This window comes from Pteronotus mesoamericanus, unplaced genomic scaffold (assembly GCF_021234165.1).
Source record: "Pteronotus mesoamericanus isolate MK-2021 breed Mesoamerican mustached bat unplaced genomic scaffold, CSHL_Meso_final contig_164, whole genome shotgun sequence".
NCBI classification, from domain to species: Eukaryota; Metazoa; Chordata; class Mammalia; order Chiroptera; family Mormoopidae; genus Pteronotus; species Pteronotus mesoamericanus.
In genome coordinates, this window is record NW_026555065.1 from 8,434,740 (window position 1) to 8,506,828 (window position 72,089).

Consider the following 72,089-nt stretch of genomic DNA (forward strand, 5'->3'; position numbering starts at 1 on the left):
ATATGGCCAGGAGCTTTCTCTCTAATTTATTATACTGGTTCTTATCCATAGTTGTTTTTTTCTTTCTGAAGGTTGCCTATACTCCAGGGAAAAAGTAGGTGGCCTTAAGGCCTTTCCATCTTCCGTCGGCCACGGTGTCTTTAATGGGCCACTGTCTCAGACCCCTTTCTCAGTAAGGACTGTGTGCTGCTGGGTGGCCCAACCTCCTTCCCCTTCCACCTTCTTGGATGTCCTGGGACATTGTCCCCTTCCTGGGAGAGCTGGCTGTATGGACAGATGCCTTTGATAGAGCACAAACCCCCTTCTGTGTGTACCATGTTGCCTGCCACTCGGAGCATCATAGTTCTTGAAAACAACCTTGAGAATTTAGCTAGAGTGGTGTCCCTTCTGAGCTCTGTGACTTAGTCTGTCACCAGAGAGGGTTTGGGGCCACTGAAGCTGCTGCCCCTAAGGTATGGTGAACTGTTGCTCTGCATTAGAAGTTTAAATTAAAGTGACAAATCTTCCTAAGACCCTCTTAACAAAGAGGAGCTGGTGGTGGCTGTGAGGAGTCATGTGGACCAGAACTGGCACCAGATGCAGACAGCCACCAAGGACAGAGGCTGCCATAGGAACTAGACACTTCCCCAGTTTCTGTCTGATTGGTTTGGTTAATTACTCCTGCCTCCAAGGCACCTAGGAGTCAACCGCTGACCCGCAGATGGGCCAGTCCTGTGTCATGTGCCCATCTCTTCTCCAGTCAGTGGCCGCAGCTGGGCAACGAAGAGTCGAGCGCTGACTCTCTGGTAAGGGGGCGGAGGACAGGGCAATCCTAGTTAAAAGATGACAGTGGGCATGGCAGACACCCTGATGTCATGATCGGGACAGCCCATGACTCATGCAGAAAGCCTATGGTAAAAGGGTTAGGGCTGAAAAAAAGGGTGGCTTTGCTTGCCAGCAGAAGCCACACGAAACCTGGGACTGGAGCAAACACAGCTGTAACTCTTCTTTGTTGCCACAGAATAGTGCTAGAATACCTCACTCTCTTTCACATGTCTATTGTGACTATTTTTGATAGCTCCTGTCCCCTCCAAGCTTGCCCTCTCTGATCATTTAAATTAGATCTTGTATGTATAATAATTGTAACATCTATCTTGTTTTGTTTCTTTTGTTTTGTTTTCACTTGTCCAATTTTTCTTCCTTCATGTGTTGATAGCACTTTGGATTTTTCCACTGAGGAATTAGCCCCCACTTCCAGTTCACATGCTTCATATGGAGCCGGTCCCATCCCCGTGTCCATCCTCTTGGATATGGTGACTTGCTCAGGAATGGCCACGTGGCCCAATCCTGACCACTATGAAATTGCTTGCTACTTTTGCTAATTTTGGGAAAGAAGCTCCCTCTTTCTGAGATTACAGACTCTGATATACATACAAATGTGGGATTGCTGGGGTCATTTTTGCCACCACTTTGGCCTGACAGAAGAGAGCCATCAAGAGTTAGAGACATTATTCTGATTAAATCGTTTGAGCCCCTGAATTTAGACAACTAAGCCTCTGGACATCTCAGTGATATGAGCAAAGAATCTCCCCGCCACCCCCTTCTTTTGTGGCTAAGGTTAGTTTCAATGAGTTCCTGCCATTTGCAATCCTAAGAGTCCTGATTGATACAACAGTGTTCCAAGGGGATAGAAACTAGGGAAAAGAAGAAAGAGATTTGTCCCCTGCCCAGTCCTTAGTGTCATCCCTAGGAGGCCTTTCTGATTCCACAGACAGGAAAGCTCAGTCCTGGAGAATGAGCTCTCGGTTCTGGTATCTGGGATGCAAGGGTTCAGGAAACTCTTCACTCCTCTCTCCATTCCCCACCGAGGTGGGGCTAAGTCAGTGATGCTGGGCTGGCTTTTTGAGGCAGACTTCTAGAGGACGGGCTTAAAATGCACCTCTTTGGGTTCTCTCTTTGTATTTAAGCTCTGAGAGTCCTGGCCCCCTTGTGTCGTGTTACTAGAGTGTTCCCTGCCCCGTCACTATTGTGTTACATGGCTCTGGGCTGTCCTCCATGCAGGACCAAGTCCTGTTGTTAGATAGGAAACGGGTCTCAAGGTCTAGGCAGTCCTAAATGTTCTTTCTTGCTAAATGTTAAAATGTAGTATATTATTTTGGAGATGCAGCTGTAAACAGGATAAGCTGACAGGAACGCAACCTGATAATGTAGCCAACTGCAAAGAAGAAATCAAGGCGCATTCGACCAAATAGTGTATATACCATAAGCCTCTCTTCCAGAAGGCAGAGCCTTGGGTCTGAATCCCTATCTCCTTTACTTGCTGCAAGTGACCAAAACTACCTTGCAACAACCATGTTTCATTTTTTTAATAGAGCATCCCAGGTGGCGAACCCCTTGAGTTCAGGAACACTGCCCTGGTCATGAGCTCCATAAGCAGTTACTTTAAGGTTTGAAGAAACATTCCCTCTTCTCTTCTCTTTCTCTGCAGACAGCACTTTTCCTGGTCTTAGAATGGTAAGATATCATTAGAGTATGGGTTAAAGGGAATGAGGCCAAAGAGCTCGCTAGGCCAGATCACGATTCTGTCAGCTCAGTCACCACAAGCCTCCTCTCCTGTCCTATTCCTTTGCTCTGACTCTTCCTCATCAATATCCTCCTGGCACAGCTACTTGCAAGGGTCACTCTGCTGAGAGTACACAGGAGAACGTCTGCGTCTGGACTGAGGCTCTGCTTCCTGATGCTCCCAAGCCAGCGAGATTTCTCCTCTCCCCTAAGCTGTGCTGTTCCGCTCAGTCTTGCTCCACCTTCCTGGAAACAGCTTCTTCTACTTCTGGCCCCACCCGTCTCCTCCAGGGCCAAAGGCCAGTCCATAGGAGTGGGGACAGGTGGTACACCATCTCCCTAAAAACCCCGCTCTTTCTCCTTCACACACAACAACCCACATGCACAAATGGCTCACATAAGTTAACATCCGAAGTCCGGCTTGATCTCAAGAAGCCTAGGAGCATGAAAAAAGTGTTTACTTTTTAGTAAACTACAGAATCTACTTTTCAAATGTCAAAGTGCTTACATAAGAAAGTTGCTTTTGTTCACTTGTTAACAAACGGGTCTTTGTACATCAAGGCACATTTTCTTTATTGCCAGTGAACTGATTTCTCTCTCCAATAAGCAATGATTCTCTACCCTCTTCCAGACACCATTAACGCCCCAGCAGAAGTGGTATGTGTACAATGCTCCTTGATGAATGAATCCTGGGGGAATGAACCTTCTTCTAGGATGTGGGGCTGTGTTCAAAGCGCTTTCTAAGCCAAGCAGCCGAGCTGCCGCACTGGCAGTGCAGGCTGGAACTCTCCGAGCACAACTCCTGTCTGCACTGCCATGCTAAAGGCAAGCGCACCAAAGTTGTCAGCCTGTGAAGTTGTTCCCTGTCCCATTTCTAGATCCTTCCATCTCTCCTGGGTGGGGATGGTCCTCACAGTCATTCCTCCTTCTTATTGCTCCCTCTTCTTTTTCTTCCCCCAGGTCTTTTTGTTCCCCCCTAGTCCACTCCCAACCTCACAACAGTGAAAAATGAAACTAATTTACACTGAAAGTAATTTATACAAACATTTGCTCTTAAGCTGAAAATAGGATTCTCTAACTCTTGTGAAAGGAATCCCAGGTTCCAAGTAGATTTCAGCAATCAGGGGGAAAGGTGTGGGAATCAGTCCACTGAATTAGCTCAAAGTCTACTTAACTGGCTGTGAATGCAGGTAACAAAACTGTAGACCTTTGCCACTGTCACTGTGTGGAACTGGGAGGGCTGGCTCAAGACATTTTCCCTCTGAACTATGTCCCTTGTCCAGTGCAGGAAATCCATCCCCAGGAACAGTTTTTATGGGGTTTGACACTTAAACACTTAAACAATCAGGGCAGTGGGAGGGGGTCTTACCAAAAAACACAAAATTACAGACACAAAATTAGGTATGAATGGGTATATTTATTTAAATGATAAGAGAAATACAAATAAATGATACATTTAAAAATTAATCACAAAATTTGGAAAAATAATATTAATTAAACCTATCATTGATTATCTGCTTGTCATATTTCTAAAATACCTTTCCCCCAGTCTTTTCAGCTGAAAACACTTTGTCTTCTCTAATATAATATTTTCTATAGAGAAACCTTAAAGACAATTTCCATTACTATGGTTGACAAAAAGTTTTTCATTTATTGACCATTTAGAAAATCTTGACTTCAGCTTTACAATTGTTATCAGTAATGTCACATACATTTTTAGGATTGCAGGATTGCTTTTAAATTTGGGGGAAAGCTCAGTTTCTTTCATTTAAGAATTCAGAACATTTCAAGTTTTCTTGTGCAAGGACTAATCTTGAATATTTTTGAAATGATTTCATGCATTAATCATTTTATTGTCAAAGTCCTCCTTTGGGCACCTAGTATATGAATTTTGTGTTATCTTCAATCATGTTGTATTTTATAGAGATGCATAAAATGTCTGACTTGATTCAGTATTTTTGTGGAAAAGCATAAAGCAGTCCACTCGTCACACAGCTGTTTGCAGTACTGCTAATGGTTTATGCCTAGAGACACAAGGATTCTTATATATTCTGTATTCTGTCATGCAATTCTTACCAAAATTCTAGAAGATATCTAGTAATTGTGTGCCCTGCATCACTGAGTTTATTGTTGATGGAACGTCCAACTTCTGTTTTGAGAAGGTGGTGATGGGAGCAGAACCTCTTTATAATTTTCCTCATCTGATGATTGGAAGGCCTTTTCACATAACCAATTTCTTCATTTCTCCTCCCTTAAGCACGTATGTCTGAAGTCAGATGGCCAAGGGGACATTCACTGTCTCTAGCGTCTCTCGCTCTGTGCCTTTATGAGCCAGCCAAGTGGACGACAGGAGTATTCCTAGAAGACACCCCTATGCCAGGATGATCAACAACACCGGCATAACCCTACATGGAAGATATGTTGAACGAAATCAGTATAATCCATTCAACCCAACTGAAATGGATCCCCAGCTCAATCTCCCCTGAGTCAGATCCTCAAAAACACTCATAACCACTTATGCCACATAACGCGGGCATCAGTTCGACAGAGGGGCAATCGGGTGTGGAAGAAACTAAGACCACTTGTTAATGAATTATGGCTAAAATATCTTACCTTTGCAAGTTTTACAAACACGTATGACCATGTGAACAAATTGTTAGAGCCTGGATGGGCTTTTGCAAGTGAAGAACACTGAAGTTTAATTTCTGTTAGCATCGCAGCTAATGTGCCGCTGTTGAGGAACTGCAGGTTGTGGGTAAACCAGTGAGCCTCTGCCCCTTCACTTGCTTTTCCCCTGACGTGCGAAGCCACTGCAGGAACATGAGCCTGGCAGCCCTTTCCCCCTGACTGCCTGCCTGGGCCTCATCCCCCTCCGTCAGGCTGCTCAGCCTGAGCCCAAGTCAGGCCAACCTCCTCCATCTCTCCTGACCTCAACACCGTTTCCTCCACTCCAAAAACACCAGGAACAATTTTTTATTGTCCTATTTGTTTTTATTTTCACAGGTCATCAGTGGTTTTTTCCTAATCATGACCCGAAGATATGTTTTTATTGATTTTAGAGAGAAAGGAAGGGGGAGAAAGAGCGAAACATCGACTGTTGCCACCTGTATGTGCCCCAACCAGGTACTGAGCCTGCAACCCAGGCCTGTGCCCTGACCAGGGATCGAATCCACGACCTTTTGGTGTACCAAATGATGCTTCAACCGACAGCCACGTGGTGAGGGCACCAGTGACTTTTTTCTTTACACTTCAAACCCATTTATTTCTGCCTATGGGCTATTCTATATTCTGCCTATATTAATTCTTCTACGTTTGAGATTTTAATTAACTATTTATTTATTTAAAGATTTGTATTTATTGGTGATGCCATCCTCTTTGGCAGTAAGAAGGAATGGTGCTGATGTACAAATGACCTGCCATGTGAATCTCACTGGACTCCCCACACGCAGGAGTGTAAACCCTTTGTCTTTTCATCTCTTCTTGTTTCATTTTTGTTAGACATAATTTGAAAGCCAGCTTGGACCTTGTACATTCTAATTATGTTAAGGCAGAATACTTATAATGATGCAGTATGAGCTTTCGGATCCTAAGTGCATCTTAATTACATGCTTTAAGATAAAGTAAACATATGCATTTAACAGAGACATGTACCCTGTGTATGTGCAGGAAGTAGGCTGTGATGGGTCTCTTATAAAATTTCCATCAAAAGCCATGGTCAATCCAATGATGCACATTTTAAGGGATGTTATCCAGAAATTGGAAAGGTCAAAAGATAAAATACATACAAAAAAAGCCCACTTATAAGCAAATCTACAACTTCAAAAAGAGCCTAAAAATATTTTGAGGGAGGTAAGTCATTTGATAGCAGCCATGAGAATTCCTAGCAACTGGGTCATTTCTTTGCATCAGCTGACAGGTCTGACGATGGCATTTCCATGACATTTGTCACTTATTCTTCAGTCTTCCTCTCACAGGCCTTAGTCTTGTTCCCAAATGATGCTTCAGGGAGGATGTAAGGTCCATGACCTCTGGGACTAGTGTTTTGCACTCAGGCAGGAAGGCCCTGACAAACTGTGAGCACATAGATAGTGAGTACCAGTATTTTGTAGGTTTTTAAGAAGATATTTGAATTTTTGCCCCAATCAAGGTGAAAGGTTTTGTCATCTGGTTTACATTCAAGACCTATCTGGCTCATCATTCTGAGCAATAAACTTTCTTCTGAATTAGGAAACCTCATAATGAGATTTGAGTTATAGTTTGAATAGTTTCCTCAGATTTTCCTGGCTTCGAAGTCCCTGGCCTCGTACTCAGGTTAGCCCCAAAGCAGGCAGATGAATTTGCCTTGAGCAAGGAATCTGGAAATCAGTCTGATTTCAATCCTGGCTCTGCATTCATCTATACACTGCTCAATCAAGTCTGTGTCTGTGTGTTTTTCGTTGTCCTGGAACAGCATCCTGGCTTCGTTTAGCATGTACTGTTTTTCTTTAATGGTGTCTTCCATCTGCCCTGCCAGTTCCTTGCAAGCCTGAAAATTCATCAGTGGAGGCTAAGAACAACCGTTCTGTTGCTGTTGTCATCTCTGCATTGGTCCTGCCTTCCCCCACCCACGGAAGCTAGGTTTGAGCTTTTAGACAAAGAGCTTCCCTGGCATGCATCCTCTCGGTTTCATGGATGTATTACTCTGCTGGGGTCAAGTAGAGGTCTTGGTACCTCTACTTTGTTATTATCCCACTGGGATGTTATTTGTTTCTGTTTTCATCTGTCTCTCGATTATTGATGCAGTGAATTAGTCATGAATCTTGCAGATGCAAGTGATAGACATCCCAACTCAACATAGCTTGAGCAAAATGAAGGGAGTATTTTTGGTTCAGGTAGCTGGGTTGTCCAATGTTATTTCTGACTTAAGTACGGTTGGATCCATGAACATAGGCAGTGTTTTGTTTTGTTTTGTTTTAATCACTTCATCTCTTGGCTCTGCTTCTCCTTAAGTGTTGGATTTATTCTCTTCTGTAGATGGGGTACGTGTTGCTAGCAGCTCCAGGCTTACATTATCCTAGCTTATGATGTAAGAGGAAAGAGATACCCTGTCTTTATTGACTTATTCTATTAAATCCTATGGAATGACTCTGATTATCTCTGCCTTGGACTAATCCCTACAGCTAGGGCATGGTGAACCAGGACTGGCCAGACCAGGGTCCCTTGCCTACTCCTGCCTCCAGGGATTAGACACCACAGTTGGTACCTGCTCCTCAAATCTTATGATTGGAGTGGGAAGAAGTCCCTCAAATGAATGGAGATAAGTTGCAACAAAATATATCCCCTGCACATAGGTAAAGCTAAGTATTCACACATGAAAATGTTTTTCACTAAAATTGACATATCTTCCTTGCATCCCTAAATTTGCAGTTCTGTTCCATCAATGTGAAAGTCATTTAAAGTTAGCCCAGTTCACAGCATCTCCAACCATCTCTTCTCCGATACAGTTGACCCTTGAACAATGTGCTGGTTAGGGGCACCGACTCCCACAAAGTTGAAAATTTGAGTAACTTTTGACTCTCCCCAAAACTTTACTAATAACCTATTGTTGACAGAAAGCCTGACCAATAACATCACCAGTCAATTAACACACATTTTTATGTTATATGCGTTATATACTGTATTCTCATAATAAATTAAGCTAAAATAAAATGTTATTAAGAAAATCATAGGGAAGAAAAAATACATTAATAGCATTTATTTAAAAAAAAAGAAAAGAAAAGACACCATGTATAAGTGGACCCATGCAGTTCAAACCTGTGTTGTTCAAGGGTCAACTGTGCTTCAACGAGGTCCTGTTGTGTGTCAGTTTCCCAGGAAACAGATACTGAGACTATGAGATTTATGTGCACGAGGAAAGTGAAGGAAGCAAGATTGGGCAAAGGAGGAACTGAACTGCAATTTAGTTGCAACCACAGTGGCTTCAGGTGATCTTATGGGAGCTTTGGAACTAGGATGGTCCTTCAGAGTGACCTAATTGAGGCCAGGGAGGGGCAGGACTTGATATCCTCTTTGATCTGCCATTGACTGGAGGCCGCCCGCAGGAGCAGCACTGTGGTGAGGACAATTCCTGGAGAGGACTCAGCTGTAAGCCAGCAGTCGCCAACACTCCCAGCAGCTGGGAAAGTGAATTGCCAGGGCCTGAAGTGGACGGTGAGTAGTCCACTACTGCATCCACTTCAGTGGGTTTCCAAACAGTGGAAAACAGACTCGGTGTAATTCTAACATTTAAATATTAAGGGCCAAGTGTGACTTGATATTTTTCTTTGTAATCACAGATACCGAGTCGTTCACTTTAGAATCTATATTTTAAACTGTTCTTGCCAATGTGATGGATGTTCTTTTATGTTTCAAAATGAACAATGTAAATCCAAATAGTGACGTATTTTATAGAATCACTATCAAGTGATTCTTTAAGTCACTATGACTTAAAGATACAAAGCACAGTAATTCTGAAAGCCCATGGTTACGCTGCTGCCTCATATGTGGACTTGGAACCCTCCTGCCTGAGTAAGAGCTCATTATCTGATAATCCAGATAACATTTAAATTAAGCTCTTTCAGACCAGAGGTAGCAAAAGCATTGCACTCAAGACACCACTATTTTTACCATTCTTTCCTTCCAGTTTCCCAACCTCCCCAGTAGCGTATCGATCTAGCCCATTGGAGTTGGCAGGTGTGATGAATCCTGCTTACCATCTGCTTAATCAGTTTGGGCTACCATAACAGAATATCATAGACTGGTTTAAACAACAAATATTTGTTTCTCACAGTTCTGGAGGCTGGAAACCCGAGATCAGGGTGACAGTGTGGTCAGGTTCTTGGTGAGAGCCCTCTTCTGGGTTCATAGAGGGCTATTTTCTTGTACCCTTACGTGGTAGAGAGAGCAGCTTCGGTCTCTTTATCCATTCATAAGGGTACCAATCCCATCATGGGGACTCTGCCCCCATGACCTCATCTAAAACAATTACCTCCCAGAAGCCCCACCTTCAAATAAGCATCACACTGAGGATATGGGCTTCAGAATAATGAATTTGGGTCAGTGGTGGGGGAAATGCAAACATCTGGTCTATTGCAACATCCCTGGTTTAGATCTTGGGCTATCTGCACTCACAATTCACTCTTATTAGCCTCTTTAACTACCTTTCTTAGTCTCTTTTGTCACTAATTATTCCCATATTCCTACTTTTAGAATAAGAGGCTGTTGAGCCCATTCCCACATATAAAATCCTGGGATTTGCTCAATGATCAGGTCTGTGTAGACACGCAGTTGGGATTTTCCCCAGCCAGTCCTGTGCCTCCTCTCCTCTATCCCTGCTCCCCTCACCAGCGTTGTCTCTCTGGGCAGATGACTTCCCATTTGATCTAAGCTGTAAATGTGTTTAAAGCAGAAGTCAAATGTCATTGCAAGGGCTAGATCTGGTAGGCAGCTGAGTTTCGTTTGGCCTACACAATGTTTTTAAAAATTTGAGCCAATGTTCAACATTCGGGAGATTTCATCCACATAAAATTTGGATTTCTCTTTCTCTTAAAAAAAAAACAAACCCCAAAAACAGATGACTCAGAAATGCAATTATTTCTGCATGGCAACTCTTCGCTCAAGCTGAACAGCTGCTGCCTCCAGGTCACCACAGTGCCCACCACACACTGTCGCATTACAGCGACTGCCTTTTCCCATCTATGTGTTACCCTCCTGGGTTCTGTAGTTTATAACCCTGGTTTAAGTTAACATTCCTTCTGTTGGTAGTTGGCATCCAGTGCAAGTTATTAGCAGTGAAGAAGAGCTGAAACCATGATGCAATCAGGACAGAAGTGAAGAAGGAAATCAAGCCCCAGGGTTTCCAACAACACCATGTTTTCTGATGCAGAGAAATTAGGCTCCTTTGTCAATTTCACAGAGCGAATTCCATATCTGTGGAATGCACTGTGGTTTTGACAGACGATCCACAGTGAATTGATGGTAACCTCTGCCACTTGTTACTCATCTGTTACTAAAGAGACTCAGAAGGTGTTGGAAAATTATATAGCATGTTCCCTCCTCCTGGGTCATGGGCACTGTCAAGTGAAAATGTGAGATGCACTGCCAAAGGGAAGAGTCTTTTTCTTAAAATAAGGAGCAACACTCAGTTTTCCCTGCCATAAGAAATATTTCCTCAGTCCTGGCCAGGTAACTCAGTTGCTTAGAGCATCGTCCAGATATGCTGAGGTTATAGGTTCTATCTCTGGTCAGGGTACATACAGGAACCAACCCCTGAATGTATAAATAAGTGGAAGAAAAAATCGATGTCTCTCTCTCTCTCCCCCTCCTTCCCTCTCTCCCTCCCTGCCTACCTAAAATAAGAAAATAAAGAAATAAAAATTAAAAAGAAATATTTCCTCTATAGACCAGCAGGGCATGCCCATGGAAACTCATGCCAGCCGGCCTGGTAGACATTGGCTTATTTTAAGGCTAACCCGAGGATAAAGAGAACATAGAAAGAAGGAGTGGGGGTGGAAATCAATGACTCTATATTAACCAATGTTACCTCAATAAAGTTAATTTAAAAAACAAATCTATGACTCCATAGCAGCAAAGACACTAATGGTGGCAGATAAATGGGTTTTTTCTTTTCAGTAAAATATGAGAACTACTTGGTTTATACTCAGCCCTACCAATTTTTAAAGCAACATACTTTCATCTGAGTCTTACCAATTTTAAAAACCAAAGAAGTGCATTGTGTTGGGAAGAAGCGGTGCCTTCTCTGCAGGGCTGGGGATGGAGGGGCTGATGCATTTGCGGACTTCATTATGCTGAGTACTCTGCTCTGAGGCTGGTTCGTTCTCTGCTGCCCTGCCCCCAGCCCATGCCTTCCCTTGGCACATTACTTCCTGTAACATGGACATTCCTTAATTTAATGGGTTCATTAGTCTATTATAGCTTTCCCATAGCTGGAGTGGGCCAGAGCGGTGATGGATGGTTTATCAGGAAAACAAATCAAGAGTAGACTTCATGGACATTACAGCAACACCTTAATCAGGAAATCCAAAGGACTGGCAGTGGCGAGAGGGGAGAAGGAAGGACATTAGGATCAACCAGAGAATTTCTTCCCCTGGGTCTCCTGTCTCAGAAACATTAAAAAATCTAATGCAGCTTTATTCTCCATCCTCCTTTAAGCCTTAAATGTCTGCCTTTTGGGCATGGACTGTAATAGACTAGGGCTTTAGGACCAGTTTCTCTGAGAAGCAGCCGGTGTTCAAGAAGGGCCCTTGACACCATTCTGACTTAATGCTAGACACATCTGCGGCTACTTGGACAAAATTGACATTGTCTGGAGTGCAAAGCAATTGCCTAGCACAGCATTAGGGAGCATTTACTCTTGAGCCGTGCTACCAGACAGCAAATCTTGACCTTTAGGAGTTCAGAGATTAGATTTCGTTGCTGCAGGCACTGAAGATATTGTTAGGAATTTGTTGCTATTCAAAGCAGATTTCAGGGGTTACCTATGGGTTTAATTCATCGCATCAATCATTTTTGGGAAGGTTCTTTGAAAGCCAAGATAGCTTCAAATAAAAACTAGGATTACTTTTACATTGATTGTCAGTAGTTGCTGAGGAGCAAAGGGGGAACTCTTGAGCTGCCGTTAAAGTTTTTGTATGTGTTCCTTCCCCAACAGCAGTTCTGTGAGCTTGGAGAGAAAAGGCATGTTTCTGCGAAAGGCATGTGAGGCAGTTGCTGCAGGAACAGACAGGAAATGAGAATAAGGAGGTGACTAACCTCTGATGTAGATTTCTCCAGGCCTCTAACACATTCGGTGCACAGATCTGCAGGTTATCTCAAAGTGCATCATTTAAAAATGAGACCTGTTTAAACCAACAGGGGTTAAATGGGGCTTATTGTGTGTGGGTGTGTATCTGTATGCATACATGGAGAGTGTGTGTGCACACATGTAGGCGGCTTCTCTTAACTGGAGGTCAGCTTCCTAGGTCCCTCAGCCCTCTTGATCTGAGGGCATGAGAGTGTGTGTAGAAAAGATTTCTAAGGGTCTCTGGAAGGGAAGTGCTGCACAGGGGCTGGACTCAAGCCATGTGCTTTCCTTCTTTCAGCAGACTTTTCTCCAATCCTTACTGATTTTTATTTACCACACAGTACCTATTAAACTCTTCCTCAGCTCTCCAATCCACAGCTGATTAAACACCTCGAGGAGAATTTATGTCCACTATTTCTCTTCATCTCTCCAAATTTGCTTCTTGTTTCTCAAAAGAAGGAGTTTGCACTAGATAATTCTCTAGCATTGATTTTATTGCAACTAGAAGGGGATAGGATTGCTTTTCAAGACAGGTACAATAGCAGCAAAAGAAGCAAGAAAGAGAGCCTTGGAAGGGAAGGGGTACAAACAGTAACACAGGGAGAGAGCTATCGCCCCACTGCATAATAAATGGGGACCTGAGACATCAGTGAAAGGTTACCTGCAGGTCAAAATGTTTAGCTTAAGAAGCCAGGATAACAGGTAACTATTGTAATGTAACTTAGAAAAATTTTTATCTAAAACTGTCAACATTTAAAAATTCCATTGCTAGAAAGGGGGAGCTTTATTATAAGAAAAAAGACAAAAGCATGTCTTTGGAGCAAGTTGTTGCTGCTGAAAACCTGAGACCCTTTCAGGGCAGGTGAACATCAGGTGAGCAGTGTACCGTGGTGCTGATGCTCAACGTTGTGTCTATGTGGCACTCTGCACAACTTCAATGTGGAAATAAAAAGAAACTTCATTCTCTTTTCTTCCATTCAAACGAGAGCAGAGCCAGGCATAGCACCCCATGAGATAGGAAGTATTGCCCACTGGGCAGTGAGAGGAACTGAGGAGCACAAAGTTAGGTTACCTGCCCAAAGTAACACAACCACCAAAACACATCCCTGGGCTTCAAACCCAGCTCTGTCTATTTAAAGGCTCTTGCTGGCAACATTAAGCCAAGCTATGCCTCCCACACAGATGAGTAAACTGAGGCACTTGCAGCTAAATGATCTTGAACAAGCTGCAGAAGCTGACCAAACATTTTATTCTCAGTCTGCTGGCCTTTTACTAAACCATACTTTCATCTCTATATATAAATTACATATATATTAATACACACTGTCAATTCATAATTTGCCAGGTATAAATAAATATTCATGCACAATATATGCTGTATAAAGAATGATTACTAATTGCCTTTGCTCTCATAGAAATATATTCATATGTGCATCATAAAATTAGAGCGTTTCTACCAGGCTTCAAAATCAGCCTGATGTAGAGTCTTCTATTCACCTGCATACAAATTGTCTGCCGGCAGTGGTTTCTTGAACAGTCATGGGAGCGATTAACTTTGCAGCCAAAGCTGAGATTGGGATCTAGTGTCTGAGAGTTATTGGGTAAGGGTGCAGTTTACATACAAGGAATCCAGTCATACGGCTGCTGGAGGATTCATTGGGTCAAGAACTTATACTCCAGACAGGAGAAGTTAATGAATGGACTAATTTGGACTTGCTTGACTTTATTTACTTAAAAATCTTTTATTGCAAAGGCAATACATCTTTGCTGCAGAATACTGAAGTAGCAAAAAGAAATAACAAAATTCACCCACAGTTCTACCAACTAGAGACAACAAAAGCAAACACATTGGGATATATGTATGTACATGTGAACCTATATTGTTTATGAAAGAAGTACAATGTATAGTCTGCTCTGTAACTAGCTTAAAAATATTGGGACCATCTTTCCATGTCATTAAATTTTCTACAATGTCATTTTCTTTGGCTGCGTTGTGACTTACTAAATGGATGTATTCTTGCCTATCTTTATTTAATTCAATCACTGGCCTAAAGTGTTTCTGTTGAAGGCCCCAGTACCATAGCCAGATGAATAGAGGTCTTTAAATACTACTGTCCAAAACAGCGTCCTCGGGCCCTGTCCCTTCTCCTGTTATTTCTACCTGGGGTACATGAAAACTACAGGCCACATCCCTTCTCTTAACAGCATATGAGATAACATGTGACAATATGTACAGAATCTCTAAACTATGCCCTGGGCCGTGGTCAGCACTTACTGCACGGTAATTCCCATTCTACTCACCCAAGCAATACCCGGCCCTGGTGGAGTACAGCACCTACGGCTCCCAGCACTTCCTCCTCTAGGTTACTGTCACCACTGGGAATTGTGATGGCTGAAGCCCAAGGCACTGCAGTGACTTAATAAAGGTCAGCCAACAGATGGTCCCAACACTGGATTCTGAACCCAGACTTTTAGATTCTAAGTTTACCTGAATTTCTATTTTAATGTGATTCTGTGAGGGCAAAAATGAAAGAGTGAAAGGAGCGAAAGGGAGGGAAGGAGGGAAGAACAAAACAGAAAAGTTGAGATACATATGCTAAAAATATAGGCCTCTCTGGCCCCTGTGCTCTGTGGGCAGGCAGGGAGTCGGGGTGTAGGGCGTTTCCCCATCCACCCCACGTGCCCCTGATTGCTTATCTCCTGCCAAGATAACAGAAGCACAGAGATGAGCTTCAGAGAGTTTCAGGCATGAGCTTCAGACTCTGGATCTCAAAAGACAAAGACATTTCTCTCCACGATTTTGCATCCTCAGAATAACCAACTGCAGGGTAGAGAGGCACCCGCTAAGAGGAAACACCTGGTGCTGGGTTAGCAGCTGAAAAAGCTGAGCCCAAGGGGGAGGGTGGGTCTGAGGCTGAGCGTGGGCCTGGGTTCTGTTTCACACATCACATCGGAAGGGCCTGCCTGAGCTGAGGCCTCCCTGGTCCTCAAAGCCAGTGGGGGAAAGATCCAAGGACAGAGTTTTCTACATATTCTCAGGAGGAATGTTCTTACAGCCACACAGCATGGGCCCCTTTGCAGGTAGCAGGGCCACAGACTTTGGTGGGAAGAGCGTGGAATTTGGCATTTCTCTGGGTTTGGATCTCCTTCTGACCCTTACTAGCTGTGGGCTGCGTGAAAGTCCTGCCAAGTGTCCGAGTCCTGGTTTCCTCAGGGGAAATTGAGGTAAGTAGTTACAGGATATGAAATAATGTAAATAAGTGTGTGTATACATGGATTACCAGGCTATATCAGAAACTCCACGACTGTTGGCTCCTGTGTTCCTGCACCTGCAGGTTACAGTAGAGCGAGTATTAAAACCACCTGGGTGGTCTGTTCCCCTTAAAGGCCTCGCCTGAATCTGAGAGTCTGTGATTTTGCAAGCTGATGAAATTGTTTGTGGGAGTGGGAAGGGGGAAGACATGGCAATAAGGTAAACAAAGCTCCAAGGAAAGAGCTGATGCAGGCATACCTCATTTCGCAAATCAAAGGCAAAACCCTCCAACAGCAAAAAGATTCCCACTCGCTTTACTGGGATTCTTGCTTTATTATCATGGTCTGGAGCCCAACCCACACTATCTCTGAGGTATGCCTGTACTTCTTTCTTTTTTATTGAATTTCTTGGAATGACATAGGTTAATAGAATTACATAGGTCTCAGGTGTATATTACCATTCATCCCCTATGCCCTTTTCTACCGCCCCCAATCCCCCTTTCCCTCTGGCGTTCAGCATGCTGCTGGGTGTGTCTATGAGTCTGCTGCACTTCTGTCACAGGTGACCAGGCTCTTGGTGATTACAGACAAAAAAATTGAACCGAACACACAGAGTTTATAGCAGAAAGTGAGAGAAAGCAGATTTATTAAGCCACACAGAACACGGGAGCAGGCCAACTCGGAGCAGAGCGGAGCAGAGCCTAACAGCCTTGACCTCAGGGGCTAGAAGGCTTTTATTCCTTTAGGGTGGGTCTCTCATGATTTCCTTGATTGGCTACCTGGAAGAGGGCCCCTCAATGCTAATATATTATAATGAAGCAGGAGTCAGGTAGCATCTTCTGCACAGGTGCCTTCCTGACTCACTAGGATTCAGTGGTTTTCCAGAAAGCAGGAACAACCAGTCCTAGATCAGGGTCTCCGCCCTTTGTCCAAGTTCTTTGTCTTAGCCCTGGGGCACCGCTGGAGTTTCCTCCTCCCTGACTATCTCCTGCATCACTTTGAATAATGATTTTTCTAAATCTCTTTGACATGTGAGTGGAGTAGGCTGTGTTTCTCTAAAGCAGTGGCAACGGTTTGGCCTGGGAGACCTTACCAGCCCTTCTACCGTCTCTTCAGTATCTCCAAGATGACTCAGACGAATACATAGTTTATGCAAAAATGTTTGTGTGCTGTGAGAATTCAGTATCTAGACAAGTCTTCCACTTGTCCCTGCTACGAGTCCCTGAGTCCCTCTCATGTAGAAAATTGGGAGCTGCCTTGCTCTGTAACTTGATAAACTTGATCAGTGTGATAAGGAAAATCAAAATGCACACCCTATTCTAGCCGTGCTGGTGATAATGATTCCTCAGATGACAGTCAGGTGTTAAAAAGCTACGTTGATGTTTTTTCGAATGCCAGCGTACCATTCCCTGTACCCCCATTGTTGCCTCACCTCCCTCAGCTCCTAGTGCGGGATAGCCACAAGAAGAAACAGGTGCTTAGAAGAACATGTCGTCTGGGGCAGCAGGAGGGCAGCCCAAGGGAAAGCATCCTTCTTGTGAAATATTTGGTCCCAGAGCAAGGGGCACAGTCTTTGCAAAATGGTAAACTGTCAGACTACTTTTATTTGACATTCAATTTATTGGTTCTTTCATCCGTTCAATTAGTCAACATGTATTTATTGAGCAGTTTGCTAGGCCCTGGCACTATCACATTGATTCACAAGGCCCCTGACCTTACTGGTTGGAGTCTAGTGCAAAAGGGTTGCTCTGAAACTCAGGAACACAGGCTTTGGTCTGCCCAGCCACGGCAGTCTGCCCAGCCACGGCGCTGTCACGTCACTTCACCAGAGCAAGGGAACAGTGAGGCTCTCTTGGGCACGGTGCCTAGCGCCCTGGACCCCTGCTGAGCCAGATTCCCATTATGGAGGCAGGAGGGTGGAGCCACTCACTAAGTGCACAGAAGACAGAGGACAGCAGGTGGTACACCCTTTGCAGGGCTTCATCCATTGCCGCAAGGTAATTCTGAAATAAATGAGCCAAGTCAAGGATACAGTGCTTACTAATGAATCAGACCTGAAATGTTCATTTTTCTGCTTTCTGTGCTTTTGTGCTCATTTAAGGGTATGCTCTCTATCTGTTATCCTGAGGTAAAACAATTTGATTCTCCCTTCTCTCCTACCCCATCCTGAACAGTATATCCTATTTTAAATTTCTACTTTATCCTTCAGTATCTCACTCTCATCTGAGCTCAGTAGCAGCAGAGCAAACAATTCCAATCTATCTCTAGTCTTGGTCCCCAACTTCAGGGTCTCCCTTGGGAGAGACTGTCACATTCTGGGGATAAGACAGAGAGAAAACAAGGGACATGGAAGTAACAGCCACCGAAGCATCGCTCATGTGAAAGGCAAGGTCGCGTTGAGTGTGATAATAATAACTGCACCCCCAGATTCCTATTCCTGAAATCGAAAAGTCTGACACACCAAGATTTTTCTGACATTTGTAGTAAACTCTCTGGCAGGCAAAACTGGGCCTGAACTGACCTAAGTCTATTCGTAGTATTGTATTAATCCCACTTAGGATGAATATTCATACATTTCATTAAAGAAATACTAATGTGTTTAATTATGAGATGTTGCCACATGCCCTTTTGGGGGTGTTATGTAATTTATGGAAAATGCCCCATATTACATTTCTAAAATTCAAAAAATTCTGAATTCTTAAACACATTGGTTTCATGGATTTCTTTTAAGGGGTTGTGGAACTATATTTTTTTCAGTCTGTGTTATGATCTTTATCTTTTATAGAGACAGGTTTTAAAAATATTCTTGAGACTATAAAGCAGAAGCTCTCTAAAACTACTTTTTGCTTTTTCACTACATATGCTTTCTGCCACAACACCCCAAATTAGCTTTTATTTCATATATACTGTGCTTAGCACCCTGGGGTATTTTTGTAATTAAAAAAGTCCTTATGTATTTTTTATATCTTATTTTCTTTTGTTTAACAGCTTCATTGAGGCATAATGTACATATAAAATTCACTTGCTCTGAATCTACAATGCAATGGCTTTTAATGAATTTATATAGTTGTGTAACCATCATCACAATCTAATTGCAGAACATTTCCATCACCCCCAAAAGAAACCTCGGGTCCATGTGTAGTCACTCCCCATTCCCATCCCCAGGGAACCACTAACATGTAGACTTTCTATCACCTTGAGACCATACTATATGCTAGCCACAGTTGCACACAATCCTGAGGAAACGGAGGCTCGTTACTAGCAAAGGATGAAGCTGGGGTTTGATGCAGGTCCTGATGACTCCAGAGTTCATGATCTTTCCAAGGGTTGCCAGAGAAGGTCAAGAGTGGCCTCTCAGTGGATAGGATCAGGCATGGATGTTGGAGAGCAAGGACCACCAGCGGGGGTGTGATCTGGATGACCTTTAGGCACCAGCCAGTTCTGAGCTTCCCTGAGTCTGTAAACCCATAAAACGCTTCCAGCTAAGCCAGGGACTTACTTTAATGAATAGATAAGAATGATGTGTCATGAACAGACTAATTGCATATAAAAGAAACGCTTCTGAAGTGTGCACTGTGTTCCCTTAAGCACTTTAAATGCCCCCCAGAGATGCTGTTTGCAGTCACAATTTGCATTATCAATGAAGAGGCAGTTTGACAAGCAAAGGGAAGCACCAGCCTTGCCCTGATTCAAATCACCACACATTCCAACGTAGTGATGTTCACATTAATGAAACCAGTTGATAGATTTATCCTCTCAGCTTTTTAAATTTGAAGTTGGTACTTCTGGTGTAATTGTCCTGGTATGCTGGTGTTGCAGTTACATAAGACTAGTCAATAGAATGAAATACCTCTACTATACTTGAGGAAACATCTATTATGTTGTTGTTATTATTGGGAATTAATAATTTCCTCTCTGTCCATTAAAGGAAAAGTCCATTATCAAAGCCAGCCAAGTGTGCCTCCAGCCCTCCCTGCATCCTTCCTGCATCATACCCCTCTCTGCAGCACAGATTGTTACCTGTGCCACAGTGGGAGACGGAATGGACCCTCCCACCCTCCCCAGATTTCAGGGACTATGTGTTCTTTCTGTACCCTCTGCCCAGACAAAACCCAGACCTAGGAAAAGATGTATGATACGCCATTTATGCCTTGGTAGGATATTTAGATCACTAAGTCCCCAAATAGAGGTTCCAGGTCCATGGGTTTTAAATCCTGCAGCAATTTTGAGATAAAAAAATAACTTGATCCCTCATAAAAAATATTTCAGGACACAGATAACAGTTTTGTAAGTGGTGGACTTTTCGGGGTGTTTTAAATTTTATTGCATATTGTTAAAAGATAAACTGAGGCATATTAAAATATTTAAGAGTTTATTTCAGCAAAAACTGATTCAAATCAGGCAGCATCCAATCTAACAGGTAGAAAGGAGCTTCAAGGAGCTATACAAAATGAAAGATTTTTTATAAGAAGGGAGAGGGAACAAGGAAGTTATACTGGGCAAAAAAATCAGGTTGGTTATTGCAAAGATACTTTCCTTGCAGGGGTGTCCAACCTTTTAGTGTCTTCGGGCCACACATTAAATACACAAACACTAAAAAAAACTGGTGAGCAAAAAAAAGTTTTTAAGTAAGTTTCGATTTTGTGTTGGGCTTCATTCATAGCCCCCCTGGGCGCATGTGGTCCACAAGCCGTGGGGTGGACCCCACTTCGGGGATGGTAGGGGTCTGTCAGGCAGGCTACCTAACAAATACTTATCAAGTGATTCCTAATTACTGGTTTAAGATTTTATCTCTGGGGGAGCCAAAACTGTAATTAAGTCTTTGTTCAGTGACATGGCGCTTGGCATAAGCAATTCCATTTTGGGCCTGTTGTCTTCTTTTTTAACGATATGTTATAATTGACATCTATCTATCTTTTTGGTTGGCAAAGAGCTTTAACCTATTTTCTATCACTTAATCATCATGATGATCCTACAAAGATGGTATTATTTTCAATTGTTATTAATTTTACAAATCAATGATGTTATTATTACCAGTTACTGATAAGAAGTGAAATAAGGTATGTAATGCACTTACTACTGAGCTTTGTAACTTATAGAATACATGCAATAAGTTAGTTATTGATGTGATTTTTTTTAAACATTTTTTCACATTTACTTTTAGAGACGAGGACAATGAGGCTCAGAGATATGAAAGAACTTATCCAAGGTTCACACAGCTAGTAAGGGTGGGGTGGGGACTGAAATTTCATGTCATTTTTTTCCAGGACATACCTTCCATAACAGCTTAAATAGCATGGCTTTGCCCAAGGCCAGAATACCCATTCTGCTTTTTTACAGGCTCTCTGACCTTGGGCAAGGCTGTACTATTTAAGCTCTCTATCAAACTCTGCCACTGCCAATAAAATCACAGACCACAAATTCAAGGGCCTGAGCTTAACACTCGAGATAACAAATTTCCCAGACATAATCCTTCACCTCTTCTTGGTGAACTAGGGAGCGGGCACAGCCTTCCTTTTACAAATGGCAGCAAAGTGGTTTTATTTAGACTTAGAAATTTATACACCTGAGCTATTTTACTAGGAGTATTTTTGAAATAATTTGTTCTGTCAGTGCCCAGTTGGAGACATTTAAAAAATATTAACAGCACACTAGTGATACAGGATTTTCCCAAATAGTCTCTCACATCTCATTAATGTGATCTCATTAGAATTCTTCCCCTCCGCTTCTCAACACAGCACCATGAGATGTCCCTGCACCAGGAGGCTTATGTGAGCAAAAAGTGCATTCAAATGCTTCCATCTAAGCATATTTTCCTAGGAGTACACTCATCTTGCTGGATAGTAAGGATGTCTGAAGGTACACTTTGGGGCACCTGAGCCATCATGGCTAGGAGCACCAGGCTATCTTTCACCTGATTTCTTTCTTGGCAAGAGGGGGATTTCAGTAATAAAATGCAGCTGGAGTCAGTAGAGTAACAAGGAATGAGGTAATGAGGAAAGTGTTGGGGGAGAGGATGGATGGTAGGAAATGTGCTCCCTCTGGCGGGGGCGGCGGAGGGTGGGGGAGACTCCACCAAGAAATCCCGTGATAGGTCCCTCCTCGTGGTTGGAATACGGCTTCTGCTAAGCATTAGCTTAATAACAACCAGTGCCTTTTTCTTTTTTCTTTTTTTTTTTTGTTGCTGTTTTTTTCTATTTCACTAAGCTGTAACATCCCTCTCACCTTGCCCTGGTCATTGGTTTTGAAACTTATATGTAGTTTAATGTGGAATGTGTGATAATTGTTTCCTTTTCCCAAATAATACTGTTAAAGTGATAAACTCTGCCTAAAATGGACAAAGTTTTCCTCACTGACTATGTGGTGGAAGCAATTAAGCTGAACCTGCTGCTTCCATGAGGGATGACCTGAGGTCCTTCTTACTGTACCATCTCTAGCACAGCTGTGTCGCCTAGACCAGAAGTTGCAAAGCAAAAGGGCACAACCAAATCAGGCTCATAGACATGTTTTATTTGGCTTACACAATTAAAAAGTAATTCTTTTAATAGTTGTCAATCTTAAAAATAATCTGGAATGTTTACATAAAAATAAGAAATAAGTTTCTGGTATTTTTGAAAAATCCAATACTCTGCACACAGGTCCCACAGTTGCCCAGAGGATCATGAGGTATTGGTTATGTAGCTCTGTCGCAATGTCTTGAGAAAAGCGTGGCTCCCGTAGGCATTTGAGATTACAACCCTAAAAGATGAGCCAATGGCTGCCACTCTCAGAAATCAAAACAAAAAACAAAAAACAAAACATACCACCAAACATTACCATTTCTCAATATTTATTATAAGAACATGCAAAAATACATTAATATTTGGGAGAAGGTATACATGGTCAACCACGCTTGGGCATGTGCATATTAGTTTGTTCCCATGGTGGGGTGTCCAGAGCATGCTGTGTGGCCACACACTTTGCTCTCCCCCATGCCAGCAAGTTCTAGAGATGGTGGAACACAAGCCTTGACATGAGGCAGACCTAAATCAGATTCTAGCTGTGATATTCACTAATCACATGATGTTGGGCAAGTCACTTGACTTCCCCAGTCCTCTATAAAATTCAGAAGCCATTAAGCTAAAATGAGTAAATGCCTATTTGCACAGACCCGACCCACTTCACACCAAACACATGTTCCCTGTTTCTGTTCTTTCCCTTCAAGTCAATAACTACATTGAGTTGGCAAATTTCCTCTCTGAATTGACAGTCAAATTGGTCAAAATGATTCTCAGAAAACACACAGCACCTCCCTGCAGAGAAGTGGTGTGCTGTGGGACTGCACTGAAGACAGAAAGCCCCTTCCGGAGCAGAGTGGGCATTCTGAAGTCTCAGGTGCCCCCAACTTGGCAGTGTTAGTGTAGGGAGCTAGATATTAATAAAGGAAGGGAGCAAAGGGAATCAGACATTAAGAAGCCTACTGAAATGGGAAACTGAATCCAATATTGGGCTTGCTTCACTAGGAGCTACAGCTTTACACACTCCCCAAGAAACCACTGCTCTGTTCGCCGCAGATTACTAGGGGGAGAGATAGAACAATAAAGGGGAAATTTCTCTGCTGGGTACATGCCCAGGAGAAGACAATATGGCCTATGGGGAGGTGCTTCTGCTATGAAGCATGTGCAATAGAAACCAGGTTGACCATCATAATGGGCAGAGCCTAGCCTGGGAAAAGAATCAGATTAGATAAGGGACGCTGAACTCTGGAGGAAATGGATTGATTAGAGAGAGAATCAGTGCCAGCCTGCAAAGGATTGGGAAATTGATTGGTTAGTTTGGAAAACTCCTGGTCCTACCCCAAGCTTAACAAACAGCTGTCTTGATCTGTCTTGTCCAGTAACATGCACTCACCCCATTTGTTCACATGTTTTCTTTCCATAGCAGCCATGAGGCCCTGGCAGCCACCCGGGGCCCGGGGCCATTGCAGAGCGTGTAGGTCTGGGCACAGTGCCAGCTGAGGTACAGCCAAAGGGCACAGACTAAGCTAGCCAGGTGGGACAGAGACGTGGACTGACCCAGTGGTACAACATGTCTGGACACTGGCCCTATTTCTGGGCCTGATGAAGACAAGGCTGAACTTTTTCCACAGCAGGACAGAGCGGAAACTGGGGCAGCGCTTTGTGTTTACTCCAGCCCTTTCCACATCACATCCTTCCATGTGAGGCTCTCCCAAAATGCTTTTCTCAAGACCCTGTGAACGGACCCCATTTCCACCTGCAACAGCAGGATCCCTCACGGTTGTATTTCCCCTTGGGATAGATTAGATATGTCCTTTGTCACAGTTGTTGCTGAACTGCAACTACTTTAAAAGGAAGGATGCAGACTGTGGACTTCAGATCCAATTTCAGAGTGAAGCCCAAAGGCTTCCAGTTAAGTGTGAACACTGAGAAATAACAATAGGGAGTGAGATACCTAAAAGTGTTATACATGAATTTACATTCAATAAAAAACCCTTCCAGCTATAATTATCACATTTTTGCTAATATTGAGATTCTAGATGTCAGACTTAATATTTGAGTAAACTAATTAAAGACTGTTTTTTCATCGCCTTGACAAACAATCATTTTCATAGAAAGTTTTCAAATGTATTTTTGGGGGGAGGGTGAAACTGACTGATGCGCATGACCAGCACTTGGTGGCAGAACCCCAGGAGCATCTCTCCCCTGCTCTCCCTTTTCTCCATCCTTTTCCACCTCCCCTGTTCCCAGCTCTGTTTTTGTGTTCTTTTGTTAAGGGCAATATTTTCAGATACAATGTTAATGTGTCTTTTTTATGAATTTGCCAAATAGTTCTAGGTGGAATTGTCTCTTAAAATTTCCTCTTTGGCTATGGCACATTCAGACTCAAATAGGGGTGCTCAGTAGGGCCATTGCCACATTATAACAGGGAAAATGCTTCATCATGTGTTAGAGAACAAGATGGAATCTTCACTAAGGAGCTCAGGGATCAAAGCAGAGGGAAAAGATTAATTTTTATGCATCAAGTCATTATTGAGGGAGAAGGAGACATTAAGATTGCCAGAGAGGAGATTTTCTCATCTAATATCGACATAGGGGATGTATTGGGAGGACTTTGGCTCTGTTCTCATATATGTTTTTACCTTTAAAGTGCTCAAATCTAGGTCATAGGCTTGTTTACACACATTTCAGGTTTCATAAAGGGCCTCCCTTAAAAAAGAAAGATATAATTTTTCACAGATTTAAGTACATCTAAAAATATCTTTATTGTTTTATTCCATAAAAAATGATGGCTCCATTTCACACAATTTTGAAAATAAAAGAAAAAAAAAGGAAAGGCAAAAAATTCACTCTTTATCATACTATTCTAATCCACCAACTCTTGTGATGTATTTTCTTTTCATCTATTATATGATGCTGCTTTTTAACATGCTTGCAAACATATGTACATGGTTTTATAACTTATATAATACTATATGGGATTTTCCACCAGCTTACATAGATTCTCTCAAGCACAGGTGCCTGGTTTATTAAACACTCCTATTATTAGACATTTGGGTGACTTCCTTTCTTTTCCTCTAAAAATATATTTGCACACCAGGATTTTGCCATATTTTGATTCATATTCTTAGAATAAATTCTCCAAAGTGGGATTTCTAGATCAAAGGTTATAGATATTAAGATTTTTCTGTAAAGCATGAAACTGCTTTATGAAAGAACTACAGAAATGGATGTCCTTATACCACATGGTTGGTCATATTAGTTAATGTGTACCTTGGGAACTTTTAGAAAAGGATTATCATTTTTATATTTTAAAATTTTTAAAGATTTTATTTATTTTTTTAAAAAGGAAAGGGAAGGAGAGAGAGAGAAACATCAATGTGTGAGGGGAAACATCAATTGGTTGCCCTTCACACACCCCCAGCTGGGGACCTTGCCCACAATGCAGGCATGTGCCCTGACCAGGAATTGAACTGGCAGCCTTCTGGTTCCCAGCCACACCAGCCAGGGCTATTTAAATTTTTTGATAAATCACAAGGCAGCATACACGGCAGCAATTTATTATTCTTACTAATAATTACCCTTGACAAATAAACATTGCGACATTTAATGACAAAACATTAGTATGGTGCACTTTTAAGGGCAGTATATACAGTGAGGAAGCATGTAGACTAAGGAGCCAAGCTGTCTGGGCTCAAAGCTGGGCTTTACTACTTACCAGTTAAGTGATGTTAGGTCAGAATTTCCCAACCTCAGCATTATTGACATTTGGGGCTGATAATTTTTTGTTGTTGTTGTGGGAAGCTGCCCTGCGCATCAACCAATGTCCCTAGCTTCTACAGCCCCTACTCCCCAATGTGACACCCAAAAATATCTTCTAATGTTGCCAAATGTTCCTTGGGGGCAACACTTCCCCACCTTAAGAATCATTGCCTTCGGCAAATTACCCAGCCTCTCAGAGCTCAGTCTCTGTGTGTACAATAGGGATAAAACCTCAAGGAGTTGTTGGGAGCGCTCGGCAGATTCGTCCCTGCAGAGCATGGAGAAGAGAGGCCGCCACGTACTGGGCACTCAGTCAATATCAGTGATTATTAATATTGAATTCCTGATGGCTTCTTTAAGCAAAATGCTTGCTTGTTATTTTTACTACAAAAATGATTGTATAATTTGAAAAATTTAGGAAAGTATCAAGAAGCTCATAAGGATCTCCTATAACCCTAACAGCAAGGGACAGCCCTGTTAACATTAAGGCATATTTTATTCTTATGTATCTAAAGAGCTCCTAGCATACTATACAGCTCAGTAAATGTGTTGGATGAATATGAAATGTAAGATCAAGTTTTATATAAAGGTTGCCTCCTGTTTTTCTCTCTTACCCACTGCATTGTGGATATTTGCCTATGTGTTTAGAAATTCTTTGAAAAGATGTCTAATATGTGCAAAATATCAACTCTGTGAGTGCTCCCTAATTACTCATCATATAAACTTGGGCATGTACATGATGTTAGTTTTTTATAAATAACTTTTTATTGTGAAATTTTTCAAGCATATAAAAGTTGAGAGAATGGTACAGTGTAACCAATATTTTAAATGTTTTTAAAACATTGTGGCATATTTCCTTTTTGTGTGTCTGTGAGTGTATATGTGCATGGGTATCTTCACAGATATAGGATTGTATACTATCATTGAGCATTTTCTTATCATGTGTGGGACCACTTAAAAGTAAGTTGCAAACATCATAACATTTCACTATTAAAGACTTCAGCGTGCCTCTCCTACGAAAAAAGACATTCTTCTACTTAACATTTTCTGAATGTGCCTGATTGTTCACTTTTAGTTCATTTAACTCATTCCTGGAAGTTAGATCTAAAGTCTTAATTAGATTTATGTGAACAATTTTGACAGGGACACTTCATCAGTAACTACATTGTTAGGAGGTTATAACACCAGATTCTCCCCTGATCAGTGACATGAAGCTTGGTTACTCAGTTAAGGTGGTGACCACTAGATTTCTTGACTTAGAGGTATGCTCTTTTCCTTGGCAATTAGTACACATTCTACAAGGTGCTACTTTGGTACCGTATGACTGTCTTATTCCCCAACAACTTTTCACCTAATTATTTTTAGCATCACTAGTAGTTCGTGCTTAAACCAATTATTTTACTGGGAGCTTCAAATGGTGATTTTTCTAATTGTTATTTTGCCTACATTGAATAAGTACTGTTCTTCTGGAAAGACGAGTATTTCCCTCTTCAAATGCAGGGTTAATTCTTACTTATGTTCTAAGTACCAATTTAAAGAGTGAAATGAGTTTCGTTTTTACCTTTTTTTTTTTTTTTTTTTAGTATTACATAGGCTAATGGATTTTTCTCCAGTGTTTTACAATCAATGTTCATTTTCTGATGCTCAAGTTGTCTAATGTGCATCCCCTCCAGGCTTACTTCTGTGTCTTTTGACATCACCCTGTCATTTTTGGGCTCCCTTTCACTTTGGCTCAACGTGTTCCAGACTTGCTTTTCCATTGTCTGCCTCAGCTCTGGAATCAGCCCTTTCCCCAAGGAGACATCATCATTGTTTTTAGTCCTGAATGATATAAATAATCTTTTGATGAATATCTTTGTATATAAGATTTTTGTCAAAATTGTTAGATTTGAAACTATTTTGACACAGATTGTTAACTTTTTAATGCCTTTAATATACTTACCAAATTGCTGTATGGCAGGTAGCAATAATATAAATTGCCTCTCATGTTTAAGAATGCTTATTTCCCTGCATTCACACTGACATTAATTTTTTGTATGATAACCTCCTTTATTATAAATTAAGACTGAATAGTTCAGTTTTGTGGGTGTATATATTTTCATATATTTTGTTCTTTTTCTATTGTGGTTCACATTTGGGGTCATGCACTCCCATCCAAGCCGTGTTTGCTCTCCTCTTAACAGAGACTGAACTCTCCAAAACATAATTTACGTGGAAGGAGCCATCATGGGTGAAGTCTGTGAATATCAAGCTGTGCATCATAGTAACTCAGGTCCTTATAGTATAATATGGTGGGGAAAAGCATGTTCTTTGGAATTGGACAGACATTAGTTTGGGACTTCTCTCTGCCTCTTTCAGCAATGTGATCTTGGACCTGTTTCCTCTGCTTGTTGCAAATAATTTTTCTAGAATGTTTTTGGTGTATTTTTGACTGACAGACATTTCATTTTTAAGTGGTCACCTCTATGTACCATTTCCCCAGTGATGTCATTCATTTCTCTAGTACTTAGGGATTCCTTGACCAATACAAGAAAAGTTAAATATTTCTATGTAGTTTCTCCTATTTAAAAATATTACATAAAAATAAGTTTCTAATACTTATATTTCAAATCTTGTAGAATATATTTAGGGATATAGTTTGAGGTGAGGATATAGCTTTTTTCCCCAAAAGCCAATTTTCCTCATACCACATGAAGGATTAATTCATCACTTTCTCACTGGTATGTGACCATTTCTTTATTGTATATGTAATTCAATATGGATATAGATATATTGATACATATTTCAATTCATATTTATCTGTCAGTTTTTGCACCAGTACTGTACTGTTTTAGTTATTGAGTCTTTTAAATATATTTTGAAATACAGGACCCTTCCTAACTCTTCTTTTAGATTTTTTTCACAATAAACTTCAGAATAATTTTCTTATTTTCGGAAAAGAGTTTATTGCCTTTAAAGAACAGTTTCTCGCTTTCCTGATGGGAATTTGGGATTTTATACACTAAAAATTGCTTTAGGATGAGGTAACATGCAGTAACGTGAAACATTTGAAGTTGTGACTGGCCTCTGAGAGGGGGCGTGGTCAGTGATGGCTGCGCCCAGAGGCGTTTAGGTCGGAAAAGACTCTTGGGGCAAAGGGAAACATCCCCTCTTTGCAGCTTTAAAAAGATCAGTGTGGATACTGTGACCACAATTTCTACTTCAGATATTGAGACATGTAGTCTGATAAGTGGTATATTTATAGTAACAGAGGAAAATGATACTCTAAATCTAACCTTCCTGGAAACTTTGAGAATCTGTTTACCTTTTAGTCATATAACCACTAGATTCAGACATTCCATTTGGGGTCATGCATTCCTATCCAAGCAGCGTTTGCTCTCCTTTTAATAGAGGTTAAACTCTCCAAGATATAATTTATGTGGAGGGAGCCATCATGGGCTAAGTCTGTGAATATCAAGCTATATAGTAGCTCCAGTTCCTTACAGTATAATATGGTGTGGAAAAGCATGTTCTTTGGCATCATACACACTGGTTTGTATCTTCACTCTGCCTCTTTCAGCAATGTGATGTTGGATAATAACAGAGCTGAGAAGTTTAATGAGATGCGCTATATAATGTACTCAGCAGTGCCAGGAACATGATCAACACTTATTCATATCAGCAATCTTATGCCTATTGCCCATACAATGACTGTTACTGCTATTGTTGTTGTTGTTCTGGTTATTGCTCAGAATTGAGATGACTGAGAGCTCCTCAAGACCCCCAGCTCCACTGAATTTCCACATGGAATCTCAGTTATACTCAGCTCAGAGGTTCTATCAATATTTGACTGACTGCTCTGTAGCCCTGATATGTGGTATGCTTTTTTTGTAATGAGGGGGTCATTACTACCAGTGGTACCAATGGTAGTTCGTACCATTACTGCCAACTACCAATGCCATCCGTCTATGAGAAGTACAGACCAAAAAAGTCAAAGGAGGGGAAAGTAACATCAATTCAGAATTTTAACACAAAAGCAACTCATTAAATAAACAAGAATCTCCATTTATTTTTAGACTCTCCTAAGAAGGCATACTTTGCATGTAGAACCCAAGGTAGTTGAAGTCAAAACATTAACTTACATATTTGCATAGTATTAAGTAGTGTATCTCATGCTCTTTTTTTGGCATAACAAGGTAATGTTTCCATTTTTTTCTCTTAAAAGGAAATTAGATCTGATTACCATCCTTATAACAGTCTTCACAACAGAGGATAGCTTTTTAACGATTCAGCCTCTAATTTAAATGTGACATTATAGAGCTGTCTCGGCACTTGGATAATTCCTTTCGACATCTCAAAGCAGGGTCATTAATCAGCAGCTCAACATTTTATTCATATACTGGCAGGAAAAAAGCAGGAGGAAGACTGGAATCTGAGATGAGAAAGGGATTATTAGTAACATATTGCATCAAAATGATCAGGTTTTTAAGTGAGCAAGGGAAGCTGATAAAAAGAATTAGCATGGCCAAGACTTTAGGCATCCTAAGAAAATATAACTACAAGTCCGATTAGTGAAAAACACTAAACTATAACCCATGTTGCAGATAGAGAGGTTTTTATTTCTAGATCAGGGTAAACCCATAAACTGATTGGAATCAAGTGGTTAAAGTCTCTATAAGCCATTACAAATTGCCTAAGATGCCAGATAGCTTCTTTAAATCTCTCTCTTCTCTCCTTTCCCTTCCCTTTGCCAATGCCTTTGTTCAAATCTTCACTCTTTCTCATCTCACTTCTGACAAACACCTCAATACTAATCTCCCTTCATCTTGGCTTCCTCATACCACTTCCCTTTCCTCCTTGCTGAGAGGACTATCCTTCTAAAAGTCAGAGCCGGCCCTGTCACCTCTCTTATAGTTCTTCTGTGCTTTTTTATTGCTTAAGATTTGTTCACTTTTTTATACATATGTTATACCTCAATTAAAAATGGGAAGGAAGTAGCCATACTGAGAAGGCCTGGGGAGCATTCAAATGGCAGGAACTCCAAGCTTTACGATTCTGAGAGGTACTCATGCGATGATGTTGAGTGACAGCAAATGGCCATTGTGGCTGAGTGTGCTGACCAAAGGGAGAGACAGACAGAGGAGGGCAAAGAAGTAGCCAGAGCACAGGAGAGAGTTTGCACGTCATTCTAGGTGAAGTGAAACCCCATTAGAGGATTTTGAGCAAGGGAGATGTCATATGATTTGATTTATGCCTTAGAAAGGTAACTCTGACTTTAAAAGATAACATGTACTACCTAAAAGAAGCACACAACTTTATGGAAGAAGAACTATAGAGAGCAAAAATGAGATGGGAAGGCAAATTAGTAGGCTGCAGCAGGGCTCCAAGTGAAAGGCGACAGTAGCCTGGACTAGCATTGGAATTGTGGAAATCGTGCAAGTTTACCACATTGTATTTGTCCATTGAATTGCTGATGACCATTTGGGTAATTTCTGGTTGGGAGCTACTGCAAGTAATGCTCCTATGCATATTCCAATACTTGTCATTTAGGGCACACATATGTATTTTTGTTGAGTACATACCTAGGGATGGAATTACTGTGTCAAAGAGTGTATCAACACTAACATTAACTGTATACCCCTGTTACCTCAACACCCTGAAAGCTGATTACTGAAAACTCATACATCTCTCCTCTAGGGGACTTAGGTGAGGTCATGGTTGCATATTTGGCTCACATGAGCCAGAAATGTCAGAAAATTAATGCCCCTGCTATGGACTGAATGTTTTTGTACCCCAAAATGCATATGTTAAAACCCTAAACCCCAGTGTGATGGTATTTGAGGGTGGAGCCTTTGGGAGGTAGTTAGGTCATGACAGTGGAGCCATTGTGAATGACATTAATGCCATTATGAGAAGAAACACAAAAGGGATAATCTCTTCTCCCTCAGCCTTGTGAGAATCTAGCGAGACAGTGACTGGTGCAAGCCAGGAAGAGTGTCCTCTCTGTAACCTGGCCATGCTGGCACCCTGATCTCGGACTTCCAGCCTCCAGACCTGGGAGAAATAAATATTTGCTGTTGAAGCCACCCAGTCTATGCTGTCTTGTTATAGAAGCCTGAACTGACTAAGACACTCCAGAAGGAGCTCTTAACAGAAAGATGGTAGATAAAACTCCAGATTTCTTGCTGTCTATTTAGGCTCCCTCTAGGCTTATTCTACATAGTTTCTTCGAGTTCCCCAGCAGGACTGAGCTCCAGCTGCCCACTGTGGTAACTGGCGTGGTGAGGCACTCTTACTGGCTCTATTACTGTCCCCATATCCCTTGCAAATTCCCTATGGATGTTTCTATGTCCCTTCTAGTCCTGGCTGCCTTGGTTGCTCTCGATACCTTAAAATAATAAGTTTTGTTTGCCTGTGTCCAATTTTTCCCAGATTTTGTAAGGTAGAGTGGTTGATCTGGTACATGCTGCTTAGTGATAGTCAGAAGAGTAAGACCTCTGAACATTTTATGCTAGTGATTTCTATTAAATAAATCAGTTGCTTTGGTAATCTTCAGTCAGTAACTTGGATTGACTGTTCCATCTAGAATTGTCAACAGCAAAGATTGTAAACAAGCTAGAAATAGAAGACAAGAACTTGTCATGGTGTGCCCCCGAAGGAATATTGAGATAGGTAAGTCACTCAGTAGTCTGCAAACTCTTAAACATGTAGAAATTGAGGTTAAACAGCAAGCAGTTAGGCAACTTTTGCCATCAGTACTTTCTTTACATTTTCTATAGAGCATCATTATGTCTTTATACCTAATGTGTTACATAAGAAAAAAACACTATATGTCAAAGTACTAAAAGTAATCTGTTTATACATGTTTCTACACAGAGAAGAGCTTCTGCCTGATACTCTGGGGTATGAGTAGCTCCCCAGAATCATCCCAATCTGTGGCAGGGGAGCTAGCTCCTCTACCACACATCTCTGCCCATCCATTGTGGTTAACAGCTGCCTGTCAGGGCCTACATACCTGGCCCGTGCTGGCTCTCAGCTGTGGAGCAAAGCAGGCTGAGGGCAGTCTCCACATGATAGCTGCTAGTGCTGGTTGTTGGAACCTGAGGCATTCTGATCAGAGCAACAACATTTTCTACCACTGTGACCTTCTGCTTAATATTTGGATTCAAACAATTCTATGGCTAACACAAATATAGTTTAAAAATCCCTGTAACAGGCTAAGAAATAGAACATGTTTTGGTTTATTCTAAATAGTTCCTTTTCATCTTCTGCAAGGGCACACGCCATGACTTTGAGCAAAGGTGGTGATCCTGTTAACAGACGGGATAAAGAGGTTGGTCCTGGACAAGGAGAAGTCCTTGTGGACATTATCCACTGGGGACAATTAAGAGTTGACTATATAAATGAACAGATCCTATGCGAATTAAAATTGCCCCATTTTTTTAAGTGGCGAGAACCCAATATGATTATTTCTTTTCATGTGCACCTCTTTCCTTATCTCCCTCTGTTGAGTTGAGGGAAAAGAAGGTACTGGCAGAAATTAAGCCTGAAAAGCAGTTCCTCTTAGAGTAGGCAGACCCTACCTGTGTGATAAACTCCCTGTTTGTGAGAATACCTGAATATCCCTATTTCATTCTTGTCCCCATTATCTACTTCATTAGATAGTTTCCATTAGCCATGGTTGTCCAGGCAATAAAAACCTATCACTGTGAACATTCATTCATTTAACAAGGTGCATAGTCAGGTCTCAGCATGTACACAGCCCTGAGCCATTGACTCTAACAAATGCTGCCCGGGAACATGTCTGTCTAAGTCAGCGTCTGCTCTAGTCAATTTGGTATTTAGATTTCATTTGAAAAGATGCCTGTGAATACATCTGCATTAGGTACCTGGTGATGGATGAAGCAAACACCCAAAGAGGGACAGCGTCCATTGGCCAGGCCCGAAAACAGTCCCCACACTTAAAACATAGGTGAACTCTCACAGGCACTTCCTTTGTTTTCATTTCAACCACTCGGCCTTTCTATATCTACAGAGTGGTGGTCCCATTATATAGATCTGCTGTAAGAAAAATGCACTATGAAATATTGAATATCCACTTTATTTACAATTTCCTGCTGAAAGATCTCTGTGGGGGCCAGGTGATTTAGGTAGATGACATATCATTCAGGTCCTTTACAAGAAGTGATTAGCAAACTGGATCATGCCTTCCACTGAGATTTTTCTCTCACTAATAATTTGATATGAGTTCATGCTTATGTCATATTCCTGAGCAAACTGAACCTAGTTTTGTAAAGGTACCTGGATACATCTGGATGTGATTGCAAAATGAGTTTAACCAGGAAGATAAAATAATTTTATACATAGACGTCAAAGTTTCTGAAAACAAGGAGAGAAGGAGATTAATTGGGACTCCTGTCTTGGAATGACAAAATGCAGCTGTTGTTGACATCTGCAAAGCCAGCTGTTGGTACTCAACTTGCCAACATCTCTTGCTATGCATGGAGAGCGATGTCTGTTCACTTTCAATGAAAGAAGGGCACAGTCAGCATATGTGCTCAACAAGCACTAAAGCACTGATTTGAGAGCAGAAGGAAAGTGACTTAACTAAAAGGCAAGTCTTCTTTGTGTCTCAAAATAAGATACAACTTAATCTATACTACGGCTAATATACATTCATATATGTTTGGGCACCCCACCTCATCTACCATTCCCCCACACCTAAAACCACCTCTACTTCCTTCCCACCTCCACACCACTCTGTGCTTCTGACAGATTCACGCCCACAGCTGAAAACGCGGAGAGCATGTCATGTTTAAGCCCTCAAGAATGTGGTCATATCACTGCCTATCACGTCTAGAGTGCTTTATCATTTCCCAGGCAATTTCAGATAGGTTTTCACATTTAACTCTCATGAGGCTTTTGTGAGGCTGCTTGTGTTGTCATCCCATTGTGCAGATGAGGAACCCGAGACTCCGTGGGTTTGACAAGTTAGGTGATTTGCCTTCCCTTGGCCCATGAGGAAGTGGCAGAGCTGGCTGGGATGAGGACCCAGGGTCCAACAACCCAGGCTGTCTTTCCCCATCACACCTCCGTGCTGCATTTTGCTTTTACTACCTGCACATCAATATGCTGCTTTGTAATTCACCCATGGACCTGTATGAGGACCAGGAGCAGTGAAATAAAAATAGCATATTTTGATACTTCCTTATTTAGTATCACCTTGTCTTGTAGAGGAGTGGTTTTCTTTCAGTTCTTCTGCCTGGAAATGACTCCTCACATGGCAGAAGAGACAACTGCCTACATGGAAAAGGACCCGTCTGTTCAAAACCATCCCCATCCAAAGGCTGTTGCTTGGAGGTCTGTTCTTGTAGGTACCTCATTCCCTTTGGACATCTTTTAAAATGCACAAGTCCCTGGGCAAGGTGATACATTGACTTAACTGATGCTGAGGTGTTACTGAGTCACTCAGTTCAACTGCATACAGACGGAGAGACCCAGGACACCTGCAGAAGAATCCCAAGCACTGGAAATGGAGAAGGGGCAGTGAAGAAGAGGGGGCACAAGCATTTCTACAACGATTCCAATTGGCAGTTCTCAGGACTGAGAACCCAGGAGTGTCCACTCCAGCACATCACCACGCTGTCTGTGTGACAACCCAGCGCCACCTTTGAGGTCACTGGCAGGAGCATGCCTGGGCTTCCTAGGCTTTGAGCTCAGCGGTCTCCTGCTGGCTTGTCTTGTGCTGCCAGTGCATTTCGCCTGCGCTGCATTTAGCAGGTCCAGGAGCACAGGTGGAGCTGGCCAGACAGGGTACTTCCCGCACACTAACATGCAGACGGTGACTGCCAGTGTTTTGTGGCAGTGGAAGCCAAAGGTGGCCATCTCCTCCTTGTATCTGACATGCCCCTGGGCTGCTCTTAGCACAGTGACTGATCATAACAGAGTGTAAAAACAGGTACTTTCAGGGAAATTCTTTTTTGTGCTGGGAGGGAAATTGTCCTGGTAGTGAGAAAGTGTGGATTAAGGTTTAAGTCAGGATGTGAGTCCTAACTCTGTTCTTTTGTGAATTGCTGCTCTGATGGGAAGGAATTTGAAATTCCTTTGATTTTTTTTTTTTTTGATTCACTGACCAATCTAATAATGTTGTCTTATGACATTTTAAATTTCAAAACAGTAATTTGACTCCAGAGCAGTATGTGTTAGGGGTAAGTGCTTCCAAAATAAAAGGTGAGACCCTGTGGGAGATTGCCTTCCACACTTCACCTCCCACAATTGCAGCTAAGTTTGTCTTGGTGAGTTCAGTTGACTAAGTTGCCAGGAGCTGACTAGTCAAGCAGATTGCGCATGCGTTTCTGGCCTCCTTCATTCTCTGCTGTGAGCTTGCACAGGGCCCAAGCTGTGCTCCTTGGCATGGATTTTGAAATCGTCACCTCCAGAGTTTATGTCAGAGTTTATGACAGAGGGAAGGAGGAAGGGAAGTGAGGAAGGAAGAGAAGGAGTGAGGAAGGATAAGGAGGGAGGAAGAGAAGGAGGCAGTACCAGGATTCATCTGGCTCTGTCTGGATTGCCTGGGTGCCTCACCCTAAAACTTGGCTCTCTCAAGTAGAGCTTCTGGTACAGTAAATAGGAGAGAAGGAATATATGTATTCCTTATGTATGGCATAGGGCCCAAGAAGAGTGATAGTCTCTAGCTAGATTTCAGCCAAGAATTTCATGGCAAATATTGAAACAATGAGTGTGAAATTTGTTTCATATTTCAACAGCAGACCTCCCAGTGAAGTCACTGTTCAAGTATCCTCTTCCAAATCAATTGAAAGCTCTATGACAGAGAGCCTTTTGGTTCCCACTCTTTCCTGGCAGCCCCAAGTGCTTTGACCGAGTAGATAACCTGTCAAGGAAGTTGCACGGGGCTGAGGTGAAACAGAATGTTTCTGAAATTCTCAAGGGTGCCAACTCCTCTCAAATTAGACAAGAAATTATTCTTGGTTCATTGCTCAGCTTCAACGTTGCCAAGTCCAAGGAAAGGTGGCCCTGCCTGGGCTTTCCTGTGTGGCTGAATGCAGCCCAACATTGGACTCCCTAGAAGCAGCTGAGAAATGGCATCTTCATTGACCTTCATCCCTTCTGGCCACTTCCCTCCCCTGTTATCCTGAAGGGCATTAGAAGCAAAAAAGTGGGTGAATTAATTCATCTGAAGGCCTGCAATTTCTTGGATATGTTCACATTATCAAGGGAGGCTGAATGGAGTTTCCTGCAGATAGATTCCTGGATGTCTGCCTTCCTTTATTCTAGTGGAATGAAACAAAGGCCAACAATAGTCATCCCTCTCCTGTCCAATTTCTGCCCACTGCTGTTCCTTCATACTTCCACTGCTCATAGTTTTTACTGGAAGACAGAAAAATTTTATTTTTATTTTTTTAAATTGATTTTGGAGGTGGGGGTGGGGAGAGCAAGAGAGAGAGAAAGAAATATTGATTTATCATTCCACTTATTTTTGCATTCATTTGGTTGCTTCTTGTATGTGCCCTGACTGGGGATTGAACCCACAGCCTTGGTGGATTGGGATGACTCTCTAACCAACTGAGGCCTGGCCAAGGCATCTGGATGAGAGAAAATTTAAACTAAATTTGAAATCTGGAAAGAAAAGGATTTTGCACTTGACTAATATAATATTCATGGTTCCATTCCTGAAAATGACGTGGGTGCGACCAGCGCACGTTTCGGCCAGAGATATTTGGCCCCTCTTAGAAACTTCTTTACAGACCCCTGGGGAACCTCTTTGGTGCTCTTTTGAGAGCTGAGCATGAGGCAACTTGAAAGAGAGAATCTCATGTAAATGAGCAAATGTAGACAACGGATGAGAAAACCGCCCAGCACAGGAGAAGTGACCAGACAGTGTTAGCTATTATTAATGTCAACTATCCCATTGGCTTCAGCTTACTGATAAGGAAACTGAGGCCCAGAAATATAAAGTGACTTTCTCAATATCACATGGAAAGCAAGTGACAGGGTTGAACTGGTCCTTCATCTTAACAATCTAATTCATCCCTTGAACCTTGTTCATCCATAGAGTGTTTGGTAATGAGTAAAGAGCTAACATACATGAAAGGTGTTTTGTAACTTGGGAAGAGGCCTCTGTGTACAGGAGAGCATGCTCCATTGTGTGAGTGACGGTGTCTCCTATGTGGTAAATGGAGGGTATGATAATGACACCCCAGGGCATATGAGCTCATTTCAGTCACCTGTTTATATATTTTAGGTGAAGGTGATAGATGGATAATGATTTGCATGTGTGGTCAGAGTTTGTGAAAGTGCAAACAAAGAGGGGTTTGGACTCAGCTATGGAAACAAGCACTCGCTCAGTCTGCCAGTCCCTCAACCATTTCAGGATGAACCTGTAACATTTACCTACAGTAGTTGGGAGGAGTGTCATTTGCTTTTTCCTATTCTTCTTGTATTTTTTACATAAAAATCTGTTTTAAAAGTTTATGTGTCTATTTCTGCAGATCTTTCACTTACTGAGAAAAGCTTAATGGGGCAGTAATACCAAAACAAAGTATGTCCTCCCGGGTCCTCTCACCAAGGGCTCTCCTTCTGGCAATAAAACTTCATGCCAGAGCATGCAAGGCAGGAAGAGACTGGCAAGTCAGAGCTTGGAGACATATAGTTCTACCAACAAGTACTGAGGCCCAGTCCATGCCAGCGGTTGTGCTAAATGCTAAGGATGCGAAGAGGAAGCCCTAAGGACAGACCTGGGGAGACAAGACACCTAAACTGGCAATTTCAAAATAATGCAGAATGCACGGGACAGAAATGCATACACTGGATCCTTCATGGGAGGTGGTTTCCTAGAAAGGTGATGCCTGAACTGAGCCAAGTATATGGTGAGGGAGGGAGACTAGACTCTGGGTGGTGAGCACACAATGCAATATACAGATGTTGTATTATAGAACCATCCACCCGGAGCTTATATAATGTTATTAACCAACGTTATCCCAATAAATTTAATTAAATTAAGAAAAAATGATGGGGGTGGCCAGTTGAAAGGAGGGGAAGGTCAGTGAGGGTGGAGGGCTGGCATGAACAAAGATGCCGAGGAAGGAAATGTTGGGGAGGGGCAGGGCAGAGCAAATCCTGCCTGTGGTTTGATATTGCTGTTATTAAATTCAAAGCCTAGGGAAGTTAATGAGAGATAAGGTAAGCAACCCACCTGGGAATGGTAGGAGGGAAGACACAAAATCCAAGGGCTTTTAGCCAAAGCAAGGATAAACAAAGAGGTTGTGAAGATCCAAATAATCAGGTCACAGTGTCAAAGGCCAACAGAATGTTTATGAGGGCGTTACTGCTGGCAAATGCTGGCGCTGGAGCAGGACTGTTGTTCTGTGCCCTTTTTATGTTATACACCTAATATAGGGTATAGACAAGAAGCCTCCATGGAAATGCTGTCCAAGATTACAGCAGGGCCAGCGATTCTGGGCTAACCAAACTGGACTGCTCAGGAAGTCCTCAAGAACACTGGCCTTTAGAGACCCATGAATTCCTTAAGCCCATTCAGCCTTTTGTGTATGTTTGTTTAATAATGAGTTTCATGTTTACTAAAAGAATTCAGTAAAATTGCAATGAATGAGAATTTTTTAAGAGAACTTTTTGGTCCAGGTAAGAATAGATCTATGACTACTTTATTTTTAAAGGTTTTATTTATTTGTTTTTAGAGAAAGGAAGGGAGAGAGGGAGAGAAACATCAATGTGTGGTTGCCCCTCATGTGCCCCCTACTGGGGACCTGACCCGCAACCCAGGCATGTGCCCTGACTGGGAATCGAACCACCGAAACTTTGGGTCACAGGCCAGTGCTCAGTCCACTGAGCCACACCAGCCAGGACAATCTATGACTACTTCTTAAAAATTTGGATAATGTAGACAAGTCTGAGAAATAAAATTTAATGATCAAAAGATAATCATTGGTAATATTTTACATATAACATATTTTTATTTTCAATTTTTGTACCAAAAGCCAGTGAGAATCACTAGGTTGATACATTCTCTTCAGTGTGGCCCAGGTTTTCCAGAAACCAGAGCTGAGGCAAGGCTTACGTGCTATATTTTGTTAGTGAGTGCCATCACAGGGAGCAAGAGACGAGGACCAAGTGATTAAAGCAGGCGAGGAGAGGAGCCCGATGTTCAGGTGCATTAGCAAGCTGGCTGCCTCCCAGTGCAGTGTCACCGATTGCCCAAACTTGCCAGACTTCCGAGAAGTGGCATTCTGCTCTGTGCTCTCCACTGGCCCTGGGTGCATATGAGGGGCTTGATATGCATTTAAGTTCTTCATTCTGCATATATATGTCTTCATTATAACACACGTAAGGCTGCCATCTTAGTGCACCTCTGATTATTTTTTAAAGAGCACATTATTTAAAATGCATTTATTGTTACAAAGTTTAAGGAGGGACTCTTTAACCAGAACTTTACTGGAAATTTCAGATAAACAAAATTCCTTATTTCCCGAGCATCTGGTTAACTGAAATTTTGTGTTACTGTTTTTGGCAGTCGAATATCTCAATTGTAAGATAGATGTGCCATTCATTTAATAGCATGGGTGTGTGTGTGTGTGTGTGTGTGTGTGTGTGTGTGTGTGTGTGGTGGGGAAGGTGAGGTAGAACTACTAAAGGAGATATATTCAAACAGAAATTTTTTGCAAATTCATAAACACTTATCCATAAAATTCCAGGCTGCTTTATTTTTCAGTAACACAAAGTTAGAGTCTATTTACTTTCAAAATCTTAAGGTTCTTCTGATTATCTTGACAACTGCCAATCATGGGGCCTCCACTGAGCATGTGACTTACTGCACAGAGTGGTGGGAACAGAGTAGCCAGACAGGACGTGCAATACTATTGTCCTTAGGTGCAGGCATGTTAAGTTGGCTGGACTAGCCAAATCTGTCATCTTCCCAAAGAGGCAAAAGCAGAACCAGGAATGGGAAATGAAACCAGAAGGTCAGAACCAGGTAAGCCCAGGAAGCGACGAGTGAGGAGAATGAAGCAGAGAAGCAAGCAGGAGAAATAGGAACTGGGAATGCCTAGAATGAAGCCAGAATATACCAAACTACTTCTTACCGATTTTATAATTGCTGTGAGCAAATGACTATGACTTAAGGGCCCAGGCCAGCCAGACAATTGACCTTGAACGTGCCTATACCTTCTGCCTGCCAACTCCACCCCCACCTTGGGGTCCAGCATTCCTTCATAGGGCTCTCCTGGCTTTTAAGAGAAAATCATGCTGCCGTTTGCAGAGGATATCAGTGTCTGAAGCTTTTCCTCAAAAAAATCATCTTGAATTTCTTTCCCTGATGCTACAAAAGAGAAAAGGAGCATGTATTATTATTTGCGTAATTCTGTTAACTCTGGAAACCGACAGGGTAGCACAGCAAAAGATGTGGGAACCTTAGAGTCCTTGTGTTCGTGTTCTTGTCAGTCAAGTATGATGACCACCCCATAGCTCAAGTTCAGCAGCCCTCTTGGCTGGCCCAGGCCTCTAATCCAGGGTCCTTCACCCACCTATGTTGCAAACACTGGTAAGCAGCAGCTCCAGGCGTTCCAGTCCTCGCTTTTCCTCAGTATTGGAATGAATCTGAGAGGTTGGCATTTGCTTGCTTTCTCAGCTTTTTGGTTCCCTTGATGAATTTAGACTTTTGTACAATCAACTTGAGTGCTCTGTTGGAGAAGTGAAAGGAGACTCATGGGAGTGTCCTCTCCAATAAAGCTGTCTTCTCGGAATCAAAGCAACCCCTCCCAGCAAGAGCGGGCTGGGAGCACACTGTGAGGCACAGCAGGGAGAGGGCGATCATAGAAAGCATGATCCTGGCTCTTAATGTTTTGCGGTCACAGATCCCTTTGGAAATCTGTTGAAAGCTATGAACCACCTCTCAGAAAAATGTACTTGGAAACCTATCTCAAGACCCTGGTTTTAAAAATGTCCAACTTAGAGAAGATGAATGAAAAACAGGATCAGGAGCTAAATTGAGTGGGATATGTGTGACTATATGTGAATGAAAAAGGACTTATGGAAAATGGCAAACACTGCAACTATCTCTAAAAACATGATGTGTGGGTGTGTGATCCAGATAGACATTCCCTAAATCCCTGAATTTCAAAGGCTCCAAGAAATGGCTGCCTTAGAACTTGCCTCCTCCCCAAAGTAACATTACACATTAGATTTCTCAATAGTTATCCAATAAATATGGGTTTTAAGATAAAGAGACTTGAATTCCTCACATGGACACCATTTCTTTGCTGCCCTACCAGCTGTGTGTTAAAACATCTGGTTTGGAGAGAAACATACCAGGAGGCCAGTGAGCCAGCTTAGAGGTAGGTGTGGAGTTTTGTCTGTGAAAGGACCTACAGTCTTCTAGAAATTGTGCAGAAAATCATCTGAGTCCTGTGTAGAAGAAAATCAGAAAAACTGGAAAAAAATCAAGAACAGTTTGGGTTTTAACAGCAAACACAAGTTTAAAATATAATTTAACAATGGCATCCATTTAAAACCAAGAATTATAGCAGTCCTCAATGTTATAGCAAACACTGAGAGCTTGCTATGTTCTAGATCCAGATCTTTGCAAAAATTTGAGCATGACAGAGCCAAACCCTGAGGGGCCTCACAGAACTGGTCTGGAAGAGACTACAGAGACCACCACCCTGGGCATCCAGTAGAGGGAGAAAGCCAGGCCCAGGAAGAGGGGAAATGACTAGCCCAGGATCACACAGCTAATTAGATCATGAATTATGACCAGAACCCAGGGCTTCTGGCTCTACAAAAGCACAATTGTGTTAGTAAGAATTTGATGGTGAAATCAAGGGGACTGTAGTATTTCATAATCAAGCATCTATTACGCTTCTACTACATTCTGTATCAGTTCTTGTCCAAGGGCCAAAGATGCTGAAATGGATAACAAACAGCTTGATCTTCTAAGATATGGTGACTACAACCAATCTTGGTTATAGAAGCCAATGATTTTAATGGGGTGGCGTTTTCTGTGGACAAATACCAACCAAACAAACAATCAAGAGTTTATGCAGGGGGGTTACAGCCAACTCTTGGGAGGAAAAATAGGAAAAAAGAAAAGGAAAGAGAGAGGAGACAAATGGCAACAATAAAACTGTCAAGCAGAAATTGAGCCATGTTTTGGTGGTGAAAGTATTTACTCAGAGGAGGTCGTGTTACCCTCTGTAACCTTGTAAACCACCCCTGGCAAAGAGCACCAACCCCCTAGGAGATCCACACATTTGCAGAGCTCAGTCAGCTTTGGAGGGGGGTTAGAGGACAGTATTGGGGGGCGGGCACACAATGCAATATACAGATCACGTACCATAGAAATGTACACTTGAAACCTATATGATCCTATTAATCAATGTCTCATCAATACATTTAATTAAAAAAAGGAAAAGAAAGAAAGTTCAGCTACCTACAGGGAAAAATTCCTGACCATAAATACTTTGGTGGGGTAGAATTTCTAACACACTGTGTGCCTAGGGCTTGCAGGTGGGCCTTTGAAATCTTTCCTCACGGTTTGGCAACAGTGTGGGGCCTCTCCCCGCTCTTTTATTGATGTAACCATTAGAAAGTGACATGATTTGCTTACTAAGTTTCTCTTTAATTTGCATCTTAATGTCCTATCATTAGGATATAAGTACAGGCACCGAGAATTGAGTCATTTAGAAATGCCCTCTGGGGATTTGGTAACTTGGGACTGCAAACTCAGAAGACTGCAGGCTGAAAAAGTGGGTTTCTGGTGGATGCCCTGCGAAGTGTTGAAATGAACCCACTTGCTGCAGTGACAGGGGTGCAGGAGTATGTCATGATCATATACAGTTTGTGCCTGAGGTTGCGTCAAGGTCAGTTTCCATTAGCTGGTGGTTTGTATTTGGTTTATTCCTGCTTCTGTTTTGTGCCTGTGGAGCTTTGTAGGCAATGTTGTGACTGTTGCCTCTGCGCCTGTGCGCCTTTGCTTCTCTCAGTCTCTTTGGTTTGGACACTTCAGGGGTGGAATCATGTAAGGAAAACAATGGGAGCCAAATAGCCCTGAGTTTAAATCCTTCAGTGAGATATACACCACCTCTGAACCTCAGTGGGCTTTTATCTGGAAAATGAGGATACTAGTTTCAAAAATTGTTTTGAAGCCTAAATTAAATCGTATACTTAGCGTGCCTAACGCAGTACCCGGGTCAGCAGGTGTCTAAAAACATAAGTGTTCCTCACTTTTCTGTGAGTACCTTGTTTGGTTTCTGAACTTCTCCATCTCCCAAATGGAGCTCTATGAGGACCTCATTCAGAGCTCCAAAATGCATTTTTCTCTGGCCCGCTTTCTAGAATGGAATTTGACTGTCTAGAATTGTTTCTTCTTGTAAATGGGCAAAGAGCATCAAATGTCTAAGTCCGTTCAAGAAAGGGCTCAATCCAGCCCTTCTCTTCCCTTTTGTCAGAGCTGAGGGCCCCAGCTGTGTGTATCTAACGCAAGGGCTGAAAGTGCTCTCAAGAGCACCTAGTCCAACCCTCTTACTTTGAGATGAAGAAATAAAAGCGAGAAGGATGAAGGATATACCCATAGCTGTGTAGATATTTAGTTACAGAACTAGAACTAATGTCTCCTATTTTTATGGAAAGCCCATCATTTTCAAAGAACTTTTGTATATATATTTTAAAATCTTTTTTTTTGTTTTTCAATTACAGTTGACATACAATGTTATATTAGTTTCAGGAGTACTCCAGTGATGAGACATTATGTAGCTTACTAAGCGATCATCCTGATATATCTAGTACCCATCTGTCACCATACATGTTATAAGAATATTATTGACTATATTCCTTAGGCTGGACTCGACATCCCCATGACTATTCTGTAACTGCCAACTTGTACTTCTTAATCCCTTTACCTTTTCCACCCATCCTCCCAATGCCTCTCCCATCTGGCAACCATCAAAATGTCCTCTGAATCTATGAGTTAGGTCTGTTTTTATTATGCTTGTTCATTAATTTTGTTTTTTGGATTCAATTGTTGTTAAATATGTATTGGCATTTTGTTCATATTTTATATATATTTTTTATGATTATTAAGAATGATTTACAGGGTTCGAGCTTGCTCATTTTCACACTTCTGCACTACCATGCCAAGCAAAGACTGCAACTATAATACATTGAGTTCATGTACGTGTTTCATTTAAAGAACTATACATAAGAAATAAAGTACTTTTAATATGTTAGTCTTTGTTAGAGTTTATATTCTTTAGGAGACAGTTTTGCCTATGACAAGATGATTAACACTAAGTAAGCTTATTAATATCTAAAAAGGACTGTTAACTGTGGAAAAGTAGTTTCTTTATTGAAGTGTTCTCAGCAAGTCTAATTTATTAGCTTGTCATATTCTGTGAGTGGGAACATAAATCTTGTACTAGTGATCAAGATGAAAAAGACTTGCAATACCTGCCATAGCAAAATTCTTCGCATACTTTCCAAAGGTAAACACATATATCAACTTAGTCTTCTAAGTGGGAAAGTTTGATTACCTACATCCAAAAATATGAAACTCTATTATAGATGTCATGTGAGTGAAAACTGCACACCAGAACCTTAATTTATGAAAACATTGTGATGCCAAATTCAAAACACTAACAAACCTAACCAAATAAAACAATGATTTTAAACATCTAAAGTAGTATAACTGAGATCAACTATACTCTCCTTAGGGGGGGAAAAAAAGCTAGGAGGTGTTTATCCAAAGAAGTTTGGGGAGATTCAGTCTCTGGAAGGGGTTTCAGGTCTTAGTCAATTATGTCTAATTCAAACAAGTTTGAGAAAAGTGGGGTTTTACTGGCTCAACATCCAGGGAATCTAAGTTCATGGCTCAGCTCAGGATCCCAAACCCTGCCACCAGACATGTGTCTCTCCATTTAACCTTAAATATCTGTTAGAACTTCTGAAAAACCATCTATGCCTAGTGTTTCCTTTACAGATAGACTTCAGCTATCAGTTGAGTTTCTTTAACATTTCTAAGACTATTCTGGTTTTTCTCTCTTTTTTTGTAAGTTTATTTTTCTAGAAGTTTGTCCATCTGATCCAAGTTTACAAATTTATTGCCATCATGTTTGTTAATTATCTTTTAAATATTTGCTGTTTCTGTATTCATCTCCATTTTCACTCCCAATAAAGTATGTTTATGCCATCTATCATTTTTTCTTGGTTAATAATGGTAAAGTTTTATCAATGTTACGAGGTGTTTTTACCCCCCAAAGGAACAGACGTTGACTTTATGATCCTCTCTATTATGTTATTTTCTATTTCATTAATTTTTGCTAGCATCTGCATTATTTTTTCATTTAGTGTTTGTTCTGCTCTTCATTTCCTAACATCTTGAGAGAAATGGCAATTTCAGATAATTTTTACCCTTCCTCTGGCCATTTAAAGCTATAAATTTTTCCCTCCATAGTATTTTGGCTGCACACTACAAATTTACATATGGAGCATTTTTAAATTCCACTTTAAGTATTTCTAAGTGGTTTCTTATTTGACTCATGAGTATTTAAATGTATATTATTTAATTTCCAAACATTTGAGTTTTTCTGTTTATCCCTTTGTTATTTTTTAAACAAATTGCATTTTGGTCACAGAATGTGAATTTTGTAGACACTTGCTTTATGACTATGTATGAGTACAGTTTTGCATGTTCTGTTTAAGTTTGGAAATTTGGGTAGACAGAGTAATGGACTCTCAAAGATGCCTGTGCCCTAATGCCCAGAACTTTTGAACATACAAAGAGAGCTTTGTAAATGCGCTTAGGCTATAGACCTTGAAAAGAGGAGATGATCCCAGATTATCCAATGGGTCCAATCTAAATACAGGAACCCTTTGAAATGGAGAAATTTCACCTGGTCGTCAGCCATGTGACAGTAAAGATGAGATGTGAGAAGGATTCAACCCCGTCATTGCTGGTTTTGAAGACAGGTCCATGAGCCAAGGACTGTGGAATGGACTCTGGAAGCTAAGAACAGCCCTAGGCCCATGGCCTGCAAGGAAACAAGAACCTCAGTCCTGCAAATGCATGGAACTGAATCCTGCCAGCAACCCACATGAGCCAGGGGGCATATTCCCCTCCTGGCAGCTTGGTTTTTGCCTGGTAAGACCCATATGGACTTCTGACCCATAAAACTGTGAGATAATAAATTTGTACTGTGTTAAGCTGCCACGTTTGTCGTAATTTGTTATGGCAGCAATAGAAAACTAATACAAAAGTATGTATGCATACTAATGCAAAAGTTGGGTGCAGTGTTTTATATTTATCCATAAAGTGTCAACTATGTTTGTTAACTACGTTCAGATCAACTGCATGTACCCTTACCGATTACCTGTCTTATGAATAATTGAGAAAAGTAAAGGTAAATATTTTTTCAGTTTCTCTTTGTGCTTCTGTCAATTTTGCTTCACATATTTTGAAGACATATTAAGTATACTAGCACATTTAGTCATTAAGACTTGTTATAGTTATTTAGAATTGCCATATTTTAATTGACTCAAGAAATCTTTGACATTTAACCGGATAGTTTAGTCTTTTAAATTAAATTTATTGAGGTTAGTGAGATGTTTGGATTCATTTATTTTGTTTTTCATTTATCCTTCCTAGTCTTTTTTCTCCTTTCTTGCCTAAGATTGTATGTATTTATTTTTAGAGAGCGGGGAAGGGAGGGAGGTCGAGGGGGACAGAAACATCATTGTGAGAGAGAAACATTGATTGGTTGCCACTTGTAAACAACCTGACCGGGGACAAAACCCAAAACCCAGGCATGTGCCCTGACTGAGAGCTGAACTGGCAAACTTTCACTTTGTGGGATGATACTCCAACACCCGAGCCACACCAGTAAGGGCTTGCCTTCTTTTTTAAGGTTTTGTCACATTTCTCTTCCCTTCATTCTCTTTTTCTCTCTCCAAAGTTGGGAGTTTATACTCCTATACTTTTATTGACTGTCCTAAACACTTCACTTATTTTTAACCATGAATATTTTAATATAAATAATTAATGTTTTTAAAATACAAATTTAATATTTTACCCTTCTCAAGAACAATAAAAGTAACTTAAAAAATTTTAATTCTGATTTTTCCCATCCTTATTTGCATTTTCTTCCTATATTTTAGTTCTAGGTCATTTTTCATCAACTTCACACATAACACAATTATTATTTTATACAGTAAACTTTTATGTAGTTTTATCTATATATTTATCAATTTCTATGCTGATATTATTTCATTGAGTATCAAACTTTCATTTGGGAACATTTTTCCTTTGCCTGAAGAATTTTCTTTCATGGTGGTATCTTGATAGAAAACTTTATTTTTGCTGTTCTGTAAATATCTTTTATTTACTCTCTTCCAGGAATATAATTTTGTTGCTTAAACAATTCTATTTTAACAATATTTTTCCTCCGAGAACTTTCATATGCCATACACCTGAAACTAATACAAAATAAAAATGAATGTAAATTGTAATTGAAAAAAAGTTTTAAATTTTTTTTAAAAAAAGAACTTTAGATTATTTCACTGTCTTCTAGATTGAATCATGGTTATTAAAAGTCAGCTGCCAGATTAAGTGACATTCTTGTGCAGATAAACCATCTCTTTTCTATAGCTGGATTTAATATCATCTCACTTTCTTCAATGTTTTGAAATTTGTTTCATTGTCCTCATATGAATTTCTTCTCATTTATGCTGCTTGAGGTTCCTTGGGCTCTTGGAACTGAAAGTTAGTGCCTTTTGTCAGTTCTGAAAAAACTGCAGTCATTATCTTTTGAATCCCTCTCCCTTTTTTTTAATTCATCTTTTTCTAATCCAAATTAGGCATAAGTAAGACATTTTCATTCTATATTCCATGTCACAAACATTTTCTTTAATATAATATCTCTTTTCAATTGTTTTATTCTCATGGCACTGTAAATAATTTTTTCAGCTCTGTCATTTTACTAGTTTTCTCTTTAACTGTAACTAATTTATTCATTGAGTTTTTATTTCAGTTATTTGATATTTTACTTTTAGAAATTTCATTTGGTCTTTTTCAAATCTATTTTATCATTTTAAGATAAAATGTCCTTATTCATAGTAAACACATTAAAATGTAATCATTTTTATTGGGTGTCTAAAAAACCAGTATTCTCTTGATTGACATTCCTGTTAGCAGTCATCTATGATACCTTGTTTCTTTATTGATTATTATTATTTTATTATGGCCTCAGATTTTATGAATATTTTGAAAGCCTTGGTTTAAAGTATATTTTTCTACAGAGGGTTTAACTTTTGATTCATCTAGATGAATTACACCATTTTAAACTAAATTTTTGGCTTGAACTTCTCAGAATATTCTGAAAGTGTAATCTGGGTTGCAAATCTGTATGTGGGCTAATTTGTGGTTTTGAAAGAGTGTGTTCCTTCTCTTTCCATTGCCAAGGTTAAGAAAGGCAATTTTCTTTCTGTCCCTCTCTGCAGGTGTGTTTATTTCTAGTCCACCGTTTCTCTGATGATGTAACTCTTTAGGTTCCCAGGTGTATGCAAGAGTTTCCCATTAGACTTTCCACCTTGGCTGGGCTATGAATTGTGTCTTTTGTCCATATTTTATTATGCAATAGTCAAAATGGAAGCTCAAAGTCACCAGAATTTATCAGAAACTCTCCAGAATGAAAGCTGACCTCACTAGTCTGTGGATACCCACTTCCGTATTTTTGGCATCGAAGGATTCTTTACTTATTTCTGAATCAACAATGCATTTCTAAAGGAGGGTTTGTTGTTGTTGTTCTGGGGTTTTATTTGTAGTTTATCTAGGAAGATCGGTTCAGGGTTTCTACTCCACCCTATGGTTGGGAAGGAAATTCCTTTACACAAAAATTATATGCATTTACCCACTGAAGATGTACTTCTAAGCACCTGGCATATAAAAAAATCATTCAAAATAGTCTGTGCTTTAAAAGAGATGATAGTCTTTCTTGATGACAAGGTTCTCTGGGATTTCTTAGAATTTGCAGTATTTTCCATACTTAATTGATGTGGAAAAAAACAACATAACCTATACTCTCTCAAAAGAGAATCTAATAACTACATAATTTGAATGCATAAGTATTTGTTGAATGAATGCAAATATTAAATATTAATTGATTAATAAACAAGTTCATGTTAGTTTTTTTACACTTGAGTCTTTTTTTTCTTGAGCCTAGTACGATGCAAGTTATATAGAAGAGAAGCCTTTGCCCGAGAGACTATAGGGAAGCCATGCTTACCACCCTGTGGCACTTCTTCGTTGTGTTGTTCTTAGGCAGGTTGTGTTAGATGTCTGTGGCACAGTTCTAATGGGGACTCGAGTCATCAGCACATCATATGCAGGGTGGGCAAAAGTAGGTTATAGTTGTTATACAAGAATAAACTGTGTTTTATGTACTCACAGCTATAAACCTACTTTGCCCTACCCTGTATGTTGGGCTGTTCAGTTGTATCCAATATATCATTGTCAGTACCAACTCTTTCAGTATCCTCCTAATCACTTCATGATTCTCTTTTACCCTTTCTGCCATGTGAAGATAAAGTCTAGTGACAGGCTGACACACTGTGGCAGGGTGGGGACTGAGGGACCGATAAACCTTAGTATTTCTAACCCATGCTTAGAAGTAGGGGTTAATAGTTCCTTTCCCTAGAATTCCTTAACATGTGGAAACATTTAGAATTTAGTCTTGAAGATCCTGATAGATAGGAGTTGTTGGGAAGGCCTGAAGAATAATTAATCTAATACAATGTTAACCAGCAATATTAATATTTAATATCACTGGTGAGCCATGTAAAACCATCCTACAGCTGATGGGTAACTTAGGTTGGGCACAAGTTGAAACACTTCTTCACTGAAAAAAAGAAATTCTTCCTTTATCTCAAATATAATTATCCATTTAAATGTCATGGGTCAATTTATTAACACTTTATTCATCAGGGTGTAACCTTTATTAGGCTTTATAGCTACCAGAAATTATATCCTACACAAATACAATAGAGATTTAAATGTTCTGGAGAATGAGCTGACGGCTCCTGCCTTTATGGTGTCATTTAGTAATGGACCTTGACCAGCAGAAGATTTGATAAGTATAAAATATAACTACTTGATGCTAATTTGGTTCTTTTTTAATGACTGATAATCCTTGTCGATTTAGTGTGATCGTCACAATCCGGCACTGTTTCCCACCCTGGATGTGATTGTAATAGGAGCCATTAAGTGTGTCTGCATAATAAAATTAGTCAGGGAAGCTATGTACATTGTTTCCAGGCCTTTGAATTTCCATTATAGCGGTGAGGCTTGTTGAAGTGAAAAGTCTGCCTTCAGCTCAGCCAAGTCCCTGACTCCTCAGATGCTATGCAAAGAGCTGGTGATGATGGTGTTAGGAAGTCTGTTCTTAGAGTCCTAGAAAATTCATCATATGTAAATAGGAGCTGTAGATTTTTGGCTAAGAGAGATAGTTTGGTATCAATTTGCCTACCAAAGCTTTACACAGCTCCCAAGCTTAAATACATAATCAGTCTTTCACAGCTAAAATTTGAAAGGGAGAAGCCTCCCTTCGGTTTGGAGATTTATCACTCCTTTGGGATGCTGCTGTATTAAAGAAGTTGGAATTGCTTGACATCTTTGAAAGTAATTTAAATGTATGATCTGAGCCCACTGTCCCCTTGTAGGGATTTATGGGGATTGAGGGGAAGGCAGGGATGAGGACCTCATCACTATGTAAAGGCAGTGAAATAAATACGTTCGTCTGCCTCCTGGCCCTCCCTGTTCCCCCCCGTTTACATGGGATCAAGTTTAGGTTCCTTTCTCCTGCAGCTGCTCTGACTTTGATCCCCTAGGAACGACTCCCCTAGCACCTGCCAGAAAAATAGTGAAGATTTTGAGCCAAAGAAAGGTCTGTTTTGAGACAAGAGGGAAGGAGGGGGCGGGGGAAGGAAGGGAAGGGGAAAGTCAAGGAACATATAGCAAGGACTCATGGACGAAACCAAAGGGGAAGAGTTGAGGGAGGGAGGGGGCAAGGGAAAGTGGTGGGGGGAAGGCAGAGACAAATGTATTTGAAAAAATAAATTAATTAATTTAAAAAAAAATAAAGGTCTGTTTTGCTTCTGAACTAAGTAGCCCTTATTTTAACAGTCCAGAAATTTATATAGAGAAAATCTAGATTGAGAAAAAGAAAGTACTCCAGATCTGACGGGAGCATCAGACCTCTTCCCAGCAGAAGACTCCTTGATGATTCTATGAGACATTAGCCAAAGTTTGTTGTTGTTGTTTTATAAGCCCTCTGGGGTCATTAAAACTTGGGCTATTAGAAATGAGTGCTTTTTCAGCATTAGCGTATAGAGCAAGCAGCCATCTACCTTTCAACATCAAATGTTATAGTAAACCAACAGTTTGTGGTTTTAAAAAGAATAAAATAAATTAAAAACAAGCAGAAAATATAATATCTGTGCAGTCAGGGTATATATCTCCTCTGCAGGGTTGCTATTTGATTAGAGAATGTTAAGCAAATGAGGAAATGTGGTTTGTTCCATGAAAGATTGTAGCACGGTGGACTTGGTACCCTTTGTTCATCTGCAAGCTCCACTCTTCCCCTCTGGATATTAGCGCCTTTCTTTCCCCTTTGCCTGACCATATTGTTGTCGCCCAGCCAGGTGCCTCTGGAAAGTAGCAGGGTTGCATGGGCTTCTGAAGAGTAGCACAGGAAGCAACCCAAGAGCAGCCTGCGCTTTTTCTATTGCACCCACAGATGGGCAGTGGCAGGCCCGTGGGTGTGATGGTCACTTCTAGGGGCTTGACACAGACACATTTTTCCCAGTGCTAGGGTGGCCATAATTCCCAAACAGCAGGTCTCTTAGATTTCTTGTGGTGGGGATAACAAAGGGTAGATTTTTCTGGAACCATGGCTTATCATTTTTCCCCTTTGATGCCTATAACTATTCTGTATTTTCTTATTTATCCCTCTCTAGGTTATAAGCTCCTTCAAGGGAGTATTGTGTTCTCTCATGTCTTTAGCTCCCAGTACAGTGTCTGACCACAATTAAGTGTACAATAAATATTTGTTGAATAATCAATTACTTTCTCTGGCCTCTCTAGCTCACTGAAACCTGTTCACCCTTAAAATCAAGTCCTCTGTAAAGATGTCATAGATAATTTCACACTTTGGCAATCCCTCAGAATGCATAGCACTTACTGTCTATATAAGTCTTTGGGAAGTTGGTCAGGAAATTACTTATAGCATCTTTACTACTGGTGTTGTGTGCAACTTAATGTTTTGTGGGTGTTGGTGCCTCATGTCTAACCAGATAGCAAAATTCTTGATAAAACTGTTATCACTTTCTGGTGCCCCATAGTATAATGCTCTCTTAAACTGGTGCTTAACACATTGTAAGTGTTTAATAAATGTTAGCTATTAACTAACAATGTCTAGCTAGTCCAACACCTCCTATATGATTCATATGTACTGATTGATGAATGAATTGATAATGAGAAATCTAATGAAGACACCATTCAGTAGATGTTAACCATTGCCCATTAGACACAATACATACCCCTCCTTTTGGGGGCTTTTTCTCACACTCCCCTCATATGCCCTTGCTGCCTCATTAGTCATTGCTCAGAGTGAGTCCACTCTTCTCATCGTGGCTGACCAGTCCAGAACTGGTGATCTAACGCTAGGTTAGCCCATTATCAGGCAAGTCTATGATCAAAACAATGAATCACAATAATCAGAGTCCTCTGTCATTGATTCAGTAGGGGGAAAGAGTCCTGAGTAGGTTTCAGTAAAAAAAAGATGTTCAAGAAGTCACAGCATATAGACTGGACTGGAATAGCCATGACAGACCACACGTGAGCCCAAGTAATGAGAGGGCAGAAACCTCAAGTAACCAGAAAAGCTGATCAGTTCAATGAGAAAAACTAAATAAGGCTATAGAAAGAAAGATCGCTGCCAAGGCAGCCAAGAACACATCCCTGAGGCTCTTTTCCGTACTGGTGCCAGTTCCAATTCAGCTCATGCCTCTCTTTATCAGAACTCCCTTTGACAGCATACTCAGGATGGCTATTATTAAAAACACGCACACGCACGCGCACACACACACACACACACACACACACACAGAAACTTAAAGGTGTTGGTGAGGATGTGGAGAAGTTGAGGCCCTGGTGCACTGTTGCTGAGAATGTCAGGTGGTACAGCCACTGTGGAAAACAATATGGTGGCTCCTTAAAAAATTAAACATAGAATTACAATATGAGCCATCAGTTCCACTTCTGTATATATATGTAAAAGAAGTAAAAGCAGAGAGGAGATCTTTATATAGGCAAATTCATAGGAGTATGATTCACAATGGCCAAAGGTGGAAGCAATCCTGGTGTCCATCCACACACAAAGAGATAAAAAATTGTGGTTTATCCATACAATGGAATATTACTCAGTCTTAAAAAGGAAGACAATTCTGATTCAGGCTCCGATCTTGGAGATATTATACTAGGTGAAATAGGCCAGTCACAAAAGAACAAATACTATATGATTCCACTTTTATGAGGTACCCAGAGTAGTCAAATTCATAAAGACAGAAAGTAAAATAGTGGTTGCCAGGAGGGGGGTTATTATTTAATAGGTACAAAGTTTTATTTTGGGAAGATGAAAATGTTCTGGAGATGGATGGTGTAGATAGTTAGCTGCACAACAGTGCAAATGTACTTAATGCCACTGAACACTTAAAGATGCCTAAGATGGGAAATTTTATGTTATATGTATTTTACCACAATGTTTTTAAAAAAATTCACTTTGACTTTAGGTAATTTGAGTTAGAGCCAAACTAAAAACTTACCATTTTATAAATGTGAAACATCCATTTTCCTCAAAACAAGAACAACGACTCACTCAAGCAAGTAAAGTCGATGGGATGGGGGGAGGGCAGGAAGGGGATGTTCCAAGTAAATGGGAAGAGGAATCCAGGAACAGGATCGGTGGTTCAAGTAGGCCTTGGTGGAGAAGGGAAATGAACAATTAGTGGACTCAGTAGCGAGGGGATCAAGGATGTTCTCTCTGGCTTTTTTATGTTACCTTCCCTCCAGTCTCTGCGTTGGTGTGCCTACTTGCCTCTTTTTCACTAGCTTATATTCTATCTCAAAGCTTCTACTCATTTATGCCTTCAGTTTACTCATCACTGTGGCCCAGAATGGCCCTCTAGCCTTTCTCACTCCCAGACCGGAAAAAGAGCCTTATAAGCCCCAAATTCTTTCATTCTACCTTGGCTAAAGTTATAATGGAATCCATTTGTCATGGCTTTCAATGATCTTAACTAAGAAGACCAAAGGGCTTCCCTGGTAACATTCAGAGGTTTGCTTTAGTTGTTCTGAACTTATAACCTCAAGATTATAAATATTTGTTAGTGAAAACCGTATTTGTTAGAATGTTTGTTGTACAGAATTGGATTTGTTCACCTTAAGTTACAAACTGTGTTTGCTCTCCAAACCTGTGTAATTAACTACCAAACAACACCTCATTAGGTGACCTATAATTAATTAAACAAATACAAATGGCTGTGCCGATATTTTTTAGAGTTAAGAACATTTTTAAAGACATTTGAAAAAGTTTTTCTGCAAGTAAAAGTTTTTAAAATTCAAAGTAGCCTTGTAAAATGGTTCCCAGTGATCCTGCCTCCTGGTGTCCACACTCTCTGTAATATGCTCCCTTTGAGGGTGGGCTGGACCTAGTGACTTGCTCTGATGAATAGAATGTGGAAAAAATGAAAAGCTGTTGTGATGGAATTTTTTGATATGTTCTCTTGGCACAGCTACAGTTCTCAGTTATTCAATTAAACACTAATCTAGATATTGCTGTGGAGGTATTAAATATGATTAAAATCCATAATCAGTTGACTTTAAGTAAGAGAGATTATCCTGAGTAATCTGGGTGGATGAGCTTCAGCCAGTTGGAGGGCTTAAGCAGAGCTGAGGATTCCCTGAAGGAGAAAAATGCCGGCCTGTGGACTGCAGGTCAGCCCACGCCCAGGAGCTCCAGCCGGTCCTTCCCAAAGGCCTGCCCCCAGATCTCCACCTTGCCTGGTGAGCCCTGCAGTCACACAAGCCACTTCCTTTGATGACTAGCTTAACATATATCTCCTATTGCTTCTGTTTCTCTGGTTGAACCCTGACTGACAGAGATATCACTTTGGTGATTAAGTTATAAAGACTGGGACTTTCATCTTGCTTGCATTCTCTCCTTGGCTCTTCTAACATGTTGACTATGACTGGAAAGACCACTTGCAAGGAAATGAGAGAGGCTTCCAGCCAAGAGCTAACAAGGAGCTGAGGCCCCCAGTTCAACAGGCCATGAGGGACTAAATCTTGCCATCAGCCACATGAGTGAGATTAGAAGTGGATTCTGTCCCAGCTGAGCCTTGAGATGACTACATCCTCAGCCAACACCTTGACAGCAGCCTCATGAGGGACCCTAAAACAGAGGATCCAGTTAAGCCATGCCTGGAGACTATAAGATAAAGTAATGTTTATTGTTGTTTAAAGCCATTATGCTTGGGGGTGGTCTGTTAGGCTGTAATAGAAAACTGGTATAGATTGACTCCAACAAATCAATTTTAAAACCCAGCGTAAAATCTCATTCTCCCAGATAAACTGTTAGCCACTGATAACATCTCATTTGCTCCACATTTTCCAATTCATTTTTCTAAGATAGTAGTTGGATTGATCCAGTACATCTAAATAGGAAGCTAATAATAGGCCTTTGAATAGACCTGAACATAGCAATTGGCTGTCTTTGGTTCAGTCAGCTCTGGCCAGGGTGGGGAGTGTGGTTGGGATGTGGAGCTTTGTGATTCAAACAAAAGCTGATGACGTCCTGCGAACGTGAAGGAGTTTCCCTGAAAGGAGTGGATGAGCCAATCCAGAAGCATAATTTACGTGCCCAACAGAGAGCCAGAATCACAGAACTGTAATTATATCCAGCCAGAGGTGATATTTAACCAACCATATGGTAAAGGCACCATGCTTTCCAAATGGCGCTGGCCAATCAGAACAGATGCCTGTGGTATGGCTTCCTGGTTTGTGCAAATGATGATCAGTCCTGCTATAAGCCCCAGACACTTTCACACACATTTATTTGCTTCAAGTACTTAGATACCGAAAGATTAGAAAACAGGACTTCTCAACCTCAAGAGAAAAGATAAATATTAAAAAGCTTAGTTTCTCAGCTGGGGTCTTCCTTCCTTCCTCCTTGTGGTGTCCTTGGCAGCTGTTAGAAACACATCCCACATTGATGGACTCAATATGTGCAATATTTCATTATGTAGCAAATATCAGTGTTTTCTTCCTCTTGGAGACAAAGACAGCATTGTAGTTTAGATTATTGTTCAGCAAATGTTCTCTTCCTCCCTTGCTCCTATTTTCTGGGGAGGAATATATTTCCCTGCCCCTTTGATGTGGATCTTGGCCCTGTGACTTGCTTTGGCCTCATGATAAGCAAAGTGTATTGCCCTGTCCCTTGACTTGGGCTTGGCCATCCATGTGATTTGCTTTAGCCAATGAGAAGTAAGCCTAAGGCATAAAACTTGAAACAAGGTTGTGTTTTACCACAGGAAGCGTGTGCCTTGTGTCACATCTTGTTTAAGGATGATAAGACATACGGAGTCAACCTTGATGTAACCTACAGCTTTGCAATGGCTAATTCTATGTGTCATCTTGACTTGGCTAAAGGATACCCAGATAACTGGTAAAACATTATTTCTGGGTGTGTCTGTGAGGATGTTTCTGGAGAAGATTAGGATTTGAATCAGTAAACAGTAAAGAAGATCCACCCTCCCCAACGTAGATGGGCATCATCATTCTGTTGCAGTTCCAATAGAACAAAAAGGTGGAAGAAGAGTGAATTCGCTCTAGCTTCTCAGGCTGGCACATCCATCTTCCCTTGCCCTCAGTCAATGGAGCTCCTAGTTCTCAGACCTTCGGACTCAGACTGAATTATACCACAAGGTTTCTGGTTCTCCAGCTTGCAGACAGCATATTATCGGACTTCTCAGCCTCCATAATCACATGAACCAGTTCTCATTGTAATTCTTCTCTTATATGCCCAAGTGACCTACAGATAATGTGAGAAATAAAGGTGTTTTAAAATTTTGGTTGCTTTATTCTGTTTCTATTTAATCAGTGCTTCTCCGGACAAGATTTTTGTTCAACCTTTGCTAAGTGTATTCCTCCCGACTGTCACAAGGTTATTATTATCCTTTTTGGCCAAGACAACATATTTAACTGTGGCCTTGCAGTGTAACAGAGAAACTCCTCACAGATAAACAGGAGACTGTCACAAAGAAACCCCGCATTGGGCCCACAACACACGCCGAGCTTCAAGTAGCGGTTCCACAGACGTGCCCACAGAAGTTTAAGAGGCAGCTTAACAGAGGAACAAAGCTGCAGATCAGAGGGGATATAAAACAGTTAAACTTGCTTAGAGGCACAATGTGTCACCATCTAACGGTTACTCGCATCCTAAGCCCCACCAAGGAGGCTGATGCACGGGCGGTGCTCTTGGCTGTCGGCATGCCAGGAAGATTATAAAAACACCACGCTGTGATATGTTGCCCTCCTGCCTGAGAAGCTACTATTAAGCTGAGTATTTACTGCACCTATTCAGACAGGAGCAGCAGCGCAGAGTGCTACCTGTCTTCTGGTTGGATAAATTAGTTGTGGGTGTCACAAGATTATAGCTGCCTATTGTTCTGTCTGCTGAAGGTGGGAAGAGATGAAATCCCCTGGTCTGCCCTTGTAATGTTTCGTGTGAAATTCAGGACACAGTCTCTTTTCTTTCCAAGTTAATGGCAAAACAAGATCTGGGCTGACTATATTAGAGTTTGGGGCATAATTAAAAAGATAACACACGGCAAAATGGGGGGGGGGGCATTTATTTATAGCGGGAGGGCATATATGACAGGAAAGGGAGGGCAAAGCGAGGAACCTGGGAAAATCAAATGTGCATGCCAAGAAAGGTGAGCTCCCTGCACCGCTGTATAAACTGGTGCTGTAATCAGAACAAAAATGCTCGGTAGTCAGTGCAGAAATGATGCTCAATTTGTTCAACTCCTCTCAAAATATTTTTTATATAAATTGTTTTGCCCTCACATTTTCATGATATATGGAGCTATGAACTCTAAATTAGTGTTAACAGAAATTGACAAGCTCTGCATTAAAAAATATCAGCCAGCCAGCCCTACAGGCTTAATTATGGAAGGAGAGCATGATGGGCGCAAAAATCCTGTTTCGAAATTTTACCACATGCAATATAAATAAAAGATTACCTCATCCGCTAGTAACCTTACAGATCAAAAGGAAAAGGGGAAAGTGACTTCGTTGGCATTTATAATTTTTTATCTTGCCTGAATGGTTTTGTTGTATTTTGGCAAATCCAAAATTTGTGATTTTTCTTTGTTTTTGTGCAGAAGGGGTAATGCATCTTCGACAGAGGTTCAGGAAATCTTGAGAATTAAAATAACATACTTAAAAATAGAGTCAGGTTTCCACATGTTAGACAAGACCATGTAGATTTGTACTTAATCAGGCATTTGTTTAGCACCTACTATGTGCAAGCATTAAACAAACAGTCGTTTTGAAAAAGTGTCCTTTATAATGCCTCTAACAAGGTTTGTATGTCCTGGGTTTTATGCTTATTTTTTCTTTTCTATAACCCTATTGTAGTTGTGGTTTCATGCTAGACTTTTTTATGTTGTGATATCATCAACACAAAAAACAGAAATGATCTTAGACCTCAGCCTTGATGAGGTTCCCATTGCTGAAACACCATTCTCCCAATGGGCTGCCATTAGAAATTCTTCTGTCTTACTTATTGTTTTGGTCATTGCCTGCTCCCCTATAATTAATGTGACCAGATGACCTGATTTACCTAGGACATTCTTGATTTACTTTTATTGTCCAGCAAATATTTTTTATGTTTTATTTCTTTTTAGAGAGAGGGGAAAGGAGGAGAAAGAGAGGGAGTAAAACATCAATGTGTGGTTGCTTCTCATGTGCCCACTACTGGGGACCTGGCCCACAACCCAAGCATGTGCCCTGACTGGGAATCAAACTGGCGAATCTTTGGTTCGCAGGCCGGCACTCAATCCGCTGAACCACACCAGCCAGGGCCAGCAAAATTACTAACAACACTTGATAGTGTCTAAGTTTGTACAATAAATTATACTTTGCCCTACAAATGATGTGCTTTTATTGCTATGAAAGCTAGGAAGTACTGAATGAGGGAGTGTGTGAGGAAATGAAGTTATGCAGTTGGCGATTATTAGAGAATTAAATCCAGCTCCTTGAAATTCACAGGCTCAGTTCACCTCCTAAAAGATGCTACTACCTAAGGGAAAATTAACTTGAACCAAAAATGATGTCTTTTTCAGATTAAAGTTTCTTAATCTCACACTTATTGACATTTTGAGTCAGATGATTCTTTATTGTGAGATGCTGTCCTGTGCATCCCAGGATGTTTAGAATTATCCCTGGCCACCACCTACTAAAAGCCAAGGGCACTCCCCTCCCCTCTATGACAACCAAAAATGTCTTCAGACATTACCATACGTCCTCTGGAGGAGGGCAAATCCACCCCCAGCTGAGACTCACTGGGTTAGAGGATGGATATAAAAGATTTTCTAAAATACTGAAGACAAAAAAGAAAGAAAGACATGCTGAAGCATACGAAACAACAGGGCAGGCTACATACACCCAGTATCATATACTTTTAAAGCCTAAAATACAAAAATTTATTTTAAATTTTAAAATGCATGTAGTATGTGATATCCAGTGAGAACTCAAAGATAATTCAAGTTCTGGGTTTATTTTGCATTGGGGGTTCATATGTAGTAATTCTTTCATTTGCTTATATGCTCAAGCAGATTATGTTGTTTTGTTGCTTTATATTTGTGGTGCCAATCTGATAGAATGACGTGATGCGTATCTCTTGTAGACTGGACTTGAATGAAAACTGAGGAGAGTAGAGAGTATGAAAATTATCCCCTTCCCCTCTCTGCCCCTCCCAAATTTCTCTCTCTCCTTTTTGTATTTTTATATTTTGTTTCATAAAAATCACTTGTATTTTCCATAAAATAAATGAAGGTGCAAAGATGGTAAAGCATATTTCCTTTTAAGCAAGAAAAATGTTAAATTGTGGTATCAAAAGGATGTGACTAATTTAAAGTTGTTGATACAATATGCTAAAATTAGATGTTGTATGTCAACTATATCTTAATAAATAGAAATAGGTAAACTTTTCCCCACCTCCCCCAAAACCCTGTAATTTAAAAAGGCGTATCTTTTAAAGAATTTTATGTTTTAGAAAACAAAAAAAATTCTATTGCTTCAAATAATACTGCAAATACTGTATTATCTATTAATTTTTTTCCAAGTTTACATTAACATAAGACAGATATATATATAAACGTTTAACTGGATTTTTCCTTTTACATCTTGAAAATACAGGGGTGGGCAAAAGTAGATTTACAGCTGTAATACAAATAATACAATAATTAAGAAATAATAATATAAGAATAAATTCTGTGTTTTGTGTACTCACAACTATAAACCTACTTCCCCTGCCCCTGTATTTTCAAATTTACACAAGACTTTAGAGTGTTAGCTGTCAAAATTATCTTTAATTAATTCATATATCTTTAATTAATTCATATATGATAGAAACAATTCACATTAAGAATGCTTGGCCAAATGCTCCTTCCTATGAAAACATATTCAATTACAGTGCATATATTCAGTCTAATCTTTGAATACAATGTTGACTAAACCACCTCACAGTGAATGTTTTCACTTCATTTCCTCTTGTGACTTTCTGGGGGGGAAAAAAAAAACATTAAGCAATATCTTTATTCACATACTGTGCCCACTCAGCCCCTAATGATATAAAGAAGTCAGTAGCTTATTTCTTAGGAAAAATGTATTTAGCACATGCAAAATTTTATCTAGTTCTGCTACAGTGGGGCGTTGTGGACACAGGTGTGAAGGAAGCATGGCCGTGTTCTCCCAAAGTTCGTCTGTCCAAAAAAATACCGTTTGTGCCGCATAAGCCACTTAAAATTTTCTAGTAGCCACATTAAAAAAGCAAAACTACATCCCTAATACCTGCTATATCCTTTATTTCCCCTTACATTTTCTTAAATTGAAAAAAAGGTCAGTGAAGTTAATTTTAATAGTATATTTTATTTTAACCAGTATACAATTAGGGACCCCAAAAAATCCAGAATTATCTTCTGGAGGGTGGGCCCCTTGTAGTACAGGCTTCCCCAACTAGGGGAGTGTTCCAGGAACCCATCCGTATCAGTGTACCAGGTGGCATTGTTGTAACAGGCTGTGTTCAGCTTCAGTGAACTTTTTTTGAAGACGCTTTCGATGCATTTGTCCATGTCATGATGAGTGATTTACAAGCTCACCTGCCAATACCACACTGAGTGTTCAGCAGTTTTTGACCAAAGATGGCATGACCTCCATGTTCTACCCTCCCTATTCACCCGATCTTGCCCCACAATGACTTTTTTTTTCTCTTTCCCTGAATGAAAAAAGTCCTCAGAAGGGAAAGTTTTGCTGATGTGGAAGAAATGAAACAAAAAATGCGAGAAGCACTAAAAAGCATCAAAACTGACAAGTTCAAAAGCTGTTCTGAGCAGTGGAAAACACATCTTGATAGGCATATTGCATCAAATGGAGAGTACATTGAAAGTGACTGAAGTTTAAACATATAAGAATAAATACACAATTTTTTATAAATAAATTCTGGGTTTTTGGGGGGTCCTCCCTTGTATACAAAATATATAACTGTTAACAAAATTATTAATTAGATATTTTTACATTCTATTTTTCTTGATCTAAGTCATCAATACCAGGTGCATATTTTACACTTTCAACACATCTCAATTTGGATTAGTACATCTCAAGTGCTCAGTAAACCATATGTGGCTAGTGGCTACTATACTGAACAGTACAGACCTGGAGCAGTGGTCTGCAAAGTTTGATGCCCTTGAGAGTTCATTGGGGTTTGAGGAAAAAATCTTAAAACACCTGTATGTACTTACTTTTATTCTATTTAAAAATCTAAAAAATCTTTTCTAACAAATTCTGTTAAAGAAAATACAGTTACACTTAGGAATCTCTAGATCTCTAGATTCCAAAGAGGGAGGGGAGAGAAGGAGGGAGGGCTAAGTAATTTTCTGGTTGCACTCAACATTTACCACGAAGTTGCAATCTCTTTTCTATAATCTATAAATTAAAATAGAAAAGCTCACCTTCAAGAGGAAAAACCATAAATCAACTAATATTATTTAAAAGCACTAAAGAAAAGGCTATACCTGCCTAGTTCTTTCTCAGAGACTCAAAAATAAAAAATTATTTTTTTGTAAAAAAGGAGATATTTGTTATATAAAGCTTGACACATATAGAAAATGTTCAAATATTGCCCTGGCCGGTGTGGCTCCAGTGCCCGCCTAAGAACCCAAAGGTCTCTGGTTTGATTTCCAGTCAGGGTACATGCCTGGGTTGCAGGTCAGTTCCCCAGTTAGAGGTATAGAGGCAACCAATCAACGTTTCTCTGTCACATCGATGTTTCTCTCCTTCTCTTTCCCCCTCCCTTCCCCTCTCTCTAAAAATAAATAAAGTCTTTTTAAAAAAAGAAAATGTTCAAATATAAAAGTTAGACATGGACAAACTGCTTCTTTCACCCTTATCCTTCCAACCTATGTTATTTCTATCATGTCTGCATTTTTAGCACACATATTTACTCTCTGCCCTCTAACCCAAACTACACATTTATTTTTGTCTTAGTGTGAATAAATTATGTTTATGTTGGTCCCTTTTCTCTCATATCTTGACTGGCTAAAGTTGGTACTCTAGGAGATTCCTCAAGAAGGACTTATGGGGAAAATGTTCTCTGAAATCCTGCATGTTCAAGAGTATTTGCCATCACCCTTATACCCAAATAACATCTTTAAATTACACATTTCTTCCTTGAGGATATTGTAGGTGTTACTCTTCTGACTTAGAGGTCAATGTAGGATAGATTGCTACTGCAGAGAAGCCTAAGACTAGCACCTCCTTTTTCCTTTTGTAAATGACTCTTTGCCTCGCTGCCCGAAGAATGTTATTGTGTTGTCTTCAAGCCTAGTACCTTTACTAGGGTATGTCTCAGTGTTGGCTCTTGAGTCAGTTTTCCCTGGAATAAAAGGTATGTCCTTTCTTATGTAGATACAAATTTATTTTATTCCAGATAATTTTTCTTAAATTATATCTCAGGTATTTTGCTAGGATTCAACATTTTCTTCTTCAGCAACCCTAAGTATGCATATGTTGAATCTCCTTTGCCTATCCTCTACTTTTTCTTTGAACCCCACTTTTTTCATTTCTATTTCATCTGTCTTATTTCTACCTCCAACTCCCATCTCTACCCTCTGTTCCCCACTGAGTGTTTGCAGCCTGTGGTCTCCCTGGCACTTCATCCAGCTTCACTTTAATCTCTATGATGGTGTCATTTGTTCCTTTAACCTTTTTCCTAAGTCCTGCCAGGTCACAGCTCACCTGCTCCTAAGTTGCCTTATGATCTCTTCTCTAAGCTTCTGCATTTCTGATTTGTGTTCTTCATTCATCAATCGCTTCACCAAGATGTTTTAATTTTTGGCAAAAAGTTTGGTCGTGATTTTCATGCACCATGTGGTAAAATTTTTGGTGCTTGTCTGCCACTTGTTTTATTCTTTTCCTGTGTTTCTTATGATCCTCTGATTGTTTCTGTTTGAATTTTCATCTTTGCAATATGAATTTTTCCTCAACCAGATATTTGCAAAACTTTACATTGGAGAAGGGGCAAGGCCAACTAAAACTTTTCTTATGTTGCAGAGTTTTGTGTGTAAGTTTGTTCTTCTTGAGCCAATGGGGTTTAGTAGCTCTGAAGTTTTTCCAAAGCAGTTACTCTTCTCTGCAGAGATAGACTGCTTGCTACAGATTGTGGCTTGCTCTATGATTTCTCTGTTAGCCTCACTTTTTCTTCTTGGAATTAAACTAGGTACAAGGGTGCTCCTCCTGCCAGGATAGGCTCTCTGTTTCTGCTCTTACATACAAGGTATTGGGTTTTGCACCTCAGGGTAAACCTCCACCTTTGAAAAACATGTTTTGTCTTTTGTAAGATCTGTGCTATAGTGTCTCCTCTCTTCATGCATTCCTGAATAACCTCCACTATTTTGGGCAACGCCTCCACCTATTTTATAGTTTGGGGTTCTAGCTATGTCTTGGTTTTGTCAGATATGGAGATTGTCTTTTCTTTTCTCATTTTCCTTGGAGTTTTTGAGTTGTTTTCAGGAATAGAAAATAAAGTATGGCACCACATATAAACCCCAAATCTCTCCCATCCTTTTAAAATTATTATTATTTGGATATGTTTTAATGCTCATATTTTAAAACATGTGTAATTTATATATAAATGTGCCATACTTATACATAAATTTGTAATATGTAAATACATTAGGTTTCACACTCTCTCCAAATTTTTATTTATGCAATAACTAATCAAAAAAGCTTAGAGAATACCAAAATCAAGAAAATTGTGTGAATTAAATGCTATCATAAAGGTAGATATGTCAGGCTATTGGTCCAGAGAGAAGTAACTTCTCTTCTAAGAAGCTTAGATAGACACTACATGCTATGTGAGCAGAACACATTGACGGAAAAAAAATGGTTTGAGGAGTACTACCGGATAGAAATATAATAATAATGACACTTTTGATAGTTTTGCAGTTTGATTTTACAAAGCACTTTCACATATGTTATTTCATTTGATCCTCCAAATGACACTTTGAAGAGGATATTATTATTACTTCCTTTTTGTAACTATGGAAAATGAAGCCCCAGAGCTTAAATGACTTAATTAAGGCCACACAGCTGAATGCCAAGCCCTGGTCACTGCAGTCCTCAACTGCTGCCTGGGGTCTAGGGAGTGGTAATGTCCCCTGGTGGGACACAGGCCCATACGAAAGAGAGTCCTATAGTTTAAGAAGCTGTCAAGTCACAGAACTTTCCTAATTGAAACACTTTAATCCTGATTTCTTTTTAATAAGACAAAAGCAGAGAAAGAGATGCTAGTTTCTTCAAATACTTGAGGTAATCTTTTCCAAATCTCTTAGACTGATTCCACAACACAAAAAGAAGAGGAGAGAGAGTCATTCCTCATTTTATTTCATCAGTATATGTGCTCAAGGCAGATAATTGAACCCCAAAAGGATTTCAGAATGAGTGTTGGAAAACAGTCTAATACCCAATGTTATCTTATATATTTTATTTTCAAGTTACTCAGTGCTCAGATGACCAGTACCTTGGTATCAAGTCAATTACTATTTGAGAGTACATCACATAACCATCAGTTAAAGTGTCAGATAGCTTCATTCTTTTGAAAAAAACTACCTCTTCCATAATTTATTCTGATGCTTCATGGCCAGACACTATGCAATCAAATAACTGAATCTTCTATCACTTCTAAATGTAAATGCAGCTAAGGCACAGCCAAGTGTGTAGGATTTGATTGATTTATTAGTACAGTCAACGTGTGTGTTGAGGAAGGCAAGACAATTGTGAACAGATCAGCTGTGCTCAAAGATTTCAAAAGATGTATAAACAACATTTCGAGTTAAGCATCATCTAAAAACCACAGCCAATTGCTTCCATAAAGTTGTGCATGCAAAACTATTTAAATAAGATTGCCTTTAATATAATTTTTTTAAATCACAGATAGCTGAGAGATTTTCCAATGAATATTTTTAAAATATTATTGAAAATTTGGGAAAGGTTGGTTTTCTAAATAAATTCCAGGCTTTGGGATAGTTAGCAGTCTCTCCTTGACAGATATTCTTATCTATAAAGTGCTCACCTTTTACTGTTAAAAATAGCAAAGCTACAAAAAGAAGTGGAAGAAAAAAGGGAGGAAGAGATGGAAGGAGAGAGGAAGATTTCATTGATAAATACATATATATTTAGGTGTTTAGAATTTCATGTAAAACTAAAAGTTGAGAACAGATTTTTTTTAAATATAAAATTATCACCCTGCTTTCTCCACCTAATTCTACAGGCCCTAAAATAGCTAATTAAAACTAACTGTATTGCTTAGTTAATTCACTTGACGGTTAAACCTAGGGGATATTTTCGCAGTTAATTATATACATTGACAACTTTTATACGTTGGATATAAATTTATAGTGATACAGCTATAAAATCTTACTCCAGCAGCCAAATTTTTGTTCATACAAAGGCTCAGATTAATCTTAATCAGTAGTAAGAAATGTAATTGAGCTAGTTTGATAAGTGATTATTTCTACAGTGTTTCAAAGAGCTTGTCATTCTTATGAATTATCTTTCTGCTGCAGTGCAATCTGCAAAAAGATGTATATAATATTTCTAAGGAGCACACATTGGTGGATAAATAGGAACCTCTCTCTCTCTCACAGGCGCACGCACACACTCACACAGACTTTTTAAACTAAAATTTCTAATCACCTTCAGACTCATAATGAATGACTGTTCTGAGCCGAAGAACTTGCTCAGTTAAAAATATGACAGACACTCAAACCAAAGGAAATTATGGTCTGACTGAGAGACAAAACTGAAGATATAAACAAATCAGAGAAATAAGACAGAACTGTTTTGTGTACCAAAGCATATGGAACTTTGGGGCAAAGCACTGCGCGTCCTTGGTTTCAAGGGGGAAGGAGCTGTGGGGATTGGAGGTCGGAGCCGCGGGAGTGGTTGCCACGTGGTGTGGTAAGAGCGGCACTAACGTCACCTCCTCAGGGCTGGGACACCAAGCGACCAAAGCCTAGGTATGCTGGGGAGGCAGATGACTTCACTAAGGACATAATGTCTGAGATGAGTTTTAAGGACAGAGTTTCTCAAGAGGAAAAAAGGAGGGCAGAGTGAACAAGTCAAAAACAGGAAACATTTTAAAAGGCTGAGAAGTTCAGGCTTTACTTGGGAGTCATCCAGGCCTTGAGAGTTTTTCGATAGGAGGAGGGCACTTCCGGTAGGTGGAATCCAGATGCTGAGTATATTACAGACGGGGAGGTGACTGCAGAGGCATCACACATGGTGGGACTTGACCTGAAGGAGCCGCGGTAGAGGGGCTCACTTGACACTACTAAAGAATACCATGGGCTAAAGAATTATTTTTTACTGGTATTGCACAATTATTTTTGGAAGACATAAGCGAGGAGAGATTAAAAGTGGTTACGCCCTTCAGAATTATAGGTTATTTCCTGCCACCGTCTACTTTGTGGGGTCCCCAAGCCAAATCGACAAGTATTTATGCAGCTAGACTGCGTTTTGTCCTGGGAAGAGTTCATTTGCTACCGTTCAGGAAGATCAGAAGCTGCCTGCACCAGTAGTAAGCACCCTGAAATATGCAAAGCAGTCGTTTACGCAGACAGTGTGAGAGAGAAGAAAAAAATGACTTTGTTTTCTATTACCCAGTGAGTTCCATCCATCCACCCCTCACCAGTGAATTAAGTGTGAATAAATAAATACAACCAAGTTCACTGGTAACCTTTAGTGCCTTCCATTTATCAGAGTAAGAAAGGGTCTTTTCTTGGGTCTTCATAGATGCTATAGAAAGAAAAATGGTGCCATGAGGTCAGTTTAGCTACAGCCCTGTGACACTTCGTCAATACAATATTGGCAATACAGTTATGGTGAAAAATAAGGGCATTATTTAGTTGTTAGGAGTTAGTAAATAGATTATTTATTATGTTGTCTGTCATCAATCAGATCCCCAAACCAGTGAGACACCAGCTGCCTGAATAATTTTTCTGCAAATGCCTGAAACAGTTCACCCAGGCTCCTTCCTTTCTCTCTCTCCATCTCTCCCTCCCTCTCTGCCTTTTTCCCTCTGTGTGTGTATGTTAGAAAGTGTTATAATATTTAGGGTTGATGAATGTGGGAATTTATTAAGAGGAAATGAAAGCTGATAGGTATTTAACATTTAATGTGAAATAATCTACTGTAACATAAAAAACTCAAAATAATACTCACTCTTTTAATTGTCCAAGGTAATTAAACTGTCACTATGATAATTAAAAAGATAGGTGGATAATAAGTTATTGACATAAGCTCTTTAAATAAAGTCAGCTAATTTTAAAACTAAATTTAACTTAAATTGAGTGATTGCTTCTCTCGTCTTTTTTTTTTATGGCAACATCAAAATGTTTTTCTCAGTTTTTACCAGTTAAACCCAAAGTAACTGAATCAGCATGTGTTAATAAAAATACCTAGTAATAAAAATTTCTGGTAATAAAATCTTCACTTTTGCTAAAAGGAAAAGATTATTTACTACATAGTGAGAGAATTGTATGTTAGCTATTTAGGAAATGTGTATGTGTGTGTGTTCATTCACATCACATATCAATAAATTCTGGATGAATTTAAGTTAAAAAATTTAAATCAAATACAGACAGTTTTTAAGTATTTAATTGAATATATGTCAAATCTCTTGAAGAAAAAGAAAATGTCTAGACTTGACATTTCATAAGCATACTATAATCTTCCATTCTCAATCTGTCCTTGTCTGGTTTTGGTATAAAGCTTCATAAGCCTTATAAAATTATTTGGGAAATTGTTTCCCCTTTCTGCATTTTTCTAGAGAATTTTGTGAAATATCAGGTTGGTCTATTAGAACTCAACTCGTGTTTTCTTTATGGGAAGATCTTAAAACATGGTTCTGATTTATAATTAATGGACAACTCTTTCTATTTCTGTTTATTGAGTCAGTTTGGCTAATTATATTTTTCTAGGAATTTGTCCATCACCTTAAATCAATTGACATAAAATTGTTCATAGTATTTCTTAGTTTTATTTTTAAATTTCAGATGTATGTATATTTGTTTCCACTTCCTTCTTTATATTACTCATTTCTATTTTATGTTCTTGATCAATGTTACCAAATTATTCCCTATTTGATTAGTCTTTTAAAACAAGCAACTTTTGTCTTTTATTCTATCATATTTTTTAATAGGTTACTGTTCTGACCTTTATCTTCTTCTCTATACATTTTTTTAGTTTATTTTTTACTACTTCTAAAAACTCTTTAATTGGACACCATTCATTAATTTCCATCTTTTATTCTTATGTAAGCATTTGAGTGTATAAAACATGACTTTCATGACTCCCACTGAAAGTTTAGATTGTAGAATTTTCATAATTCATGTAATAAACACTTAAAAGTATATATGATATCATCTTTGACCCAGGGGATGTCACCAAGCTGGCCCCTTTTACCCCCTCAAAAATTTGAGTATCTCCCCCTAACTCGTGTGGTGGCTGGGGCAAAAGTAAAAGTGGCACGTCTACAGGTTCATGTCTGAGTGCTTCAAAATTACAAATCAAGCCTACAAACTGAAACATAAAATACGTTCCATGCCCTACTTTGAAAAAATACCTTCACACAACAAATTAGAGAATTATATTAAGACTATGGTTTTTATATGACTGAAAGTTGGCAAAACACTAAAAACAGCTGAAGCTGATTATTATGGCACCTGTCTGGGTATTCCTTTGACTGCTTAGTAAGGTTTGGCTGACAAATGAAGTAAGGACTGACGTAATTTCTAAATTATTACACACACACCATTTTATAAAACCCATTTTTCTTGCCTTTATTTCAGAAAATCACCTGTTATCCTGCAATCAAGATATTTACCTAATTTGTTTTCTATTAACATTAATATCCAAAATATCAAAAAATAAATTACAATTGCATGCAAAGTATACATGTAAATATTTGCTTATCAAAATTATGTACTTAATTCAGTTTATTTCAAGAAACTGAAACTTTCTAACTTAATTTAAATGTTTAGAAAGATTATCATATTTTATAAAATATAAAATTACTTGTAATTCTAGTGCTCAATATCTCTCTAGTTTCCAATGTAAAGAATCAGTAGGTAGCACACTTCACATATGGCACATTAAACCTGTGGCTCTGTGAATGCAAGAGCAATATACATTGTTTAAGTTGGAACATTTTCTCTGCAGCTATGTGCATATGTTGCAAATATTGTGCAAATTTGTGAGTGGTCTCCAGACCACAAACTGGACACAAAGAGAAGCAAAAATTCAAAAATGGACATTTGAGACTCCTTTGCAATACTTTATTGTGTGACAACCCACATAGCATTTACTCTGAAGGCAAGGATTTAGAGAGTTGATTAACTTATCTTTTACCTAAAGATTTCTACCACTCGAATCGCCCCTACATTCTGAAGCAGTATCCATCTTGAAAAACACAAACCTCACCACATCTACGCTTTATCACCCTTTGTTCAGTTGCTCCGGCGCAAGTGTTTATTTCACTGGGGCCTTAATAGAGGTAGTCATGTGAGTGATTGCGTGGGTGCCATAATGCAGTGCCAATGCTGAGCTTGTGTCTTTAATATATGTGTGAATGTGTATCTTGTGTGTATTTATGACACGGAAGCCTTCTCTAAGGCATGGGCCCCAGGCAGGGTCCTCCCTTGGCCTGGCCTAACAGAGGCACAGGCCAGCGGTTCCATCCCTGCTGGCCCCAGGCTAGATAGCCATGTAGGACAGGCAGAGCTGGGGCCGCCACCCTCCTCCTTGCTCCTGTGGCTTTATCCAACCGCACCTCGCACTTCTGTTGCTTTTTCTATAAGAAAGACAGGGATCTTTAACAACCTCTTCTACCTCTTACAAAACTAGCAATATCTCCAAGAGTGTGTCCTTTCTAAGGTTTAATTCTAGAACCCATGCGCTGTTCTGCAGTCAAAGGGTTCCTTGGAGGACCTAGTTGGCCATAATTCCAGAAGTAGAAGCCCCTCCCTATTTGATGTATTGAAATTTTTTCTGCTCTCATATCTTCATATAGACTGCAAGCTCTTGGAGGGGTTGTGTGTTATTTATGTTTAAAGCCCCTTCAGTGCCTGGCACTTTGTACATACTTAATAAATATTTATTGAAATAAAATGACCAAGGAAGTCACCAAAAAAAAGGACATATTTGATTTCATAAAAATAAAATGTTCTCTAAGTCAAGAAAATTCCTGATTGCCCTAGGAAAATATCTGCGGCAAATGTTGCAGAGAGCTCCCATCTTTAGTGGGTAAAGCGTCCACACAAAT

At 40.1% G+C, this 72,089-nt stretch overlaps 1 pseudogene; it reads right to left on the minus strand.

The window, feature by feature from the left end:
* Positions 1-6,764: 6,764 nt before the first annotated feature.
* LOC129064452 (LYR motif-containing protein 1-like) lies at positions 6,765-32,960 on the minus strand (annotated as a pseudogene).
* Positions 32,961-72,089: the final 39,129 nt, after the last annotated feature.